This window comes from Sceloporus occidentalis, unplaced genomic scaffold (assembly GCF_023333645.1).
Source record: "Sceloporus occidentalis isolate IW3139 unplaced genomic scaffold, rSceOcc1.0.p SCAF_37, whole genome shotgun sequence".
NCBI classification, from domain to species: Eukaryota; Metazoa; Chordata; class Lepidosauria; order Squamata; family Phrynosomatidae; genus Sceloporus; species Sceloporus occidentalis.
The window spans coordinates 8,827,988-8,900,076 of record NW_028317017.1 but is presented as its reverse complement, the minus strand read 5'-3'; the positions used below and the strand labels follow the sequence as shown (position 1 = coordinate 8,900,076).

Genomic DNA, 72,089 nt, shown 5'->3' with positions numbered 1-72,089 from the left:
CTCTGTCAATCTCTTCACTGGCTGCCTCTGCACTTCAGAATTACTGTATTATTTAAGTCCTGACTCTTACTTTCAAAACCCTTCGTAGCGTTCTTTCCCCCTGCCTTTGGTCCTTCAAAAAATCCCTCCTACCCCCACTTCTTTAAGTACGCTTACAAGACGTTTTTGCCCTAGTCCCTCTCCCTAACCATGTCACTTTTACCTCCTTGTGTGATGCACCGGAACGCCCTGTAGATTGTAAGCTCGTGTGAGCAGGGCCCTCCTCACCTGAGATTTCTGTAAGTCAAATTATGTCCTGTATACCCATTGTACAACAAGACGGAATATGATGGTGCTATATAAAACAATAAACAGTAATGTATCGGTTTGTCTTGTCTGTCAATTCTAGTTTTGTCAGACCCCTTAAATATATGTATGGTAAGAAGTGCTGCATGAATTGTTGGTGCTATATAAATAAAATAACAATAATAATGCACTTTTCTCATGGTCCACTAATGCTTGTAACTGGATGCAGACTACAAAAACTTTGTCTTTCAATTCACATTTTACAAATGTTTCAGCTTCCGTGTTAGAACTGAACTCATATTTTTGAATATTTTCGATTTTCTAAAAAGTCGTAAGAATAACCAGTGTAGCTACCATCGCATCTATGATGCGGTCCGTTTCATATTACCGCCCTTATCATATCATCACGTTCAATAACAGAATAGTTACCCAGTGGATTATCTGCACTTTTTTAATGGCCCGAACCTTTTCCACAAATTATTATTCAGTCAAGTTTTTTGAACCTTGCTTAAAAATCTGAATTTTTATTTTATTAATTACAATTACAAGTATTGAAATTTTCTGGCTTTTAGATTATACAAAACACACGAGCAATACATTCAAGACAGACTAAGATGTTAACACGCTGTGTGTGTGTGTGTGTGTGTGTGTGTGTGTGATAATTATCGCGTAAAAATGCTTACTGCTGCTTTCCAGCCTAGTAAATCACTACAGCGACATGTATTGGAAAAACATGGGGGCCGATAAACGGATATTAATCTACATTCCTCCGTCACTCTGTTTTAGCTGAAGGGAGTCCAGCTGTTTAATGGAAACGTGTCTGAATTAATTCTAGGGAAGCGATCATGACTTACCTACAGCAGAAGCGCATTGGGAACGCATTTAGATCACACTGCCAAACATCACCGATATGTACAAAGCATCAGTACAATGTGCTACAGCACTAAATGTCAGACAGGAACATGTGCGTACACGCACAAAATTACCATCAAGTAGACTATTTATCTATTTTTATTAGTAAGCTGCCATGCACATTACAGGCATCACCACATCTGCTTTATTATTATTTTATTTATTTTTATCTAGCGCTGTCATATTCTATAGCTCTGTACAATGGGGTTGTGACAGACTTTATTGTGCAAGAAAAGATTTTTGTATGTAACGTGCACAACTTGCCATTCATGTCTAAAAAGCTTTTAAGAATGAATGGGTGCTCAACGGAGGATTCCTGGTTGGAACAATTTTTTTTTTTTCTTCTCAATTTGGGGCACATAGCTCACATCCCCCCCATCCATCTAGTAAGAAGATACATCCCATATGTAACAAATATATATATAAGAAAAGAAATGTATGGCATCCAAATAATCAGATGAGTATCAGATGTTGCATGTGATTCCTGTTAACAATGTAGTTACGTGATAGCTGCTGAAAAAAATTAAACTGTCTTGTGGTATAAAATCTCACTTCAGGGTTGTTGGTTATTAAATTATTAATATTCTGCAATAGAAACGTTGCAGTTTAAAAAAAAATATTTCTTCTCCTAGTTCTAAATGCCTCTGAAATGTCACCAAATGTAACAGTATGTAAGTTCATATAATGGATTTGTAACCTGTAATTACAGCATACTCCTTGTTGTTAATAATGAAGCCGCCGTGTGGGCGCCTCGACGTGCAGACAGGGAAGCGGTCCTTTCACAGCTAAGGTTTACCAGCTGCTCCTTTGCCCAAGTCCAGACTAATTCGTTCAGTGACTGAGCATGTTATGTTCCTTAGCATTCTAACAACAATGTCGGGGAGACATGCTGGTGTGAAAGAAGAAGAGGGCCCTATTCTTGCGCTCTATTAGGATGTTCGGTGGGAGAGAAACTGCTTTGGTGAGGATGATTTGATTGCATCGAGGGTTTTGCGGAGAAGGTGGTGTGGCAGTCTCAAATCTGTGAAGACCAGATGGTTTCTTTTTCTGGATGCAGGTTGTGGGTACTAGGAGTATAGATATTTAGAGCAGAAGAGGAAGAGCGATTAGAATTAACCCAGCAAGGATGTTCAGAATATATAGGAGTGGTGAAAGTCAAATAGTAGGCAGATGCAATAATCCAGACCAGATATCAAAAAGGATTGAATTGGTATTCTAAGTACTCTTAGTACTGGAGTAGGAAAGTGTGAATTTAATAGATCATGCATGTAAAGTTGACAAGATTTAGTAAGCAGCTGCATGTGACCAGGAAAGGTGTTATAACAAGACAGCAGACTCGGATTGTTTGGTGGAAGGTGCAATATATGACAGCAATGGAGATAGGGGATAATTAGAAGCTTAATCTTAGAGATGTTGAGGTTCGGGGAGTGGGATCCCATCCAGGGTGCAACTTCAGAGACAGTTCAGAAGGTGATTTAGAAGAGCGGGTGAAAGGGCTGGAAAGGAAAGAAAGATTAGCATGCAAGTTAACCTGGGGAGATGTACAGAGGTATAAAGGGCCCAGAACTCAACATGGAGACAGACAAATTGTAGAGGAGACTAAAGTATGAACAAAGCTAGGAGAGAGCCGTCTTTGATGCCATAAAGGTATGTAGAAGAAGGAGGTGGTCAACGGTACCAAAACACTGCAGAGAGGTCCAAGCAGATAAGAAAAACACGCCGTTTTGTTTTGGCAGTGGTGAGATTGTTAGTACCTTTGGTGGGTGCTGTCTTGGGATTGGAAAGAGTCACACAAAGAGTTACATAAAAACAAAGGGTTAGATGAGACAAGAGGCTGTATAAAACCTTTCTAGGCTGTCGAGACTAAAGTAATTGATGCCTGTGGTTGATATACAGAGTAAGTAGCATCATGAGGGAGGATGCTGTCTCTGATGCCTTCTGTTTTCTATTCTGCCGTTTAGGTTGCAAAAAACAAGATAGTTTTATGACTATCATGTTAAAATTGTATTGAACGTGTTTCAGCTTTCAGTGTTTGTTATAGTCATAAGACAGAGTGATGTAGAAATGTTCCTGTCCCTGACTAGCTGCCTCTACAACTATACATCTGCTTTGTGTGATGAACAAGGGCCACACCACTGAGTGAGCAATGGCTACCTCATACTTGTGATGTAACTGGTCAGATAGCCTCAGAGCCATCCCGAAGCATTATGGCTTACAACTAGAGCTGGGCAAAAATATTTGCTCGTATCAAAAAATGTCAGGGAAGTCTCTGAGTCTCAATCATGTTGATGTGACTATTTGCATCATGCTTGTTTGGTCATTTATGTCACATAACCAGAACCGTTGCTGGCATTGTGGGTCAGCAGGTAGAACTAGCAGTGACAGCCATTTCAGACGTTCTTGTTCCCACAGGGTTCCTCTGAAATGTGGTGGGTGGGAAATGTGAGGTTTCCACTGGAATATTTAAAATTTTCTTGTCCAGGTCTAACAAGACCTCACGGTAGGCACAGACCACGACGACAGACAATTTTCTTAAAAACCCCAGTCATAGGTCAGCTTCAGACACGGTAGATGTAGAATGCCTTCTAGTAAAATGTAATTGGTAAACAGAGGGTCTGGAATGATGTGGGATTTCTCTAAATCCACCTACTAACACGTTGACTGACTGTATATTAAACTCCCATGTTCCGAATTAGTGAATCAAAAGGCTTTGCTACTCCTGAAGCCGGTCTTTTGTAGTAACCGTTATCATTGCTGATTGCAAAACCTTCCCTTGGCTTGAGTTCACTTTGTTATTAACGGCAGGACAGGGTTTGCTTGCTGTGTTATTTACCAATGACTATTTAATGTTTCCAATGCGAATACGGACAGGAAGCGCTGACATCGACCCCCCCCCCTCTTTCGGAAGTTTGCCGTTTACATCTTTCTGTGCGTGCTCTGCCAGATATTTCTCAGACGTCACATACCTGACATTTTTTTAATGTTCTCTTATAAAGCTGAAAGTCCTAACAAAGGGGATAAAATAAATCGGGGTTCCGAAAACATTCCTATCTCAGTTGGCATCTTTTGACCCTATTTAATAAACATTGACAAGATGTTAGAAGCCATATTAATCGGGGTGATCCAGGAAATAGGCTTGGTGTAGGCAACCATCATCCAAGTTCATGTTCTAAATAAAGCATTGTTTTGGGGAAAAAAATAAAACCCCAAAACCTCCATCTGTAACCTCATTCATGAGACATCCAGGTTTGAAATTTGAGTTACATTTTTAAAGTTATAAATTTCACAGAGGGATTTATTCACTAAAAAGGTAGTCAGCAGCTGTGTTTTCACTTCCCTTCATAATGTGAGGAGATGAAACCGCAACTTGTCCTGCCAACTGTGTTTTAGTGAATGTACTCAGAATGTCTCTTGTATGTAATCTAGCTGCGGGTTTCCCATTTTCGATAAATCTTGCTTCTGTCGTATAGTTTGCGGAGTGTTCCTGGGATAAGATGTTCTATCTACAGTAACTATAATGACTTGCTTAAGGAACAGTAATATCCGTTTTATTCAACATCAAAATAGTGTTTCACTTAAACACCATGCTCCTAACTTTTTATTATTAAAGAATCCATAATCAACGAAAAAAAACCTTTTTCCTTTGGAAGTCTACTTGCGTTCTGTATATAGCCAGGCCAAAAATGCATTATTTCCTTCCATTTTCCTATTATTTATGGAACACCAGAATATTCACTGGTCCTGTTGCAATAGTTGAGAATGCATGTTTAGCGATATAAATAGTATTAAAAATATACAACGTTAACATGGTTAAGACGGTATGGCGAACGGAGCCCTGTCGTTGCAATCTTATGGTCTATTCCTTGAGTTTAGTCGATGAGCAGAAGAGTTTCTAATTGAAGGAAAGCATGTTTTGTTCCGAAAGTTTAGAATAGCTCAGAGAATTCTTGCTCGCCACCTATGGTGTTACTTTCAAAGAATAGACTACTCCGTGGAAGGAGGATTTTAAAATCAAAATGTAATGCTTTTAGAAAATCATGCGTCTCAATTGAACCATGCAGAGCATATCTGCCCCCATCTGCTTAAACTTTGGTTAAACAGGTAAAGTTTACATTTTCATTGAGATGTTTGACAATCCATGCATTTCCAAGACTGTCATCTGTTTACCTCGTATGTCTCTTAATTTCAATCAGAAGCGTATCACTTACTGGCTGCCATTCACCCCGGTGTGAGCTGTGTAAACCGTCACGTCTTTTATTATGAGGTCATCTTTAGGAGCGATCATCCCTGTACACCGTAACTTGGAGTCAGTAAACAGATGTCTGAATCTCTGCGTTTTATGGCTGTATTTCGTTATCTCAATGTATCGACCGTTATGTAGCAAACTCAGCTGCGGTCCAGGGAAATCGCCTCGTCGCTGTGAACCAACAGATCACTGATACCTTCATAGTGGTCCTCAGAGGTCCTCATTTTAAGCATGGTGTGCTGAAGAGAGGAATCAACGCAACCAATTCTTAACAACATAGATGTTTGCAAATAGATATTATAAATTCAATTCAAAACCAACATAGAAGATAAGAACCACTCAGCCTGTCTAGTCTGCCCAATATTTGGCCCTTGGCCTTGGCTTATATTGAGAATATCCTCACACCTATCCCATGCATGTTTAAATGCCCTCATTGTATTGCCATAGCCAGTTCCATTTGAACCATGTTCCACTTACCTGCTGTCATCTAAGTGTATTAAAACCTCTTACCCTCTAGTCGTAATAGTTTAGTAAAGGGGCCACACATGTCTTCAGAAATCTAGGGCAATGTTGTGCGTAGTGTAAAAACTAACAGATTTAAGTTGACATTTTTTTATACATGTTTTAGACGCTGAAGCGCTATCAAGAAAACTGAAGTGTAGACATAGTTTTGGGGGCACCCTACATATCTGCAGAAGCCATGACTATGCCCTTTAGGAAAGACCTGGACAAGTACAGGGATATTGATGAGGATGAACTTCTTGGAAACCTTTCTGAAGCCGACCTGAAACAACTGGAAAATGTCTTGGAGGAGCTGGACCCAGACGTGAGTACACATGTGAACCCCTAGTCTATAATATATCTGCGGGTAAGAGATTTCCCGAATCCCATGTCATGCAGTTCGCTAGCATGGTAATAAACCCATATAATGATGTTTACCGGTTAAAATAAGCCATGTGTAGGCTTAAAAACCTACCCTTTGTGTCTATTGTGGGATCAACTATCTTATCTTCCTATTCTCTGGAATTGCATGCTCTTTCCTCCCCATTAAGAGTGCAGCACGTTTGATGTTTCAGTTAATTAAAGGGACACTTCAGCCCTCATATGTACTATGAAATGAAAGCTTGATGGTCCCCCGTGTTTGGTGCCCCGTTTGCAAATACTGCATATTCTGCAGATGTAGCATCTCCTAACACGTGTTACCTTTACTGCCAGTCACTTCCAGCTCCGGCGTGGCGAGTGTTGTGGGCGCAGGTTGGTGGTTTTCTTACTAGTTACTAGAAAATTAATAACAATATAACAATTCTATATAATCTTATGCTTTTGGTATCGTGAGAAGATCACTTTGCCACAGGTTCATTCATTATACATAACTGCCAATATAGCATAAGCTTGGTTCTTTAATTTCATCTTAAAATGGTAAGTTTAAATGATTAACCCAGTCTTTGAAATGGTCTAATGTACCGCTGGCACAGACTGGTCCCCAGTTGGGGAAGTGCATCAGGAGCAGCATCCCCAGCGACTGTGCCAGGGGATCCGGTGGTGCCGCCTGCCTCAAGACAGGCAGTAGACACTAGGAAAGACCACTGCTGACATGAAATGGCTTTGATGAGATCATCCATTTAGCAACACAAAAAACATCAGAATAAAATTCTTAGAAATAAGAAACATTTTTTCTCAATGGTCCATGTGCTAAACTTATGTGTATAAAGTACAGTTTTGGAGTTTTGATTTTTTTATTGCACCTCTGTGTTTTGCAGTAGAGGGTTAAGCTTATATTTCTGTCCTCACAATACCTCTCATTCTTACTAGTTTGACTTCTGTTCTGTATTTCCTGGACTATATTTTAATACATCCCTAGGGTTCTCTCTTCAAAGATCTGTAGCATTAGAAAGTAAAGTGACACAAGGATTCATCGAGCCGAGTTCACAGCTACCGGACCTCTCTGATGTACTGTGTACGGAACTCGTCATGTGTTTTTATTTTTATTTAATATAAATATTATCTTTTGACTTATTAATATACTGTCCATGGGCTGTTTGCTCTTATAACCGGTGTTTTGATAGACTACAAATCTGCAGTATGTTTGCTTTCAATTTGCTGACATGTTGTTGTGTTTGTGGAGCATTTAGGATCTGTTGTGTGTATCCTTTAATAATTGTAAAACCTTAAACGTTGTGTCTGTGCTTTGAAGCTATATAAATGTTTTAACATTTTGGATGTAGTTTATTACCCTTTGACACTATGCCGACTAGTAAGGCTGACATATTGGTCATTTCATTGAGCTAGTTGCCGTTTTATAGTTACTAGCAACATTTAAAAGAAACCCAGAGTAAAAGATTTGTCAGATAAATAAATTCTGTAAATTAAGTTATTGCAGTATGAAAAGAGCTTTTTAATCATTATGCTGAAATGTTTTCTTTTATCTCATAGAATGCACTGCTTCCAGCGGGATTTCGACAGAAGGACCAGACGCAGAAGAAAGCCACCGGATCTTTCGATAGGGAGCACCTCTTGGATTATCTAGAAAAAGACGCATTGGCTCAGAAAGACATAGATGAATATGTACCTTTTACAGGAGAGAAGAAAGGTATTCAGTCCAACCGAACTGTCAGATTGTGGGGTGATGACTCCCATTATATTCAGCCACACAACAAAATATTTAGTAAAATGGTGCTTCCTACTACACTAAGTTCATCTCAAATGGGTCTTAAAACATTATCATTTCTAATTTATAATTAAGGATCTTTATTAATAAGGGGTTTTCCTGCATATGGATCCAAATTGGAGCATAATAATTGTCAATGGTAGCCCTTGCTAACAATTTAGTAAAAATCAGTTGCTCAAACTTTGCATATTGAAACCTGACAAATTTCTAACGGGCTATTGAGAAGGAGATCAGGATGGTATAGGAGATGCCTTACCTGCCCACGTTTTGTTTTACTCGTCGTAAACAAATGGATCTTTCCAGCCCTGCGCATGCTATTCAAAGGCAATGGCAAAATCCCATATGTAGAACCTGTGTGTTTAACGGCAGATCCATGTAAGGGTCAGAATCGTTTTCCTAGCAGAATGAAACAAAATCTTAAATGTTATAAAAAAAAAATAAAATATATTTGCATGTAAACCTCTTTGTCATAAATGTTATAATACAAGGTTTATAATAATCTAAGAATAATGCTAATATTTTAGAGAAGCAAACGGTGTTACAAAAATGGTGCGGGGTCTTCATAATAAAACGAGGGGGAGGCTGAAAAGGGAATGCGGGGGAACCAATTTAACATTTAAGTAGAAGAATTAAAAACTTGCTCATATGAGCAAAAGTAAATCTCATAAAGATGTGTGATGTATCTGCTTCCAAGCAGAGGTGGCAGGTGATGGTATGTTAAAGGATTCAAGAATACTTGGAAAGGGAAAAGAACGTTGAGAGCACAAGATGAGGATTTTCTAGACTTGGCCAGAAAAGCTGTTGCTCGTACCGTTCAGGCGTAATACTGATGAACGAGTCACTACAGGTATGCACTTGATCCTTTGGCAGCTAAGGTTTTAATGATTCATTTATCGTAAACATAGATACTGCAGACACTTTCAGATACAGGGAATATGTGTTCTCGCTTTATAGTTCAGCAGTAGGTACGTGCACCATAATAGGTGCTGCCGTAATGCTCGGTTACCTTAAATGGCAACGTAAACATCCTTATCTGTGGGCTTATTGAGCGAACCTCCATGATGTCTCCCTCACACCCAGGCTCCACCCGATTTGCCCTTTAACCATGCATGTTTTTTCATGACATGGACACATGGAATGGCAATAGGTGATGCTCAATAATTAATTTTGGCCTTTGAATTATTATTGATCTATAATTGCTGCCTGAATAGGTCTTCTTCTTTGTCACAGACCCACATAGATCAGTAGAATGTGGCTAAATCACTGTTGCCAGATACCGCCGTTTCCCTGTATTAATACAGGCTCTTAACTGTCTTTAATATATTTTTTATTTTGCATGACTGGGGGTCCTCCTCCCCATTTCCAGCCTTCATATCCCAAAGCTTTGTCCTCATTCACAAAGATAAACGGGCCAGTTTCAAGGAAGATCTTTGATCCTCCCAACTAGCCAACTGAGAACTAATCACCCTATAGTGTGCTTGGCTGCCAACCCCAAACCTTCTGTGCTAGGCCCAGTCGGCCATGGCAAAAATACGACTGCTTCGGTAAGAACGTTTTTTTTAGCTTTTCAGCACTGGGAAATATGTGTTGAGCCTTGCTGCATTACTAATTATCTCGAGGAGAACAGCAAATAAAATTCAATTTGTTGGCTAATATTTGATGATTGTGTCATCCTGGTTCAGGGATAAGATTTGGAATTAGAACTGCCATTAACCCACGATTAACCAACTGTCTGGGTTTATTAGGGAGCCAATTGTGTCTTCATGTCTAAATAACACCGCAATATCGTGTGTATGCCGTTTGGTTCTACGCTCCTTGGAGAATCTTAATTTTGGGTGTGATCTTGTTCTTACTTGTTAAGATCTTGGAACAGAAAATATCATTTCTGTTGTGTTTCCTGTTCATATTTGTATACCAGACAAGGACTATTACCAGTTAATATCTTGTCCTTACATGTGGATAAACGTGTTTATTAGGATAGAGCCTCGTTCTTACATGAAAAAAGAATGGGGACTTTGATCCAAGACATACCTTACTGGCAGTATAAAAAAGACAGAGCTGTCTTTTCGTGTGTGCTGTCTGTGATACCTATACTTCTGTGTTTACAAGATATAGATATATATATATATATAATGTATGTAATGTGTGTATACTAAATGTCTTGAGGTTCTACATTAAGCGGTTATTTCTAGATGTGGCCCGAGGCACCAGCCGACAATACTAAAGAATGTGCTTTAGAGGAGTCCCTTGTAGATTTTTTTTTTTTGAGATCACTGGACGTTGTATAAAAAGCGATCATTGGAAAAGTTGTTTTATGTTAGATTTATTTACTCGATAATTCAATAACATGCACAAGTATCATGACATGTTCCTCAGCATGGCCATTCACATCCACATCCTGATAAATAAGGGCAGAAAGGTGGTCCCAGTATGTTGTTCTCCTGAACCGGAGAGTTAATTTTGTTGTACTCGCGGAGAGCTCACATTCCTGCATTTCTATGCTCTGACGCAGTAGGTAAGGGTGCCCTTGAAGTAAAATGTCCCCGGAATTGGCTTCACTCGATGTCCTTAAAACTCATTACATCCCCTGCTATTTTGCATGAGGCTTAGTTTGGATCCCTTCCAGCTATCCAAATTAACCAACAATCAAATTTACATGTTGGCCTCCCACACTGTAGGCCAACATGTATTCTATATATATATATATATATATATATATATATCACACACACACGTTTATATGGTATATTTACTTGTGGCAATCTGTAAATATGTAATCAAATAAAATGGAGAGCTACTTGATGCAATGCTTGGATGCAGACCATTGTAGTCGTTGACTGCCCAGTGGGCCTTAATCATAGAATTCTCCAGTCTGGCTCTGTATTTTTAGACATGCGTGCTGTTTTTATCATATCAGTCACAGAACTATTCAGCAGATGGAAAGTACCAGATTGTCTGGCTCACAATAAGCACCGAACACCGGTGCAGAACATAATGTATCTCCTGTTTTTAATTTTCCATTTAGGAACCAAAACAGAGAACACATACATCACTATGATGGATCCCTCTGTTCCACTGGAACTACTTACAGCTTTCAAGGGTCTTAATAAATAATGCTCAGCCGGTAGTTTTAATATTTTTATCTAATTCAACCAAAGTACTTGCTCTATCTCTAGTGCTTGTGGGATGATACTGCTGATGATACTGTGTGAGTAGCATTTACGTTCTAGGTGTCTCTTGAATTAACAAGAAGACGTGTAGGTGGGCCATAGATGGGAAGCGGGACAAACAAGGCCTGAAGTTTAGGCCAAGTTTCATGGTGCATCCAAGCAAAGAATCGTTTAATGAAAGCATAAGGATTGAATATTATAATGAGGCATTTCCCGGTCCGTGTGAACTGATCACTCTGGAGCAGGGGTGTCCAAGGGGAAAGGCTGTCCCCGTGGCGCTCCGTTGCTCCGCCCCTTTCGCAGAAGTACTCCAAGAGGCCAGAATATTGCAGATGGATTTGCTGAGAGAGAGGTGCAGGAACGCTGCTGGGAAGTAGGGGGACATTGAGAAATGGCGTGTGTGAGGGTGAGTGACAACCCCCTAGGCTTATTCGGCAGTGTTGTGGATCTGAGGTCCAAGAAAAAAAAAAAAAAAATTACAAAATTATAATCTCGATTATAAGACAAGGTCAGAGGTTTTATATAATAAAATAACAATACAGCGTTTATTAAAAAGAATTCCTGCTAATGAACAGGGGCATTGTGAATACTCCTCTCTGGGAACAGAAAGCTTTGGTCCTCCTACGTAAACAATATGTAGCTTGATATTCTTGTGATTAGCATTGTGATTTAGTCATGAGCCGTCTGGTTTTGTTCCTAGCATGTATGTTCCTCTTTGATGACTTACAAATGCAAATATTATTATTCAAGTGCCTTCCTTGTTATTATTCGGCCTTAAAGGTTCTGTTGCAACTTGTTAAAGAGAAACACTGATGCAACCTTTTTTCTTCCAATATCTAAACCAAAGCTGGCAGTTTAGGTGTTTTTTAGACTGTCGGATTTTCTGTATCACCTGAAATGAGATGGGCCTGGGCCTGTAGCTAGAACAGATGCTATGTAAGCTTTTTTTATACATGTTTTATTGTTTTGGCTTACCCGTTTAATACCTTAAAAACCGCCAAACAGGTTAAAAAGGTAATGGCGCCACATACAGCCAGTGTCCTAAAGGTTAATGTAAACATTCTGCTTGTTGATGGTTCTTCTAAACCAAAATGACAGCCATACATAAAACGCTTTATATACATAATGTTACCGGCCAATGAAACCCAACATGTCTCTTTTGCTGCCATAAATAGCCTTATTAAAAATACAAGGCAACCCTATTAAACGTGGATATAATGCCGTGCTCATGGTACTTGGAGGAAGGTATTGTTTTTCCCTGTAGAAACAGACATTGAAAATACTTAAGGGGGTTTAAAGTTGGAGAAATGTAATGTCCAGCCTAGGGCTACAGATACATACGTTACAAATGTGTACATATCTTTGTTTGGGATGGAGAGAGCAGAGATGTTAGGTTCATAAAACACGGGTAAGTAAACTGTATCTTTGTATGGCTTTGTCTGCAATCGGCTGATATTCTCCCCTGGATCCGGAAGTGTTCCTTGTTCATTAAGTCAGTAAGTAAGGAGTCCTTTTCCCGTGACTTCCAATGCCAAAGTTATGTGGGCTAGGAAGCTCGGGGCATGTTGTCCAGTAACAACTAGAGGCTCGGGTTGGGTTGAGTTTTTATAGATGTTGGTACAAATTTGACAGCAGATAAGAAGTTTTCGACCAATCTGATCTGCCTATTTTGATGTAAGACTCGTGGTCTTGTATTAGATTCAGGGTTGCTATGTGCCTATGCTGTGCATGTTTAAATTCCCCCCACTGTATTAGCCTCTACCACTTCCGATGGGAGCCTGTTCTATTTATCTACCACCTTCTCATTAAAGTAAGGTTCCCTTACATTACATCTAAGTCTCTTAGCCTCTAGTTGTAGAACATGACTTCTTGTTCTAACTTTTCTCCTCGTTTGAAATAAACTTCCCTCCTGTATTAAGTATTTTAATGTTTCTATCGCATCCGCTCTCTCTTCTTTCCTCCAAGATATACGTATCATGCTCCCTTTTTATCCTGGTAGCCTTCCTCTGAACTCTTTCTCGAAAATATGGATATCCTTCTGGAGATGAGGTCTTCATAACTGTACACAATGCCCTAGGAGTGGTCCGACCAGAGACATATAAAGAACCACCTTCCCTTTGAACTTATTTGAGACATAATGCTAGTCAAGTCATAAATCTGACAGCACAGAACTGGTTGGATCAGTTTCAGAAAGATGCGTTTGTAAGTCGGTAGTTTAAATGGATAGCGCTGCTTATGCTAAATATTTGCAAATGACATCATGTAACTGGACAGGAATGCAGCAGCAAACCCTGAACATGTACAAATGCATTTCATTTGTTTGAAGCAGTATGTATGAAGGGGACCTTAATACATTCCATGGATAAGCGCCCAAGAAAATGATATGATGCTTGCAATGTTCTTAGATAAAGTGAAAACAGCAAGCAGCTGTCTGGATTCCCGGAGAATATTATAATGCTCAATGGGGTTTATCTTCTAAACGGTGTGTCAGACCCACATAACCTAACTACACTGTGGACAGAGCCAAAACTAGTGGGATCTAAGGCTAAGGCAGAGGTAATCAGGTGAGCTTGCAGGGAGTTGTTTCAGCCTCGCGTATTCACTATGCATTATGAAGGTCCAGGCCAATGAGCTTCTGCTGTAGAAAAACTTGACACCCCTGTATAATGCATATTTAAATCAGTGCGATTTCTTCAGGCTCCTCACACACTGAACTATGCATTATACAGGACTAGCTCGGCCTTTCTTGCTGGGGGAACATTTTGCAGATTAAATGAGTACATTTGAAAGTATTCAGTGTTTCGGGGGCTGCCTGGGACACTGAAATTCCCTTTTTATTGAAAGTAAATTGGTTAAATTCCCATTGTTTCATATTTTGGTTTTGTGTAACTGTTCTAGTTTGGTTACGTTGGTTGTTTTCAGTACATCGATGGTAAAGCAGCACAGTGCAAGGCCTATTTTTTCTAGTCATTGTGTTTTGCTTGTTTGACTACTTTAAACAAACAGTGGTTTGCAAGCAAACAATGGATCCAATGTACAGTGTGCAGATTCCAGATACAGATTACAGCCTTTACCATACCTGCCCTGTCCTCATAAGGCATGGTTTTTACAGACAGATGAAAGGCGCATGTCCCTAATTATAAGTTTAACCGGTAAATCAAGCATCGCACCGGCTCATCCGACCGACCACGTTTAGCCACTGCTTTGGATGATCTGGCATGTTTAACACTATGGGTACTAGAGTGATCTACAATGTTAATTTCCAGAGTTTTGATTAAATAACATAACCAAAAAATAAAATATGCTTATTCTGCCACCTTACTTCTGATTTAAAATGGTACCTTACATCTAAATCAATTATAAAAAATAAATTATGTATATAACTCGTTTATTGAAGACATATAAGCTGTACGTAATTTGACTTTAGTTGTGACGTAAGGAGTGGATGTGATTGCCCCACCTCTCTTATGCAATGGAGATGATTGAATTGGATGAAAGTTCGTGCTGGATTGCATCCTGTGACTGATGTGTTTTTCTTTTCAGGCAAAGTATTTGTTCCCAAGCAAAAACCCATACAGTTCCGCACAGAGGAAAAAATCGCTCTGGATCCAGAACTGGAAGAAGCATTAAGTAGCGCCACTGATACAGAACTGTGTGACCTTGCGGGTGGGTACTGTAGTTGTCTATGTAACTGTGTACCAAATGTGGCATAAACTCAACTTTGATTTGAAACTTTGCCAAGTCTTAAAATTATATTTTATCGTATACAAATCCTTTTTTATAATTTTTTTAAATATTTATTTTCCTCTTTCTTTTTCCCCCCAATTTTTAGCCATCCTTGGAATGCCCAACCTGCTGCCAAACAGTGCTATAAACACTAGTAATGGGTTTGATAGCCAAGGTTTTCCAAGTGAGTATCAATTATGTTGGGGCTGTGCTGGCAGGATCATCAAATCTGTGTCATATGAGAATGGGGACAATATCTCAGGGGGAAGAGTTTTACCATTCATCACGAGACTGAGAAAACTACATTTCCAGGTTCATTCAGATGCGGACACATCCAACTCACTGGTATCCATCAATACCATGAAACACAGAATATACCAAGTCTGCCCTTAAAGAAATACATATCTACTTATTCTTTAGGATAGCTTTATACACTTCCCAAGATTTCTTAAATTTTCATTTTTGCCTGTACTCTTACCACTGGAAGGTTAGTTCTCATATCTATTACCCTTTCTGTAAAGAAAAACGCTCTTGCATTACTCTTCAGCCTTCAGCTTCCTAATATCCGAATCATGCCCTTTCGGTAACAACCATCTATGAATTCTCCGGCAGCAGTAGCAATCCAACTGTTGATCTAACTTGTATGTTTGGTTGGACTACCTAGGATACTCAATAACCCTAGCACTTTATTTTAATGTTAGGTTTGTAGGCCGGCCTTTATATATAGTCTTTTCACATAAGTTGATTTTATTTTATAGATGTTGTCAAAGCAGAACCAGTAAGGCCAATTTTAGATGAACCTCCAAACCCCACCAATGTAGAAGAAAGTTTGAAGAGAATCCGAAGTAATGACCCACGCCTGGTTGAAGTTAATCTGAATAACATCAAGGTAATGTCGTTGTGGGTTGCATGTTCTATGCAACCTGTAAGCCTATTGGGCTTTGAAACCTATAAACACCAGAGGGGTTTGGGGTGTAAATGGGAAAAGCTGCAGGGTATCTCTTGGGCTCGGTTGTTTTTCTGCTGCTTAGATTACCCTACCTCTCCCACAGGGGGGTACTTTGCTCTGCTTGTCAGATATCATAACCTCATTCAAGGGGAGCTAGATGAAGTTTCCTTGCAAAACCAAAGCTCTTCTAAAGGCAGTCAGCTGGGCAAAGAGAAATGTTTTATGCCATGGCATTACTATACAGCACGCGTAAGACACACAAGAATAACATTTGCTTAGCCTTTCAATATGATCAATTGATATGTCAGTGCTAACATGGGGATACAGTAACTGTTACAAGATAACATCGTTGTTTCTTTTGCTAAACTACCGTACTCACGGTACATAACCTTGATCTGTTATTTAGTTACTTAGCATTACAGACTGACCACAGTATTAATTTGAAGTTCTTTCACATCATCGTGTGCTACCTTATTACATACTACTTGCACTAGAAACATAGAATTTGATGGCAGATAAGAAACATTCGACCCATCTAGTCTGCCTATTTTTCCTTGTGTAGCGACCATACATTAAGCCTCTGCCCACTAGTCCTATACACTTTAGTATGTTGGTTATTTATTATTTTAAATCAATGTCAGGTTGATGTATGAATTAGGTGGGTGTAGCAATTCCCACTTCAGAGCTTCTGAAATAGTGATCTTCTATACGGCTGCCGCTGAAATAACACACTGGTGTCGTCCTCTCGTTTTTCTTTTCTTCTCAGAATATTCCAATTCCAACATTGAAAGACTTTGCGAAAGCTTTGGAGTCAAATAGCCACGTCAAGACTTTTAGCATTGCCGCAACGAGGAGTAATGATCCTGTAGCAGTAGTAAGTATCGTAAAGGTGATCTGTTACTTTTCTGTATTAAAATAAGCAATGTATACCTAATCTGTGTACCGAGGGGAAACGCAGCTTTTACTCAGGACCTGCATTTGCGTTCCTTCTCGCTACCGATTAATTTGCCAATTGCTTCAGAGTGGGTGAGGAGGAGGAAAGAGCGGTTGCGTCTGTCATGTGCTGTTGCTGTTCACAGCGCTCGCAATGTTAGATGCCTTTGAAACAATTATATTGATTGACAATGAAAAGCGCAAGCTATAGGTGGTCTCAGTAAATTAGATTTACTAATAACGGGCATTTGAGTTTCCCTCTAGAGTTCTGTTGGGAAGAGCAGACTGAGAACAGTCTAGATCCTGGAGAAAATAAGAATCCAGTTGCAAGAATGAAATTTAAAATGGCTCAACCATGCAAATAATTGCATTTATCAGTATATCTGCTTTACATAACAGTCTGGGTATAACTACTTTTAATGTTTGCGCCTGCATATTTGTAATCTGTATGTGGCTGTGTTATTGCATTACATGGAGAGGCTCAGCCTATGGAGAAAAGATGTCGTTGTATGGGCATTGCCACAAAGAATCAGCTCAGTGTGGTCTGACAGCAGGGAAAGCCATCCAAAATGTCACATCACTGACAACAACGGCACCAAATGAAATAAAACCAAGTTCTTTTTAAAAACCTTGTATTTCCCCATTTAATTATTGTCTCCTGGAAATGGGGATGGCAGAGAATAAATTTAATTGAATCTGGTACCTTACTTAATGCAAACAAAGGATTTCGATGTCCAATTTAGTCCATTTAAATCTGCCAGTGTTTCCTCGCACCTTAACCGGCCCTTGGTCTATTGCCAGATGCAGGATAACCATATGCCTATCCCATACATGTTTAAATTCCCTCACTTTATTACTGGTCTGTTCGTATTTATTGCTACATTTCACCTTTCTCTTCAAGGCATTTGCCGACATGTTAAAAGTAAACAGGACCTTGAAAAGCCTAAACATTGAATCCAACTTTGTGACTGGAGTAGGAATCCTGGCCTTGGTGGAGGCCCTGAAAGAAAATGAAGCTTTATACGAAATCAAAATTGATAATCAGGTAACAGTGCCAGTTTTCGAAATGTCTTTATGCAGAACTATTTCTTAATTCCTGATATGGGAGGTATATAATTTTTCCCTACTGGTAAAAGACTTCTACGTCTAGGTTTACCATTATGTGCACTCAAGTAGTACATTAAATACATTTATTATAGAACAGGAGCTGCTGGCACCGGGTTTCCATTGAGCTCTTCCTCATTTGTCATGTTATTCCTCCCCGCAGCCATTCTAAGGTCACAGTGTTAGTGGCATTTATTGGCTATATTATTTTTCATGTTAGTTGCACACTTGTGATTTTTTTTTTTCTGTTTTCACTGAACAGATTTAAATATTTAAAGTCATCTCCAGTAAGTTCCTCCTTTAAGAACACAGCTATAATGCAAAAGCCCAATGGCTTACAAATAAACCCAATGTTTCGTATTCGAATGATTGGTAGTGAGGCTTCATACAAGAATCAATAGAATGCACTCATATTTTTATACATTTATGTATAAAACGTTTAACACTCAGTTCTTGGGCCTGTACTCGTCTCCATCTAAACATCTTCACTTGGACAGCTGATATCTTCCTTTCCAGTGGCTTTCAGTACCACCTATGTGCAAATGACGCTCTAATATACATCTCCTGTCCTGACCTTTCACTCTCTCTTCATTGATGTTGTCCCATTACCTAAAGCTCAACATCTCCAAGACTGGATGTAGGGTAATCAAGCCATCCACTATCCAGCCAACTGACCAAGCTCGCTGCCTTGGTGTTACACATGACTCTGCTCTATTTCATCCCTCACATCCAAATCCTGCCGCCTTCACCTGAAAAATATCTCCTGTCTGGACTATTGCAACTCTCTACTAACTGGTCTCCCTCTCCCGCCTTTCAGCGCTCCAGTCAATCCTTAACACTGCAGCTTGACTTATCTTTCTCTGTCTGCTAATGCACTGTGTCAATCACTTCATTGGCTCCTCATACCCTTCAGAACAAACTTAAACTCCTGACCTACAGAGCCCTTAACAACTCTGCGTCCTCCTATATCGCTACCGTCCTATTCAAATACACCACTAACCACACTCCTTCATTTCTCGGCATGTCTCTTCTGCTGTCATTACCTCTTCTCATTCCCATATTCAGGATTTCACCCGTGCTGCACCCCTTCTCTGTCCCGTCAGACTTTGTCCCTCATACACGACTTCCAAAAGCTCTCTGACAACCTACTTTGTTTTGAGAAGCAAACAACCTTTTTACCTGACACTTTCAAGCCATCTGACCAACCGACAACCTGTACAGATCATCCTGACTCGACGACTCGTTCCCATCCAAACAGTTTTGCTTTCCTCTCAACCACTAGATTGTAAGCTCACGAGAGGAGATCCCTCTTCTTACTGATTGTAACGGCGCTGAGGAATCTGCTGGTGCTAAATAGATAAATGTAACATAATGTGAAGTGGCTACATTTGCTTTTCTTTTTATATAAAACAGAGACAACAACTAGGAACTGGAGTAGAAATAGAGATTGCACGAATGCTGGAGGAAAACACATCAATTCTTAAGTTTGGCTACCAATTTACACAGCAAGGTCCACGAGCCAGAGCAGCAGCAGCCATAACGAAAAATAATGATCTCGGTAAGATGGACGTTCTGACGTCGTTTTGTCTTAGAAACGCACATAGTTACAAGATGCCCAGTCAGTTCCAGAGAGATATATGTGCTCAGATGATGTACCCAACGTAGAATCTGCATTATTTCAGCTTTCGTTCGGTCTTTGCGGAGGGATGGGATATTGCCATTAAATTCCTGTGCATAAGATTTGCTTCCCTTCTCTGTAAAATGTCTAAATATAAATCTATACGGTGCAAGCAAGTTCAGGGAAGCTATGTATAGTCAGATGTGTGCAGTGGTCCAACTCTTGGAACAGACCGTGGCTACAGTCTGTTCCATATCAGCACTTGGATGCGCGGGATTATGTCTACCGGCTGCGTGTTGTAAGTATCGACGGTGAGAATATCATCAGGATCTTAGTAGACTGAAGTATTTATTAACCTAACACGATGAATAGGAGTGGGCTACACTTGGTCATTATGTGTAGGTGACAATAGGCTTTGTGAGGGATTTTACTCCATCATACCCTCCAGTAACTTCCACAAGCCTTGTTGTGATGGACATTCGTGTCCTCATACATTGCTTTGCCTCTCTCTGGTGGTCTTTTAGTTGTCGTCAGAAAATGGAAAATGACATCATTGGTGTAGAGAACTGTGGCATGTCACTGTGTGCCTACTTTACACTTGCCCAAGAGCTGCAATTGAGTCCCAGTGTATTAATGTAATAGAAGTATGCTATTTATGTTAACCTCTTAAATACTATTGTAGGCTATACACTGCAAAATCCTAAAACATTTTCTAGATCATGCATTATTGTCCATTTTAACTGTTAATATGGGGGCATACGGGAACACTAGTTTCCTGACTTGTCTTTCCCTATGCCCCAAAACATTTATTCTCTGTGCCTGTCATAGAGGATGTGTACAAACTTATCCTAGTGTCCTCAAAGAGGAGTTCCGTATTTATTCCAGCAGGAAATGAAATGGGGACCGATGCGCCTTGTTTTTCACGAATAGATTTGCAATCGCGTAATTTGTGTGATGTAGAAACGGCAGCTGTGTAAACATCTCCCCAGTGACCCGTACGACCTTGTCTTTTGTTGGTTCACTGACTGCTTTTTTTGATTTTCTGTGTGTGTTTTTCTTTTCTTTTTAATCTGTTTTATTTCTATTTTCGGCCCCTGGAAGGAAACCCGAGACGCTGATAATAACTGGCGTTCGTGTATTTCAGTTGCAGCGCTGATACCCTGTGGACTAGACCTCTGTGCAACATCTTTTCTCTTTGCTGTCTTGCATTTTTCTCTCTGAGAAGTCTGTCCCTCCCTGTCCATTGATCAGCCTCCCGTCTCTTCAGGGACGCACAGGTTTACATTGCATGCCGAGTCTTCTGCCTGCGTTTTCTGCTTTGTTCTGTATTGCTTTTCTTTAGCAGAACCTCACAAATAACTAGCTGACTAAAAGCATGTTAGATCAGGACTGTGATTTGTCTCGTGCTGTTTTATTTTGATCGTGATCCTCAGTCTTTTTCTACTGTCTGGAAGTCAGAAACAAATCAAAACATGTTCGGTTATGGCTTCAAATGAATTGGCCACTTGAATAGATGTATAAGGAGCATCTGTCAACGCTACACTATATGTTGGAATCCATGAAAAATGGCCTCCATGAATTATAATCGGGAACCTAGAAAACGGCGTGTCTCTCTAAATCTTCACAAAGTTATGTAGCACAGTTTGTTGTGGACGGTGTTCTTAACACTACTGTCGTAGCTCCTGTAATAACGTTTATTGCAAATCAGCTTTTATAGACTGTTTTTTAATTTTTGTTTTTTTGTGCTTTTGCAGTTCGCAAACGAAGGGTTGAAGGGGACCACATGTAAACCTTTACATTTACCCAGGAAAACATCATTTTGGAGATTTCCCGATCGCCGGTGAATAATCTGTTCCTGTGGGCGTCCTGCCTGGGAAGAAGGGAAGATACTGGAAAACTGCATACCATTATCTGATCATTATTTTCATTCTCCTGTTTTGTTTTTCAGTCTAATTTGAAGCATAAAATTATATACTCGAGCCATATATGTAATAATTGCAGGAATGTTAACGTCTCAAAGCAGCTGTGACCATTTATACATCAAGCATCACACACAGATATCAAGGGAATCACAGCCATCATTTAAGAGTTTGTTACCGGGATGAGCAGTGCATTTTGCAACAAAATGCGTTGGTCCTCATCTGGTGTACAAAGGAAACAGGAGGAATAAAACCTGTGCTGTATATTGTTTACAGGTAGCTAAAGGGAATGATGGTCTTTGTAGAACAGAATTAAAAAAGTGAAAATATGATGAGATGCGAAACACTCCTCAACTAGACAGTTTTTTTTTTTGTTTTGTTTTTTTTTAACTTTAGACTTTTGTCTTCTTGAGTAGATTACATTACAGTCTGCATGTAATGTCGGGTAGATTTCCGGATGAATTGAGCCCTGGAGCTGGCTGACTTTCCGCTTGGTGTCAATGAAACCATAGTTTTAAAACTATAAAGTCAAGCATGATCTGTGTGAGTTGATAACGACTTGGCATATGGTTCTAAAAGTCTGAGACCTTTATAACCAGACAAAACTCAGGGTTTTCTTGCTTAAACACCCTCTCTTCTTCAGGGTAATAAGTTCTACCAAATATTTTTAACCAGGTTACAAGCTGTCTGGGTGCATTGACCACGATCAAACATCTTTCTTTTTAATTAAAGCAAAGCACTTTAAGATTGAGTGCTGAATGGGAACATAAACACAAATGACAATCGATCTATATGAAGTTAAAAACAAATGGCTCTACAAAAAAATAATGTAAACTGTTAGCTATTTAGATTACATTGCATTTGAACTCTTAGCAAACTGTTACTGTCCATATCATTGCTGTTTCGAAATGCTGAAACTATGTACATTGGGTATGTCCTATGCTGTGTTTTTATTATTATAGTGTAAACATTTTTACGCAGTGCCAAATATTGTTATGGCGATATAATATAAAAGGTTATCTAAAGTATACGCTAATCTGTTGTACTGTTGTACTATGAAGAGCTCGGTTTGTCTTCAGCATTTATAAATAAAACTTTTTTTTTTCAAAAAGGTTAAGCGTCATGTTGACCTGTAAAACATAGGCATGCTATGATTATTCTGTACATATGGGCCTGGCTGGAGATGGATGGGGCCCCCTGGCGGTAGAATTAAGAGCTGCAGCTGGTGCAATACGCTGCATTATGGTTTGTTTCACCTGAATTTATTCATCTGTTTTACAGCAAAAGAGTTAATAACAAGCAGGTAACTGTTTTTTTTTTGGTTACGGACACAAGCTATTTAACACTTGAGGACCCAAGAAGTTTCAGCCTTTTCGCTATGCCTGTGATCATCCTTAATTTCCCTGTTTTATCATTTAGCGTACCTACAAAAGTTTTATTATCCAAAACTGGAATCTTTTAATCAAAGTGTTATTAATATTGAGTGGACTGTGCTGGGGTATTTTGAGTTTTGACACTTTTTTTGCACAGAGCAATGCAACATGGCTAGAGATCCTTTTTGAACCCCCGTGAATTTTATTTTAACTTCTGGTTAATCCATAGGATGCTGCAGTGACATCATTATGGTCCCTCAAACCATAGTAGCATTAGGGCATTACTATGGTCCTTCCCTCCGCCTGTGGATCACACGGTAATTGGGAGGTACGGCTCTGCAGCCAAGCGTTCCTGATCAACAATACATGTGATCATTGGCAGGGGGTCATCATAGATCCTGCAGGGTCTCTACTACACTGATCAGTGCTGCCTGTGATGACCGTGTCCAAACCAGATGAAGGGAATGCTTGTACTTGTGTTTAGGCATTCAGATGCCAGCGTAACAGTGCTGAGATTGAGAACTGTCTCCATCACATTCAGAATGTACTGGGCCTGTAAGACACTATGGCCTATGTTACCTTCAATAGCCGAATAAATTGCGGAAGGTTAAGCATGCATGACCAGTTCCCTCAGCTACAGTTTCTTTACTATTGCTTCGTTATGAATCCTTGTGTGTATCCTGTGAAGTCTTGATGGATTCCTGCCAGAACTCAACTTTTCTTTTTGTGAGTTGCATAAGGGAGCTGAATTTCCATCGCAGATCACAGCTTCTGTGGAGACCGAGTTGAGAAAACATGTAGACAAATTTATTTGGCAAAACTATACACCTGCTCCATGTTTACTTTTTAAATGTTAGGCTCTGTCTGGAATGGACGGCCTGCTGAGGTCTGACGGGTATACTCCCTGCTCCCAATAGGAAATTAAATGCGATGGAATCATGACTAAAGAATATCTGAGCTTATTTGCATGAAGTAAATTAAATTGGAATCAATCCAAAATATACATAAAAATACAGGCAGACCTCTTCAGGACTTCTTTAAATATTTACAGCTCAGCGATGCTCTCCATACGCATCTGGATCGCTCTGTCCTTTCCACTTCCAATTCTCACGTCCCGAAGGCTATCTCCTTTTGTTATGCGGCTCTGTTGGGTCATGGGTCTGAGGTCAAACTTACGTATATGTTACAATGGGAGAAAGAGCTTGGTCGCACCTACGATGTCAAGCTGTGGTATGATGCCCTTGCGAACTTTCAGGGAGTGTCCCGGAATGCCACTTATTTCTAAACCAATCGCAAAGTTTTGTTTCGCTGGTACTATGTACCTGCTACACTGGCTAAAATGTATCCCTCTTCATCCCCGCTCTGTTGGAGACAATGCGGTGGGGTGGGCACTATGTTACATGTCTGCTGGGCATGCCCTGCCCTTCGATCATTTTGGAAACATGTCTTCCGTCTCATTACTCAATTGCTGCACATTCCCATAGCTGAGGGGGTTAAAGTGGCTTTACTTGACATGTTCCCACCATCACTAGATGCGCCGTGTAGAAAACTTTTAGCGCATGTTTTGCTTGCAGCAAAAATCTGCATCGCTCGTAAATGGAAGGATCCCCCCCCCCACGATCCGTGAGGTTCTATACTCCATCACCACGACCCGTATATATGAACAAATAGCACATACGGCCTCTAATACGTTGCATCTCTTTCACTCTACCTGGGAGACTTGGGACGATTATTATACGCACATGTTCCCTCCTGTGTCGGGCGGCCTTCTTCTAGGGAATATGCGTACTCCTTGGTATACGAAGGAAATTGCTGACTCGTGATGGATGTGTCCTTATTTCTCCCCCCCCCCACTTCTTTTCCTCCTCTTCTTCCTTTTTTTCTTTTCTATATTCTTCTTGGATTGTGTGTTTTCATTTGCTCATCATATTCAGAAAATTTTGAGATTTTTCTGGCAGTTTAGTTGCTACTTTCACATGTATGTCAATCCATTTCTGCCTGTACTCGGCGAGTTATGGTCGTTATGTATTGGGGACACCCCGATTGTTTTTTCATGTGTAAATCTCAATAAAAATTTCAAGTTAAAAAAAAATAAAATACAGGCAGATTGTTCCACCGCTAGTAAGTGAAGCATAAACCTTTCCTTGCTTCTTTGTTTCACCAGGTGTGCAGTACTTGGAAGAGATTATCTCTTTTCTCCTGTTCGTATAAACATTTGGTTCATGTTGGTATTTTATGAATAACTGTTACATTCCATGCATCATGGAATATACTCAATATAATAAAGAAAAGGTGTAACTAGTTTGAAGAGGTTTGTGCAAACTTTTTTACAAAAAGATGCACAATATAGAAAATGAAAACCAGTTCAAAATGAACAAGGAATAAAACAGGCAACATTGATCGGCGGCGTTCCCACAGATGGATGGCAGAGTCAGCGACAAGGTTTCTGGAAGCCATTGCTGAATGGGACATCTCTTGCTGTCCACCTTGCCAAGATGTACAAATTACATTAAGTGACTAAAAACTATAGAAAATATTTTCGAGGGGGGTATTCATTTGGTGTAAAGCTTCCCAACTACCTTGTGGCACCCAAATATAGGCCTGTCTGCAGTCCAGGGCTCTTAACTATGGCGCCACTTCACCTTATAAGACCCCCATGCATGTGTGAGCGCCAACGTTCGGTAGGATTATTATGCTTGGGTGTCCTTCATTCTAAATCCTACAGGTTGTGAGGTAGATAAAAATACATTGCAGCCATATTTTCATTGAATATCGCATTTAAGTAACACGGACGACGTTGGCTGTATATCACTATTAAATAGCATTTAATTTCCTTCAGTAAGGAGTGCCACACGTATGTCCGCAATTTTATTCACATTTGGCCCTGGCAGGCCACAATCATGACAACGATTGTTTCTTCATACAAGTAAATCATTCCATCTCGGAACAGGATGCTGTCATTTTCTGTTCGTGTCAATAAAGCTATTGATACTGTAAGCTTTTCCGGGTTCGGAGACCAACCCCCCAGCAGCGAATTGCCGTGTCTCTTGTTTACGGCTCCCTACTGTTTTCCTAGGCGACTAGCCACTTCCTGTTTCACAGCAGTTCCCGCTTTGCAGCATCGCGGCCTAATCATGGCTGACATGGAGGATTTGTTCGGCAGCGATGCTGACTCTGACAACGAGCAGAAGGCTGATGGTAAGTAACTGGTGACCGCCGAGGGGCTCTGTGCGTCGGGTTATTGCCTTTCTTACCTTGAGTGTGCCAGAAAATGTTTACCTCTGTAGCGAGGCTCAGTACCGGCCACGCAGTTGCATGTGTATATGATCCCGGAATGCGCCTTGGCTGTATATGTCGTGTGCTACGTATTGTGAAACGGCTGTCGGTAAACCGGGATGCAGAGATCCGCATTCATGCGAAGACATGCTTAGTTAAAGAAACCGGTGGCTCTCCAGCTGCTGGGATCCAGAGGGGGAGAGTTCGTTTCATCATTAATTATGAAGGTCCAAACCTTGACAACTCTCTCCAGTCATGGCCCTGCACAACGCATAATTCAATGGGTAAGGAGACTGAAGAAATCCCACTAAAGTAACTACACTTAATACAGGGTCAGCTTTACTACATCAGCAGCTCACTGGGCTGCCCTTCACAATGTATGGTGCAGACTCACATGGCATATCTCCCTTTGGTGAATACAGCCTTAAGCTGGCATCGCAGGAAGTCATGTTCCGCAGCAGCTGTTTTAGTAAAGGCTTTAAACCTTTGAATTCCTTTTTAGGATTCAGGCGCAAGCCAAGGGGCTCTCCAAGCGCTCGTTGCCACAGTATAATGTACTCCCTTTCTCCTTTTCAGATTCTTGGGGCTCTCTATGTAAATAACGATGATGGCTCCTAATGCCTCCTTATTGATTAATGGAGAGGCTTCTCGTGAAAGTACCAAAATGCCTCTATTGAATGAAAATGAAATGTAGTGATTATAAAGTGTGTTGTGCGTGTGTATACAAATATTTGTACAGTGTGTTGTAACATAACAGTAGATAAGAAACGCAGTAACTTTAGAATCCAAAGTTCCATTTAAATATATTTTCAAACATTACAGAAGGACCATTTTCCTCTGGGGCTTATATCTTAACGAGCATAAGGAAAATCACTTATTATTAGATTTCACTGTCAGATTTACTAGAAAGGTAATAACCAATAGCTAAGACTACAGATACAAGTATAGTAAATTACACTAACGCTTCTGGTTACTGCTTGGGCTAACATGGGTATACAAATATTGTGTTTATGTTTTACAGAGTCAGATTCTGGGTCTGGATCGGATTCAGAACCAGGAAATGTTGGTTCTGGTAGCAACCCTTCAGGAAGTGAAAGTGAACGGGATGACGACGATGAGGCAATTTCAAAGCCCAGCAACAAAGAGTTATTTGGGGATGACAGTGAGGATGATGTTGGGTCTCAGCATAGCGGCAGTGACAATCGATCTGAACGATCAGACAATCAGTCTGAAATAGCACACTCTGATCAAGAAGAAAACGATCAGTCCGATGCAGAACAACATAGTGGTTCCGAAGGTCTCCACGATGAAGACTTTGCGGAACGTAGATCAGATCGAAGTAGCCACCATTCAGAAGCAGAAGGGTCAGAAAAAGATGCTCATTCAGAGGATGAAAAATGGGCAAGGGATGATAAAAGTGACCGGTCTGATGATGATGAGAAGATGCAGAACTCTGATGATGAGCTACAGCACTCTGACGATGAAAGAAACCAGAGATCTGATGATGAGGTACACCAAAGATCAGAAAGATCAGATGATGAAGGGCACCAAAGATCTGATGATGATGACGAGCACCAACGGTCAGATGATGAAATGAATCGCCAGTCAGATGCAGAAGAACATGAAAACCGTCTGTCTCGTGATGAAGATCGCGGATCTGGCATTTCTGATGATGAGGATAATGAACGGCAGCACTCTGATGATGACCGACGACATTCAGATGATGAGAGGCAACGCTCAGACGGAGAAGAACAGGACAACCAGCATTCAGAAGATGAACTTCAGCATTCAGATGATGAAAATGAACGCCAGCGCTCTGATGACGAACCTCAACATTCAGATGATGATGAACATGAACGTCAAAGGTCAGAAGATGAGGAAAGGCAGAATTCCGATTATGAAGGGCATGGACGTCATCGTTCAGATGGAGAGGAGCAAGATCATAATTTGGGTAAGTTTCACTTGCATCTTTTTTTAAAGTTAATGAAAATCATTAATTGTTTCAGTATGATAAATTGTGTATTTTAGGATCATATTAAAGTGATTGATTTTTTTTTTTAAAATGTATCCATTAAGAAAAGGGCAAAAGTACTTCCTACTAATTCCTCTCACGGCAGTGTCCATACAAACACTTGTATGCGTTTTTCCATGTATGAATGATATGATATGATATGATATTGCAAACTATCAGCGAATCACCAGACTAGATATCATCATCCACTAGACTGAGGTGGGTGGTATGCCTCAACCAGTGTAATTTTAATCATAGAAAATATTTCATAAAGGTTATGTTTCACTATTGATTTATTGTGAGCCACGTCACTCTTGTCTTTGATAGTTAAAGTATTGGGTTACATCGTTTCACCCTAATTTATTCCAGTAATTACTGGATACGTCTCTGTTTTGGTCAATGAAATATTTCCCAAGCGTCTAGAGATGCCATGTAGAGGAGGATTTTTATAAGCAGACCCTTTAAGGTGATGAACAGGTGTATTTTAACAATTTAAATCTATCCCACCTCTTCTTTTTTCCCCAATATATCCACTTAATAAATTGAAAATATTACATTTTTTTTCCCTCTCCCTTTTGTGTATCTTATCAACTGATCAGCATTGGTAATCGATAAAGTATTTGACCAGCACAATATATAGATCTAAAATGATTATTGTTTTCAGAGTTACTAGATGTGTGATAAACGTCTAGTTTCTGGTTTCTTTTAAAGAATCTGGTAAAGGCAGTGACAGCGATGACGAGATTGTCCGGCACAAGCATAAAAAAGTTATAGCATCGGATTCTGAAATGGACAGTGATGGAGAAGGACCCAAAGGTACTGTTTCTGAGACATTCCTAGATATTGTGGACTGAATAAAAATAACTTAGCAAATGGTAAAAAGTGGAATGAAAATGTCAAGTTTTCAAATAAAGTAATATTTAGTTAACTTACTGTTACCACATAGTTACTTCAGTTACAGCTTTTGATAATGACCAGAAGCTCTGGTCGCACCCGTCATTCATAAGGAGACTAACTACTTTAAAATCGGGTCTTAGACCACAATAATTGAGTAAAAATAGTAACAGTCACTACTATATTTCTTTTATGTTTTAAATTATTTGTTTTAATATCTATTTTGTAGCAAAAAAAGATGTTGCTGATTTGTTTGGTGATGCGGATGACATTTCTTCAGGCAGTGATGGTGAAGATAAACCAGCCACTCCGGGACAACCCCTAGTATGTACCAAAAGCATGTTTTATCACTCTGTGCGTAGCCCGGCCATGAACCCTCTAGAGTCCATCTGTTTGTGCAAAAAAAGGTGAACCTGAATATTATATATTTCTTCTCAAGGATGAAGATGGAATGGATCAGGACCAACAGGAAGAAGAACCCATTCCAGAAACTAGGATAGAAGTTGAGATTCCAAAAGTCAATACAGACCTGGGGAATGATTTGTATTTCGTGAAACTTCCCAACTTTCTCAGTGTTGAGCCCAGGTAAGGTTTTGGATACTTTTAGAACATACAAAAGAGGCTGAGTTGACTTTGCATAAAGCAATTAGGGACATGACTTTCAGGAACTCTCCCAGCATTAACTACGTATTATGGAGCTGAAGGAGGCCACTAAGACTTCATAATCTAAAGATTTGAGGTCTATTTTAAAAGTGAATATACACTTTCTAATTCCTTACTGACTTAAATATAGGCTACTTCTAATTAATTATTTATAGTATCTTAGTAACATGTTAATGACCAACAAATCAAGGGGGGGGTGGCGGCGGCGTTGGCAGCATTCATGCCCATATGGTACTTATGAGACATTCATAGCATGCTACACAGATGCCTTTAACACATTACAACTTTACTACAAAAATATACCACGGCTAGCACATCTCTTAAGATTCATTCAGACAGATGCTGACGGTCACATACAGACTGGGATACAGTACATTAGCACATAATTTAATTGAGTAATAAAATAAACTAGATAAATTAAGCTTAATGATGGACAGTCTATATGGTGGCTCCTTTTATGACTTCCTTTAAATAGGATGAAGTCTATTCTATGTTTTGTAAACTCTTGACATGCTTTGTTTTAAACTACTGTTTTAAACTACTTTTATTTAATGTATTAGACCTTTTGATCCTCAATATTATGAAGATGAGTTTGAAGATGAAGAGATGTTGGATGAAGAAGGAAGAACTAGGCTGAAATTAAAGGTATTCACCTTGTTTGTTACTCAAAGCATGTGTTCCCTTGGTTTATGTAGATGTATTTGAAATTGCTATTTTTCTAAAAAGGCTGCTGAATTTTAAATATTTGTAATTGCATAACGAAGTACTAACACAAAAATAAATTTATATGCATCTCAATATGACCTAACTTTTTTTTTTATTTTTAAATAGGTTGAAAACACAATCCGATGGAGAACACGACGGGATGAAGAAGGAAACGATATCAGAGAGAGCAATGCCCGAATTGTTAAATGGTCTGACGGCAGGTCTGTAATATAACTAAATGTGATTTGGTTAACTCGGCTACTGGCTCGTATTTTTTTTATTTTTTTTTTCTCTGTAGCGTCTGACCAGGTGGTTAAAAAATGTTTTTAATCAGCATGGGAATTTTGTCAAAAAAGAAAGCAAGTAGCCCTGCATTCAAACCTCCGATCTGTTAGTTTTAACACTTCGGGATAATGCCTGAATCCTAAACTTTGTGTCTACTAACGCTAGAAAAGTGCATGGGACTCTCACAGCTACTGATGCTTCTCTTCTTCATACAGCATGTCGTTACATCTGGGTAATGAAGTGTTTGACGTCTACAAAGCTCCACTCCAAGGAGATCACAACCACCTGTTTATTAGACAGGGTACTGGTCTGCAGGGCCAGGCTGTCTTCAAAACAAAGTTGACCTTCAGGTAGGTTTGTGAAGTTAACTTTTTAGTGGATTGCATTTTTATATGAATATTTTTATTATTTTAGAAATATGAGCAGTAATACGTAGAGTTGTTTTCCGTTGATTTAGAAGTCTGCTTTAAGGCATACATCTCATGTAATCACTTTTTTTTGCTCTCTCTTCCAGGCCTCATTCTACAGACAGTGCCACCCACAGGAAGATGACACTGTCACTCGCAGACAGATGTTCCAAGACTCAGAAGATTAGAATCCTTCCAATGGCAGGACGTGACCCAGAATCTCAGAGGACAGAGATGATTAAGGTGATGTGACCTCTAACAGTAACTAGCAGAAAGAAAAGATAAAGTAGTACATTTACTCAAGAAACAGGGTTCTGATACAATATAGTTGTAGTTATGCACTAGCTGAGGGAATTTCAGACTGGTATGTAATCATTACGCCGAATGGCACAATATGAAGTCATCTAAAATTACTTTTCTGTAACATAGAGCAGGGGTAGCCTACGATTTGGACTTCCCTTATTGCTTAATTAAGAATTCTATGATTCAAACGATATCCCTCAGCTAAAGCTACAGCAATGAATGTCTTTGATCACAAACAAATTGCGCTACAAACAGCTGGTGTAATAAACGATAATACAATCTGAACAAAGTAACCAGACTTCACAGTTTTTAGATCACAGAATCAAATGTATCACCGTCTCTGTAATCCTCCTCCATCGTAACGGTTTTCAATCCAATAATCTGTGGGTGTATAAAAGGAGTCATTGCGTGTGCGGCTTTTATTAACAACTCGCAATTTAAAACAGCTCATCGGGAAAATCATAAAATGCTAGTATGGGTCTTCAGCTCACTGCTCCCGACATGAACATGGTCCATCACTGACTTGGGGCAACGGTCTAAAGACTCCAGAGGCTGGTTACTTTATTCAAACTTTTATTATTTATTATAACAACTTGTACACTTCCTGTGAAACAAGTGTTGCAATTCACGTGGCTTGCTGCCAATTTATATTGCGTTGAGTCTTTTCCAAAGGTTTTTTGGGGGCTCATTTGGAGATAGTGTTGATTTTTCTATGATTCAAATGAAGCATTTAGATAGCTGAAGGCTAATCGGGGTAATGTAAGCTGCTTGTTGGCTGGGTGCTAAACGTTTGTAAGACACATTTTCTTACTATTTTGCAGAAAGAGGAGGAGAGGCTGAGAGCATCGATCCGCAGAGAGTCTCAACAGCGGAGAATGAGGGAGAAGCAACACCAGCGCGGCTTGAGTGCAAACTACCTGGAACCCGATCGCTATGAAGATGAGGAGGAAGCAGATGAGTCTATAAGCTTAGCTGCCATTAAGAACCGTTACAAAGGCGTACGAGGTACAGTTGCATGGAATAAGAAAGCTTGTCTGCAAAGACATCGCAAATAGTGATGTCCGGATCATGAACGAATCGTTCATTTGATCCGGTTCTTTTTAGTGATCCGGATGAGTCGGTTCACTAGACTGAACGATTCGTTTGTAACGGTTCAGTCTGTGAATCATGCAGCTGTAACCTGATCCTAGAGCTGTGAGTCATCTGCAGAGCACTCAGACACAGACTCTGGGGTCAGGTTACAGCTCATTAATTCACACAGGAACGATGACTCTTAGAGTCAGAGAGTCGTTCGAAGAGTCGAATGATCCGAAGAGTCGAATGATCCGAAGAGTCGAATGATCCGAAGAGTCGAATGATCCGAAGAGTCGAATGATCCGAAGAGTCGAATGATCCGAAGAGTCGAATGATCCGAAGAGTCGAATGATCCGAAGAGTCGAATGATCCGAAGAGTCGAATGATCCGAAGAGTCGAATGATCCGAAGAGTCGAATGATCCGAAGAGTCGAATGATCCGAAGAGTCGAATGATCCGAAGAGTCGAATGATCCGAAGAGTCGAATGATCCGAAGAGTCGAATGATCCGAAGAGTCGAATGATCCGAAGAGTCGAATGATCCGAAGAGTCGAATGATCCGAAGAGTCGAATGATCCGAAGAGTCGAATGATCCGAAGAGTCGAATGATCCGAAGAGTCGAATGATCCGAAGAGTCGAATGATCCGAAGAGTCGAATGATCCGAAGAGTCGAATGATCCGAAGAGTCGAATGATCCGAAGAGTCGAATGATCCGAAGAGTCGAATGATCCGAAGAGTCGAATGATCCGAAGAGTCGAATGATCCGAAGAGTCGAATGATCCGAAGAGTCGAATGATCCGAAGAGTCGAATGATCCGAAGAGTCGAATGATCCGAAGAGTCGAATGATCCGAAGAGTCGAATGATCCGAAGAGTCGAATGATCCGAAGAGTCGAATGATCCGAATCTTACAAGGATCCGAATCATTCAGAGAATATCACTGATACCATACTTTTATAAATAAATACATTAATAATGTTCACACTGCCCCCAGGATTTAGATTCCCCTGAGTTTGCCCCCCCCTTTACCTATAACTGCACCTACAGTTAACTTTATTAAATTAATTAAATTAACCCTCAGTCATCAGCATAAAATTAACCCTTATACCCCATCAACCATAACTGCCCCTGAAATTAACCGTAAAGATCCCATTAACCATAACGGCCCCTGAAATTAACCCTAAAGACCCCATTAACCATAACGGCCCCAGAAATTAACCCTAAATACTCCATTAACCATAACTGCCCCTAAATTAATTGCATGTACTCCAGATAAATTACCTAATAAATTGGTATGGTTGATGGGGTCTTTAGTGTTAATTTGGGGGCAGTTATGCTTAATGGGGTCTTTAGTGTTAATTTAGGGGCAGTTATGCTTAATGAGGTGTTTAGGGTTAATTTGGGGGCAGTTATGCTTAATGGGTCTTTAGTGTTAATTTAGGGGCAGTTATGCTTAATGAGGTGTTTAGGGTTAATTTGGGGGTAGTTATGCTTAATGGGGTCTTTAGTGTTAATTTAGGGGCAGTTATGCTTAATGAGGTGTTTAGGGTTAATTTGGGGGCAGTTATGCTTAATGGGGTCTTTAGTGTTAATTTAGGGGCATTTATGCTTAATGAGGTGTTTAGGGTTAATTTGGGGGCAGTTATGGTTAATGGGGTGTTAAGGGTTAATTTTAGGGGCAGTCATGGTTGATGGGGTGTTAAGGGTTAATTTTAGGGGCAGACATGGTTGATGGGGTGTTTAGGGTTAATTTAATGGTGAGGGTTAATTTAATTAATTTAATAAAGTTAACTTAAGGTGCAGTTGCAGGTAAAGGGGAATGTAAATCCTGGGGGCAGTGATTATTAATGTATTATTTATAACAGTATGGTGACATTCTCTGAATGATTAGAATGCCAATGAAGGCAGAGAGTCGTTCAAAGATCCGGATCTTACAGTGATCCGGATCACTGTAAGATTCGGATCCCTGTAAGATCCGAATCTTTGAACGACTCTCTGCCTTCATTGACATCACTGGAGGCAGGGGGGAGGATTCATAATGAAAGGGGCGGGGCCAATCGTTAGTGTGCCTGCACGGAGTTACTGGAAAACAGTAACTCCGTGCAGACACACTGAGTGATCCGAAGATCCGGATCATGAATCGGATCATTTCAGTGAACGAATCGAAATGATCCGATTCACTTTAATGATCCGAACTTCCCATCACTAATCGCAAATACCTTGATTAACTAATACGTTGACCTTGTTTTCATAAAAGAAAACTATTTACTTTCTTATGTTCTCTGTAAGGAGGCCACACAAATCCTGATATCATCCATGCCCACAAGTCTGGCTTGTGTTACTGTGTTGTTTGACAGCAGCATACACAATAGCTTTTGGAGAGAGAGGACAAGATGCCCACAATGAAATTTAAATACAACACTAGTTGAACGTAGCAAGAAGAGGGATTTATGATAAAGCAGTCTTGAGTCCAAGGAGCTTGACTTTGAGAAGGATTACAGCGTAGACCAGGCGAAGACGGATCGTTCTAGATTCAGCTGCTGCTGGAATCATATATAGCCACATACTCTCTGTTTTAGATTGCTTTACAGGGCAGGTTCAACCACATTTATATTAGCTGCTGCCTGTCCCATTCTGTATGATGCAATTCATCTCTGCTTTAAGATCAAATGAATTTTAATGAATGACCAGCAGGGGGAGACATGTTTAAATACATATGCCAGAGCTAAGGTCAATGAGGAATCATGCTTTCTGTGATGTCAAGTTAAATTATTCAGTTACGCATTTCTAGAAATGACAAAAATAGATTATCTAGCTTTCACACAGCAAAAACTAATGTTTTGTACAACAGAGGAGAGGGCTCGCATTTATTCATCAGACAGCGATGAAGCGTCAGATGATGACAGAGCTCAGAGATTGCTCAAGGCAAAGAAGCTAAACAGTGATGATGAGGTAAGTGAACTTGGATTGAATGACAGACCTTGGCCTCTTTGTAAAAGCATGGTTTTACTTTGTGGCACCCTCACTATAAACACAGGATCCAAAGAAAATGGAATGTTGGACCATACATTTGCATCTTACCTAGGTTCGTTGGTAGAGTCTCCAGCAAACACATTTAGGGGGGACAAAAGTATGGGGGTGATATAAAACTATGTATGTGTTTTATAACATACATGCACACAAAAAATTTAATTCAGATTTCTTTATTTATAGCAACCTCTTTGAAGTATGCATCCTATTTTAACTATATGATATGTACATAAGCACTCGCCCCAGGACCCAGATTTCATCTATAGAATTTTCCCAGCACCCAGATTGCACCTACAGTGGTCTCCTCTGAGTAACGCAACCCTTTATTCATTCTATACCCTTCATAAATTAATAGACTGTCAAAATACACACATTGTCAAACACATTCATACACTTGCACATTTACACTTGCCCTTGCAGCCACATGCTTGCTGTAACATACAAACACACACACACTCGCTCACACTTTCTATTTGTCTCCACTTCTCTTTGATCCTCCTTTTTCTTTCTCAGATCTTTTCTCTATTCTTTCTCACTATCGATCCCCCTTCCGATTATCTCCCATGCCATTTCTCTTTAGCTTGCCTTCTTTCTGTCTACTCCTCACTGTCTCCACTTTACTTACGTTTGTCAAGCCCTGTGTTGTGAGCGCAAGGTCTCTTCGTACAGACCGCTGTGCCATCGCGGTTTGTGTGGCTTTAGTGCTGAGCGCCAAGGTATCGCTCGCCGATATGCTTCTCGGGGGAGCAGTGAAGTAGGTTGATGATCTCCCTAACCACCCTGCTCCTCTGATGTTTCAGCCACCCCCTTCCTAGCAATGCCACTGAGTTTCATATTAACTTGGTCCTCCGGTTTGCTTAGAAGGTTAATTGAAGTAAAGTGTGTTATTCTCTTGTTTCATTGTGATTTGCCGTCAAAATGTCCCACGATACATAGCCAACACTTTGTGCATCTAGTCTGTAATATGGCATCAGATCCTGTTGAAATCCTAGTGAAGAACAGCCTTCAAAATGTCAGCGACTTACGTAGCCTTTTGAAGCTGCCATATTAACCTGTAGTTGGTTACAGCCAGCCTAAATTGAAATTGAAAATCATTCAGTGCTGATGCTCACTCTATAGTTGGCTCTGCCATTGTCTGAGGTCATTGTTGATTATTGGAGTTCTGCAAATATTGTATTAAGTGGGAAGACTGGGGAGAGCTGTTTCGGGGGACACATTCCTTTTTTCCCAGGTTCATTCAAAATGGAATACATTAATTTGTAAATACTCGTTAAGACTACTAACCTTTTAAGAGCGCAGAAGTGTATGTGAGCCACGTCATTTAATATTCCTCTAACATGCTAATTTTACTTCATCAGGAAGGGGAACGTCCTGGAAAAAGGAAGGCAGAGGATGAGGACAAAGCTAACAAGAAGCACAAGAAATATGTTATTAGTGATGACGAGGATGAAGATCTTTAAAAAAAATTTTTTATATAAACCTGTACAGAAGAACTGAGTGAGTGAGCATTGCTGGTATTTCTACCAGAAGATTGACGACGGTATGTTAAATTGTATGTATAAAATAAATCTAAAACTACAATGTTTATTATTGTTTGTTGTGTTTTAAATATTTCTAACAAGCAGGGAGAATGGATTAAAAGCTGGATAACCTGGAATGATGGTACTAAATTTTTTCTTTTGGGGGGGGGGTCTGTTGGCAACATTGAAGACTGCCAACTACACACCCTAAAGGCAGATGTGAGGCTCATTCGGGAAACCCATTTTCACTCCCTTAAGGTACCTAATTTCTACAACCACAAATACCCAACACACTACTTTTCACAGAAATTGTTCTCGGAAGATCTTTGCCTTTTTCTTGTAAGGACATATGGACTGATACTTAGGGTAGAGCTTCATTTCTAAAAAGGATGTCTAGAGCTGGCGATATGGTTACAAATTTACAATTGCTCTTTTGTACGCACCAATTGTCAATTAACATCCATTTATTTGTTCTGTCTTAAAGAAACTTAGAGATGTTGCTGAGGGTATTGTTATAGTAGATGGTAACCTGAATTTAGTGCTCAGCCCGGGACAGCCACTCTCCGATACTCAAAAAAGTAAAAAAGGCATGGCATACTACTCAGCTGGCTGACAGCTGGAGAGTGTTGCCAGAAATGAGGGACTATATAAAACAGGATATTCCCAAAAAGATTTCCAGGGACCTTAGAGATGCCTTCACCCGCAGAGGAACTTTCTGAAGTTATAAAATCGGCCCCTAACAGGAAAAGTCCAGGCCCAGATGGCTTTACTGTGCTTTACTATAAGCACATATTCTATATATGTTTACTCTACGCCCATATTTCTCAAAAGAGTTTGACTCCCTTATGTCAGGGTTTTCTCTACCGCCCCAGGCTCAGAAAGCCCGTGTAACGATAATGCCCAAACCAGTTGAGGATCGGAAGCTGTGTGGCAGTTACAGACCAATCTCACTTCTCGATGTTGATGTTGAAGTGTTTGTTAATAGTTTGAAATAGACTTTGGGACCTTCTCCCTTCTCTGGTCCACCAGATGAGAAGCAAGAGACAATACCACTAGTTCTTAAGACTTCTACACTTAGCTAGAGGCCAAAGAATCGCCACACATTTTCTTTCTACTGATACAGAAAAAACATTTCACAGGTTCAGTTGGACTTTCTTAAAACTAATTGTCAGGAAAATAGGTCTGGGAACATCCCTATGCTGTTGGATGCACTGTATCAATCCCCCCATGGTTAGAATACGCATAAATGGTACATTATCTGACCCACTTCCCCTGTCAATTGGCACTAGGCAACTTACTGTTTCTCCTGACATTGGAACCCATTTTTAAATGCTGTTAGAGCTAACATTCAGTTGACGTTGGGTTAGAATAAGGACAGTCCTCACAAAATTGCAGCCTTTGCTGACGACCACTTGCTGACGGTCACATAGCCGTCTAACTTCAAGATCAGTATGTATTGATGGATATAACGATGGATACTTTTACTTTATTGGTAGACCTTAGGTAGCTGACAATGTTCATTTTGAAAAATCTGCAATAAGCAAATATTAAACAAAAAAGTATTACATTTCATCTCTGGATGTTTCATTTTACATTTTTAGATTGCTTTACAGGGAAGGTTCAACCACATTTATATTAGCTGCTTCCTCTGCCATTCTGTAGGATGCAATTCATCTCTTTGCTTTAAAATCAAATGTATTTTAATGAATGACCAGCAGGGGGAGACATGTTTAAATACATATGCCAGAGCTAAGGTCAATGAAGAATCATGCTTTCCGTGATGTCAAGTTAAATTATTCAGTTACGCGTTTCTAGATCGTCCTGGAAAAAGGAAGGCAGAGGATGAGGACAAAGCTAACAAAAAGCATGAGAAATAGGTTATTAGTGATTAAGAGAATGAGTATGAAGATGTTTTTTTAAAGCTGTACAGAAGAGTTATGAGTAACTGAACAGTGCTGGTATTTTCTCCAGATACCTTTTATAACAATTGTTTGTATAAAATAAAACTAATATTACAATGTTTATAAATGATTGTTGTTGTGTTTTAAATATTTCTAACAAGCATGGAGAATGGATTAAAGGTCGGAGACCATGGAAATTTGCCTCTTTGATCCATTGGAGGCTTTGGTTCTGGTATATATTTTCAGATCCGCATGATGATTTCAGATCCATAGTTAACAATGTACTGGTTCTTTGGTGTGGAAATGATTGTCAGTTACCAGGATAATGCATTTAGGCTAAAAAAAAAAAGCAATGAGATGTATAAAGAAAGGTCTGTAGTGGGATGGAACATTTAGAAATCTGATGCTAATATATATAATACAGAGTAAACATAATAGAAAATTGTTGTTCAAAAACATAGCTTATATGCTGTGTATCAAATGTCAGCAGATAGTTAATTGTGCTATGATTACCCACTATCCCACCAGAACCCTTGTTACTCCCAGTAACCACGTGCACATTGTATGGATAATAGACCGCGGCTTTTATTAACATCAACAAAACTGCACTGTTAGGCCTATACTTAATCGACCTTATCACCTAAGAGGTCAGGGCAGAGGAGGATTGAGACCCGATTTGCCATCCTTAACACTGACTTCCAATTTCCTAATTTAACAATCCCCCGCAAGGACACGCCACCCGCTACAACAATGCTCTTTAACCCCTAAATCAGCAGAGGGCCTAATACCCCAATGCCATGGACTGCTCCATTGCCTGCTGTAACACCAGGTTAAAAAGATCCAAGTCAACCTTGGCCCTGCCACCATATCTATCCGCATCAGCCCAGAGAACAGCGAAGATGGAGTCCAAATTCATGTTTCCAAGGCCTTAACCAAGATCAGCAAGTTAATGCTAGCTGGCTTTCAAAAGTCGCATGGAGTCAGGTCACACAAAAGGGTACTAATTATTCCATTGGGACCCCCAATCTACATATGATGACCAATCACACAGCACTCGCCCACAATCATACATGTGCTCTGCTATGCTAATTCTGAGGGGCCATATGCCGTGTGCCCTGTTGCAACAAGGTACATCAGGTGACAACTTGTACACGTGTAAACATTTTGTACACAGATCCTACTAATACAAAGTCTTAATACCAGACACCCTTGATGGGGCTGCTTACTCCCAGTTAAAGCAATATTTTTGGAGGGTAATACTATTATGTGCATACCTTCATTCATTATAATACATACTGATTTTTGTAAGACTGGATGTTGCAGCTCGACTGAGTACAGTATCAAAGTCTCAACTGTATTATACGCAATGAATTACTATCATAAAATTGAAGGGCTGTACCCTTGCACGTTGTACTTAGTTGTAGGACATTGGATCATGTTCTAGAGAACTGGCCTTGTGTTCTTAGGATAATTAGAACATTGGGTAACTGATATGAGAGCAAGTGAATGCCAACTGGGACAGCCAAGTGCGGTGACCTCTGTGTATAATATATAAGTTAGCCTGATGGAAAGCAGTCTCCTTGTAACATAATTTATTTAGCAGAAGCATTGCTTAGTTCTCACAGAATTCAGATTTTCATATTTGAGTATTATGAAAGCAGATTTGTTCTACTACTAAGTTGGCATTTTAGATATATAACGTGTATATATAACGTTCATATAGATTTGAAAAGGATTGTTGGATAGGGGGTGCGGATTTTACATGTGTGCAGCGTTACATGTGTGTCAAAAGTACTTAAAGGTCAACTGCTGTCGGTTGTACTTTGCTGCAGATGATCCCTTTCCGTCCCATCAGTGAGAGTCAGAGAGAAGGGGGTCACTTGGGTCATAAAATATAAACTAAACATTTTTAATCAAAATATTTTATTATGTTTACATTTTAATGACATAATTTACATTCTAATACCTAATAAGTAACATTTTAGATCACTGATTGTTAATTGGATTTGTGGGCTATACTTGTCACAAGTGATCCAATAGTGGTTACAGATTTTTACAATTGTATTTGTTTATTTTAGTTTTAACAGCTTTTAACCTAATAGATTGTTAAATGATCAATTATTAATGACTCTTTAGGTCACTGATCATCAAGGGCGTAACTAGAAACCACAACTTGTCTATGCCTTCTTTGCTCCTTGCCCCCCCCTTCTAGCATACACTCTGACACACATATGTAAACACACACAAATCACACACACTTACTTATACTCACTAACACACATGTACACATTCATTCTAACATACACTCCATTTCACCTACTTACACACACAGATGCTCACACACACAATTACACATCCATGCTGACACAATTACACATCCAGGCTTACTCACACACACACAATTACACATCCATGCTCACACACACAATTACACATCCATGCTCACTCACACGTACACAATTACACATCCATGCTCACTCACACGTACACAATTACACATCCATGCTCAAATACATACATATACTGTATATACATACATACAAACACATTTACACCTATATTAGTTTTACACACATTAGTCTTAGCTGTGTTTATATTGCTGCATTCATGTAACTGTCTATGCTTTTGACAGTCCTTAAACCGCAAACTCTATATTTTTTTACCATTTACTGAATGCTTTACTGTATAAGAAAAAGAGTACAGAAAGTGCTGCAATATAATAAGTACAGGTGGCTACAACCGGGTTCATCGAGGTAAAATTGGTGTGAGCATAATAGAAAGGAGATCCCTGCCCCGTAGGGCTTACAGTCTAAGGAAGTAGTAGAGAGCGGGCAGACATACAGACACAATCGGCGGGAGGAGGTAAATGGGCCTTTGATGATTTTACGCTGTCCTTTAAAAATGATTTCAGTTTTATTGAAATACCATCTGGGTTAAGGTGCATGAGCCAGAAAATGATGAATAAAAGACACACAGGCCTGGCTGATGGAGGCTATGTGCAAGTTCTACACCTAAATAGCAGAATGTTCGCTGTGCGTGACAAAATTAAAGGATGCTGTGAGGACAATCTGTTGGAGAGGACTGCTATGGCTATTTTTCTCTCACACACGCCAGTGTACATGGAAAGTTAGGCATCTAATTGAAGCCCATATATCATTGTCTAGTATCAATTCTGTTTTGATTTATAGTCTCCAAAAGTGGTGCCTTGATTTGCTAGTGTAAATTATTCACAAAGCACCAACGTATACTACAGCATAAAAGCATAAATGTATGTACGCAAACGGCGCAGCTAACAGCCTAAAGCTAAATGTCATCACGTGTGAAAATTCATGTTAATCCATAATTCATTTGCGCTAATTTCTTTAGAAGCCCGCGGTATCCAAATTGCTTACTTAAACCACATGAAGGAAGATGAGAACCTTCTATATTTATAGCTAGGGAATGTAGGGTGACTATGAGATGCTGGTGACTAAGTGTTGGAATATAGAGGAAGAGATTTTTACGGGCGGTCTGCAAAGCTAGCGGAACATTCTTTACATGAAATAATCTAAGGGAAATATTTCGTACTGCATGTTAAAAATTCCACAGGAAGTTGATATTATCCTGGTCTTGATGGTGACCAGTGTAAATATTGCAGTACTTGGCAGTAAGTGATTGAAATTGCTGGTTAATTCCACTAGGGGGCAGTGTGACATCTTTATCACTTAATCTGTTTCAATACAACTAAATACAGTTATATTGTGGATGGTGGGCTTAACACTTTTCTTTACAAGCTAAATCTTTATTTACTTTCTGTTCGGTGACCTCTGTATCCATGAGGAGGCTGTTTAGGCAATATAAGAATATATTTGTAAATGTACAATTAAATCATATACATTCTTATCTATTTCTAGTGGGTTCCTAAGGCTGTAGACCAGGTTAAGATGTAACTATATTCAGAATAGGTGAAAGACTGTAACATATAACCAAATAGAGTTCTAGTCTATATATATATATATTAACAACACCTATTAACCATATAGATGGTCATTGTCATGGGGATGTTATGCAGGGCCAGCTCAGCTGTGGGGTTTATTCACCAAAAGGAAAGTTGACAGTTTGTGGGAGAGTTGTGGTCTCAACATCCTCCCTTTAAATACCGGTATTTATTATGAAGGGCCAACACCAGCATCTTTGTCCAGTTGGAATTGCTGAGTTGGGCCTGCATAATGCATAATTTAATGCGTGAGGGTACATTAAACTCAGTGACGGAACTACAGGGGTCGCGACCGGGCCCTGGAGTTCTGCCAGTCAGGGAGGCCCAAGGGGTGCGGAGCGGTCGTTTTCAGCAACCGCTCGGCGCCCTTCTGTCTCCTCTGCTCCCTGCCGCTTCCGCTGCCGCCGCCTGCCTCAGCGCTGCCCCGACTGCAGTGGTGGAAGCGTGAGGCGTCTGTCTCGGGTGCCGGCGGTTCACGCTGAGCACCGGCATATGGCGTCATATGCAGGCGCTCAGCAGTGAAGCCATGCGCACCGCGGCAGAGGTAAATAGTGAGAAGGGGGGAGAGGGTACATAGTGAGAAGGGGAGAGGGTAGATAGTGAGAAGGGGGTTAGGGAGAGGGTAGATAGTGAGAGTGGGGGGGTAGGGAGAGGGTAGATAGTGAGAAGGGAGGGAGAGGGGGTAGATTGGGTTGGGGCGGAGGGGGGCTCTTAGCCTATTCTCGCACCGGGGCCCAGAGGCTTCTAGTTACGCCCCTGATTAAATTATATAATATACAAGGCCAAGCTTATTAGGGATGGGCCTTCGTAATGTATGGGAGCGGAAATGCAAGTTTTCCTGTTAACTGTCCCTTAAATGAATAGACCCCGAAAGACTTGGTTACAATAATAACTGGAAGCTAAATTATCTTCTACTAAAATGCAGATATGGAAGTGGGAATGGGGACATGGGAATGCAGACTCGTTATTCAATGCCTAAAGCTTAAGCCTGTCAAGCCCACTGTTATGAAATAAAGCCCACTGTTGCAAATAATTTAGATTTTGTTACATTTTGTCTAATTAACATCTACCATCAAGCTAGTTCACTGGTGTTACACTAAATATTAGTTACATTTCATCTCTGGATGTTGTTTTCATTGTTGCTTGATCCCGAGAGGGTAGAATGACACAATCCTAGAAGCTTCTTGGAAAACCGCAGATAGAGGTTTGTAAAGGAAAAAAAATGTAAATTAATCATAAAAGCATTAAAGGTCTAATCATTCCAAATATCAAGCGGTCTCTAGTGTATCGAGTGTAATATATTTATTTTAAGCTGTCAACACAACAGTGGCGACAAAGCTCTTGGGTTGGATAAGGTAATGCTTGAGCCATGAAATACACAATATCTCAGCCAAGTCAATGACCCGTGCCTTGAAAGCCTAAAACGTTGCTCATTAAACAAGAGCTCATTTCTTTTCACGTCTAAGTACACAGCAGAAGCTGAGTCTGATACTGAGCACAGTATCAGTATATAGTTTGGAAGGGGTAGGAAGGGATTTCACTTCACTAATCTGTGGGTTTGGGTCAAACATTCCACCAACATCTCCCCCATTAACTATGCAGATCGCCCTATACTGGATGGCTTGTTCTATAAAAATGGTCCAGTTGACCCTGCATAATGCATCATTAAAATAATATGTTTAATTCATCTTCGACCTCCGGCTTGATGAATAAATATGAAGTAAGTGTGAGACACAACAGAGAGAGGAGAGAAGGGGTGAGGGGGGTGGCGGAGGGAGACAGAATTGCTTATTTATGTTAGTAGCTAAAGCAGCAGGCTGTAACTGTTTCTTGTTATATGAATTGCTAGAAAATGTATTTGTGGATGCACCAATTTAGACTACAAGGATTAGATGGTTAAGCAGATGTTATTAACCTGCTACTCGTCAAACATGTAAGTGTGTTACGTGGTTATTACATACCTCCCAAGTGTCCTCCTTAAGGAGTCCCTTTGTTGGGCCCAAATCTCTATGTCCCTCTAGGAGCTCAGAATGTTTGGTGGATCATAGTGTTCTACAGCTTCAAAATCAGGGCCGGCCGAAGACTTAACGCCGCCTGGGGCGAAGTTTAAAATGCCGCCCCCCGCCGACGCCGGGGGGGGGCGGCATTATCTACCCCCCCCGGTACTTACTCTTAAACAGTCCTGCGGCGAGTCTCCCTGTGCTGCCACGGTGCCGGCTTGTAATGCTGAGCGCCGGAAATTCGTGTCACTTCCGGCGCTCTGCATTACAAGCCGGCACCGAGACCGAAGAGGGAAACTCGCCGCAGAGGAGAGAGAGAGGGGCGCCGAGCGGGTAAGCGAAAATCACTCGGTGCCCCTCTCTCTCTCCTCCGCTTCAAAAAAAACAAAAAAAAAACCGCAAAGTGCCGCCCCTTCTGAAGTGCCGCCTGGGGCAATTGCCCCAGTCGGCCCCATTGTAGGGCCGGCCCTGTTCAAAATGCACGATAAAATGCATATAATGTGTTTATATATTAGATTATTAGATCATTTTATATCTTATATACCTCTAAGGTTAAAAGCTCTAGAAATACAACTTATTGGAAGCCTTAATTTCTCCTTAAAATGTCAGTTTATGAAGCAAAAACGCAGGGGGTGGAGGATGGAGCGTACATTGTAGCAGCCATGTCTAAAATACAACATTAAACAGAAACACGTTGCTGCAGTTATAACGTGCACATCCACATTGGAAAACAACAGAATACATTTGACAAGGTGTCTTTTCGTCTAACGATGCTATTCAGCTGCCAGTATCGGCTTCGACTAAACAACTAAACCAGCTGCTATGATGTCTGTGTCAGTCAAGGTAATGAGTCAGCTGAGAGATAGGAACCGTCTGATGTCATTTTTAACTTGTAACACACTTTCCGAAGACTTTCGTGTCGGTAGATGAGTGTATTCTGAGTAACTGCTAATCAGGGCTCATTTATAATCACGGGGCATATTGTTAAATGTGAAGCAATCAAACATTTCACTGGTATCCATGGAGATTGCTCCAGATTAGGCATGCGCTCCAGAATTTCACATATAAACATAGTCAAATATGGCTTATGATTTTTTCATGGAAAGAAATATTCCCCCAAAACTAATCCTTACATATCAGAAATGTGATTCTTATCACAAATAATCTATAATAAATCTCTCTATCTATCGTCATATATTTGTCCTCCAGAAACATGCTTTTCTTTTCCGTAACTAAACGTTAACTTGTACCCTTAAGGATTTAGTACATAGAGGGCCTCTTCATGTGGAGTGACATAGTAATGCTATTAGCAGCATGACCCAGAGAACTGATACTTTCATTCATGGCAGGAAATTACCAGAGTTTGATTTTGCTCTTGAGAAGCCCTCTTCAATTGAAAGACAAAATACAATCAAAAGAAAGCTGCAGAGGAGAAGTGGATAGGTTATGTAGCTAATATTCCAGTATGGGTGTACAAACTACAGATACTTTTATCATGAATCCCTACCCCTGGCAGTCGACATAATTCTCACCTCAGGGGAACTTCCCAACTCTAATGGCTCGGAGAGCTCCCTGTTCTTTTCTATACAAGAAGAGCTCATAAAAAACTCAAAGCTGCATTAGAAGAACTATAAATGGGTTATGTGCTTTTAATTAAAGATACAGTATTGTTACCATCACTAAAAACCACAGCTGCCTCTTACATCCATCCAACATAGTTGACAACAGGATGAAGAAAAGGCCAAATGAGCACTGGGTGAGCTCATTGTCGCATGGCCTAGTTATAATAAGTCAAAAATATGTCATGTAAACAGAGGGGGCTGTGGATGATCAAAAATAATCAAGTGTCCTTTTTAGGATGAACAGTCTCTCTTTGGGACTCAGTCCCGCTGCCCCTCATTTCTTTCCTGATGTCTCTTTTCTAGAAGTGCAGAATGTTTTTGAGTATGAGTGTATTTTTGTGTTCTGTAGCCCTGTTATAAGGTGGATAACAAAAGCAGAAATTGGTTTTGGGTTCTTCTAAAGGCTTTTTTCGGTTACTTATATAAGTATTAATAGTTCATAATGTAACATTAAAAGTCTTGTAAAGCCCCATCCGTAACCAGACCTCTGACCAAAATCAATGATTCCCTTTTTGACCATTTGAAATGTTGGGAGATATGCATACTGAGATATGGCAGTACGGTGCACTGATAGTGATGTGGCAGCCCTAGCACTTTAAGGCCAGCGGCCATCTGATGAAGACAGCGCAGCTGGCGGGTGAATATCTGGATCCGGCTTGTGTAGCGTGCAGCTGGCATACCTGGGAACTCTCCGGGGTCGCCACTGGAAAATTACGGGTCACGAGACACAGTATTGGAATAATGAAAACTGACACTACAATGAATAAAAATGATAAAGGTAAATAAGAAAATGACATCTGATTGGCAAGAGAAGTATGGCGGAACAGTTTTGATTATTATTTAATGCTGTCATGTGAGACAAAATGTCTCATTCTTCACTGCTTTACATTGTATATCGGGAAATGACCTCGTAGTCTATGGTGTACCACTAAACACTTCATATATCAAACTCAACTCTTTTAACCCCTTAAGGACCGGGCTAATTTTTCGTTTTGTACCCTGTGGGACCGAGGCTGTTTTGACACTTTTGTGGTGCTTGTGTTCAGCTGTAATTTTCTCCTCACCTATTTAGTGTACCCACATAAGTTATATATTGTTTTTTTCAGGACAAGATGGGCTTTCTTCAGATACCATTATTTTGATCGTATCATCTTATTTACTATAAAAAAAATTAAAAAAACATGGTGAAAAATTGAAAAAAAAACACATTTTATGACTTTTATTTGAAAAATCTTTTACTCACCTAAAAAAGCAAGTAAAAAAACTAGCTAAATAGATTCTACTACTTGTCCTGAGTTTAGAAATACCCAATGTTTTTATGTTTTTTTGCTGTTTTTTGTAAGTTATAGGGCAATAAGTAGAAGCAGCGTTTTATGATTTCCAAATCTTTTTTAACAAATCTGGTCAGTCTGCCTCCATCTCCTCTTTGGAACATCTTTGAAGCCGGTTAACTCAATTTAACCCATTCAAACCATATATTTTTGAAAACTAGACACCAACTACACTTTGTCAAACTTTGTAATAGTAATTTTTTTTATTTTTTTTTCCACACAAATTGTACTTTAGTTATAGATATACAGGTTCTGGTATATGTCACTGTCAAACAACACCCCAATATGTGTTCAGCAACATCTCCTGAGTACAGCGATACCCCACATGCATGGGTTTGTCAGATTGTTTGGCTGGTAAAAGGCTACTTTTGGGGCATGCGTAATTCAGGTGGTAATTTAGTCATTGTGCCTCCCTCTCCTCTTTGGAATATCTTTGAAGCCGGTTAACTCAATTTAACCCATTCAAACCATATATTTTTGAAAACTAGACACCCCAGGGTATTCCAAATGCTGTTATTTTAACCCTTTCCATGCACCAATTATAGAACTACACTTTGTCATACTTTGTAATAGTAATTTTTTTTTATTTTTTTTTCACACAAATTGTACTTTAGTTATAGATATACAGGTCCTGGTATATGCCACTGTCAAACAACACGCCAATGTGTGTTCAGGAACATCTCCTGAGTGCAGTGATAATCGACATGCATGGGTTTGTCGGGTTGTTTCAGATTTAAAATGCCACATTTGGGAAGTGCGCTTTTTTTCTCCATTTTGGTCAGTCTGTACCTATGCCCTATCTTTGAGCTCGGCCACTCCAATTTACCCCATCAGCCATTTTTTTTATATATTAGACACCCCTTGGGTATTTGAAGTGCTTTTATTTTAACTCTTTGTTGAGATTTTTGAGAAATTTTAGCACTTGCTCAAAATAATAAACTTTATTTTTTAATTTTATTTTATTTTTTTAATACTTTTTTTATATATTTTTTTACACATTTTGCTGGTACTGGATGGTTCATCTAGTGACATCACTGCATAATTATTTTTAAATGTTAGCACATTTTTTTTTTAATTTTTTTTTCCATTTTTTATTTATTTTTTTATTTTTTTAATATTTTACTAATCACATAGTGATTAGAAAGCTGGGCTCCATTGACTTGCATGGTTGAATGCAGTACCTGTATTCAACCAGCAAGTGGAGCCAGTTCTCTAGAGGGTCTGGAGACCCTCTAGCGAACTTTTTCGTCTTTATTGTTTTATTTCCCGGGCCGCCGCCATCTTGCTTGATGGCGAAGATCACCGGCAGCGGCGGCTGTGACCGCTCTCCGGAGCGGTCACAGCCCACCCAGAGGTAAGTGTTTGGTGTCGCTGGATGCCTCCTGATCGAGGCATTCCAGCGACACCATTTAAGTTTAGTAGGCGATCGTTGATCGCCTCCTAAACACTTTTAAAACGGGCGTCCGCCGCCATACAATGTATGGCGGCTGTTGACGCCCCGGGGAGGGGCCAGACATGGCCCCCGATGCCGATCTCGGCCTTGCTGAATGCCTCGACATCGAGGCATTGCAGCAAGGCCGTTTAAGCGAAGAAAGTGATCCTTGATCACTTTCTAAGCTTATTTAATTTTTTGACGGTTCAGGACCGTCAAAGGTCATTTAGTGACCTTCTTGTTATGACGGTCCTGAACCGGCAAAGGTCGCGAAGGGGTTAAAACACATTCACTTTCATCATGCTTATTCCCAAATACCCTCCAACCAGCTTGGAAATAACAGACTTTGCTGACGTCAGTACTGTCACGAGCTAGCCTTTCTGTGATCACTGGGGGGAAGCTTTGTATTTACCTAGCCTCTGTAAGGAGCCTCAGTGGGACTTGTGGGGAACAGAACATAATGAACACAGGAAGAAACCAGTTTCAAATGGAAGAAGATCACCTCATAAACAAAATACTTTAAAGACACCTAAGGCAAGGAATTAATTCCTCCCCCAAAGTGGAGACTGTTGTAAACATCCTTTAGAGTTGACTTTGGTGAGGGAATCTGTAAGCACCAAAACTGTGACGGTCTTGCTTGAATCATGACAGCATGCGGCATATCCAGATGATGTCTGCACACTGTAGCACCCTATCTGCCAGATGGCCTGGCTTGGTTCAGATAGTTCAGGCCTACTTTGTGAGATTGTATCTTGTCTTAGCTGCCACAACAAAGATGAGGGTCAGCCGCTAGCTGTCCAGATGTCACTATGCATCTCTCATAGCTCTGGCTAATAGCTAAGAATGATACGAGGCTGGATTTCCCACTAGGCATGTTCCCTGGGCTCTAGGTTTTTAGGGGACAGACGTGTCTACTCTCCACTCACTTTTAAACCATTAGCCTGGTGTCCTCCTACAAAGTCCTTTAGTGCCTGGGGGCTAAATCGATGGTTAGCACTAGGGGAAGATGTACCAAAATGCGAGAAATTGGTTAGTGTAAACTTATGGTATTCTAAGGTGTCTTATGCTTCAATTGATGTATAACCTTGATAAAATAGCACAGATGTTTTCTCTTTACAGTAACAATGCGGTACATTTACCCCAACAACTGGGGAAATACAATATGTGGCTTTATGCTTATTACATTGCATAATTTGAGAATAATTTCCAAACTTTGATTTCAGGTTTGTAAAACATATATATACAAATAATGCTATCAGGCTGTGCTATTCTATCACTTCTACCTATGAGGCTGGCTGAGGGTTATAATTCAACAACAACAGGGGATACAGCTGCATTATTAATTTATGTATCATTTTCTCTGTTTCATGCCCTATTACTCTGTTGATATTCTGATTAATATACTGGAATAAGCAAGTTCTTAGTGGCTGTATCTCTTTCATAAATAATTTGGATCTTGGGTCTAGTTTTATTATGGCAAATAATCAGGGGAAAAAGAGTTTACACGGGCAATTCTGTGCAAATATTTCTGTATTGATAATTAGAAGCTGGAAGGCATTTAACTAGAAAAGGAAATCAAGGAAATATTATAGTTAAACGATCTGGAAAGACTGGAGCTACAACTTGTAATAGCAACCATTTATTGAGACGGGAGTACAGACTTTAAATAAGACCTCTAAGACCCATTTAACACTCTTTCTCTACACTTGAAAAACATTGATCATATTTTTTTCATTGAGATTCAAAAGCTGCTCTCAGATTGGATTTTTTTTTTGTTTTGGATGACCTGCCTTGACATCACTTGTCCTTTTTTTCTGTAAATGTTCAGTACAGATAAGCGATGCATTATTCTGGTTGAAGAGACTTATAGTTATTTCAGGAGAGATCGAAGGGTGAGAAACGTATAGCTCGTGGCTATACCCTATTTTAAGAAAAGGACATTGGTTTCTCCAGAGGAGGGGAAGAGGTTTCCTGCACAGATGTATTCTATTGACAGCTTCATAAGATAATCCACAAGCCATCAGGTCAATAAGTGCATTAAACCTTAAGAGAAAACCTGATATGAGTGTAAAATAATATGACATGGATATGTATTTCCGATGGGAAGATTCTTTTTCAAAGATAAATTGTTATTTTTTTATTTAGCGTCATTAAAAAAACATCCAGAATCCAAGTTTCGAATGGCTATTACATTATAGTATTCCTAAACTGACTGAAGAAAAATAGAATAAGCATATTAAACAGCACATAAAAACAGTAATAAGAGATCAATGATCTGGAAAATTAATAGCTAGCTACTTGCAAAAATAGATATACAGCGCTTAATATTATTTAAGCAAACATATTTCTATAACATCGAAAAAAGTATGCTTTGTCTTTATTTTCAATTGCTCCTAATGATCCACAAAGTGTCTTATGAACCTACATATGAAGCTTAACTTAGAGTTACCTGACACCCCTTTAAAATACATAAGGCAGGGAAACACTGACTCAACTTGGAGTGATTCATAGTTACTTTTTGTCTCAATTTTGACGAAATCTCAAGTTACATCAGACCCAGGCATACATGGTATTTCCTACTCATTATCATGGATATTGATCACTAAATTAATACAATTACAAAATATAAATTTCTGCCATGTTAACCTAAAGTAGTGTGGTTTAGGTAACTTTGCTAATATCCTCTGTTAATATTAGGGTCTCCAAATGGTTCCTTTCACTGGGTTTGTAATGGAAAAATGCATTACTACTTCTCACTGAGTGTGTCGTTTGGGATCCATTTCATGGACAGCGTGACATGGGCAAGAATTCTCTCTTGTTTTGTCTCTTTTATGCCTGCATGGTAGCTCCACTAAGATGGCGCAGCTCCATATGTGTCGGCTCTTCCATGGTGTCAGAGAAATGTAACTGCAGTCTCTTTGTTTAATATTATGTTGCAGTAGAAAACTTTGGTCAACATTGTTTTGGGGGTCACTCGCCACACAATAACGAATAATAACTGCTGCCAACTTTAACATTGTTCCCAAAGAGCAATATTAACTTCCCATATCAATGTGACACCAAGGTTGCTTCAGGTCTTAGAGTGCAAAACTAACTGGTTCAGGTGGTAGAGCGCAAAACGAACTGGTTCAGGTGGTAGAGCATGAAACTCACTGGTTCAGGTTCTAGAGCGCAAAACTAACTGGTTCGGGTGGTAGAGCACGAAACTCCCTGGCTCGGGTGGTAGAGCGTGAAACTAACTGGTTCAGGTGGTAGAACACAAAACTCCCTGGTTCAGGTGGTAGAACACAAAACTCCCTGGTTCAGGTGGTAAAACACAAAACTCACTGGTTCAGGTGGTAGAACACAAAACTCACTGGTTCAGGTGGTAGAGCACGAAACTCACTGGCTCAGGTGGTAGAGCGTGAAAGTAACTGGCTCAGGTGGTAGAGCTCGAAACTCACTGGCTCAGGCGGTAGAGCGCGGAACTCAATGGCTCAGGCGGTAGAGCGCGGAACTCAATGGCTCAGGCAGTAGAGCGCGGAACTCAATGGTTCAGGTGGTAGAGTGCGATACTAACTGGCTCTTGTTTCTCCATGATGCAAATTTTTTTGCCACTGATTGGCTGACAATGAAATCAATGGGAGTATGTCCTGTCTGACAGACCCAGCACGGTATCTGACTAGAGGTAAGTACATCACATACATCACTGCATCTCCTGCAGCTCATTTAGCTGGGAGGTGGGAAAGAGGCAAATGCATTTGGGGGGATCCACCCCATGCATTTGAAAAATGGACACAATGGGACCAGGCAGCTATGATATTAAAACCACATGATGGCAGGCATGTCCTTTTAATTTTAATATATATAGTTCAAAAATAATAATTTTGTTTAACATCACCTGGATTTTCTTGGAACTTAAGCTAATTTATGACGTATGAGGCCTGCTCGTCTTGGAATCAACATGAAATAACAAGGTTAATAAAAGTCATCTGAACCAACTTAATAGCAGTATTTGGAGCAATAAACTACACGGATTACAGATATAACCAACATATGGCATTGCACAGTACGCTGTACTTTAAGCTCCTCTTTCATGGAAAAGACTAACAGAGTCTTATAAATAACAGGAGAGACGCTCATAGGTTAAGCGTTGGTTGCTTGCTAATTCTGTAAGTCACATAGTTTGTGCTTGCCTGGGCATGACAGGTTTAGCGAAAGCGGCACATACTCACTGGCCATTGCTGTGCTCTCTGTTATAATAATAATAATTCTCATCTTGTGTTTGCAAACTTTCCACCCATTAATACGTGACTAAATGCTAAAGGGTATTGTACAGCAAGGTTTTTCAATGTTTTATGTGTTGGTTAATAACCAATTGAAAGACTGTGGAACGTGACAGTTGGCACATATTCGGACTGTCCTGTGCATTACTATTATTTGTGCTTCACAGAAGCGTGAATAATATATGCTTATGACCTATGTATAGGTCTGGTAGGCAAGATAAGGAGAAAATACTTGGAGAAGGGTTACAAGAGAAAAGGGCAGTGGAAGTTGTGGGAAATGTGTGTGTAAATCACGGCAGTACTGAGTACTTGGTTATGCTATAGCCTGTGAGTCTGTCTCTGTTAACAGACCAAGATTTACTACCCTGATGTATTTTCTAAATTTAGGCCAAACAGGAGCCCATGTGAGTTTATCAGGGTCTCCCAGAATCCAGCCTAAACCCAAGGAAAGCCTATTTTAAGATGATGAAGTTAGGTATATTTAAACTCACTATCCTGTTTACATAGAGTACTGCCATTCTTTTGTAATCTATGTGCATCTACTCAGGGTCAGACTGGCTATCATGAGGAAGCCCTGGTACTTTAAGGCCAGCAGCCATTTGACGACATAGGTGTGGCTAAAAATATTATTGGCCGGACATATTATTGGCCGGACATAATGTTCACATAGCATAAGGCGAGAAATATCCAGCCGCTGGCCACACACTGCGGTTGTGCCAGATTGCCAGTCCAGGCCTGCATCACCTTGATCCTGATGATGAAAATGTGTATAGTGTACATGGATGTCTACGTTCGGAAAATAAGCACATTTTATAGTTGTCTTTTCTTGTGCTATGTGTTGTTGTTCTCACATAAAATCCCATGGATAGAAGACCCACAGCTTTATCAGACCTAAGGCAGATGGATCAAAAAATGTTTCTGAAATGCATCCAGCCAAATGGCAGAGTAGTTAAATGAACCACAAAAAAAAACCGTAGCTATAGCACATTATCACTCATCATATCAAATGATCCAGGTGGGCAAAACTGTCTAGGCCTAGGCAGAGATTTAACACAGGGCAATAAACCATCCAGCATGTAACCTACTCTACAGCAGGCTGATTACTACAATAAAAAAATGAACAGAAAACACCATGCATAGTCGGGCTGGCACACTGGGCAAATACCCAGTAAGCCTCTGGCCATCAGTACCCTATACTCACCATTCTGCAGGTGGTGCACTGCAGTGTGCGGCCAGCAGCTCAATATGTCCGGCCTCACACTATATGACTATAAAAACGTAATGTGCAACCATGCAAATCCATCTCTGACATCTCCGTCTCACATTAGGTGACTGCTGGCCTTAAAGTGCCAGGTTCACCGCATGATCGCTTGTCTGGCCATTTTGGTTGAGCATGATTGGTGCTAAGCCTCTTTAAGAAGAAAGGTTGGGAAGTACTGTCTCTGGGTACCATTAATTATAGGTAACATAAGAAAAAGTGATAGTATTGCAGATGGTACTTGGGAGGCATGGTAGGAAGTGGGTGGGGCTTCACATTAGCCACACCCACATCCTATAATGTCCTGCTAAATTTGCTCCCCATAAGTATAAACCTGGCACTGCTAAAAGGGCACCGATAGCTATTTAGCTAATTGTACGTTTTAATCATCATGCACTCTGGATATGTATTTAACATGGAATTGAGTTTTGGTAAATAACCTTGTACTTAGTTTATATTGCACTGGGGAAAAAAATCCTGGAGATTAAAGAATTTCAGTTATTCCCATGACTGCCAGTGTTTTTAAAATATGTCACTTAATTACCAATGATCAAAAGTCCAAACATAGATTTGCTGTTAATAAGCATTTTTAAATACGGTACGTAATTTAATTAGCAATGTTCAAAAGCAGAAGCACAGATTTGCTCTCAATACACCTTTTTAAATATATCTTACCTCTTTTTCACAAAGTCTATGTGATTATTCCTTCCCATTAAGTTATATCGCCTCTGTTAAGTTTACTGTTGATGCCTTTGTTGGGGAGAAGGGTTCCCACCACTGTCAGCTAGCATGAGAGGAGCATTTAAATATTTCCAAAACGATATCCTTATTGGCAAAGAACACAATCTACATGTAGTTTCGGTAAATTAATTTACTTTATTCCATGAATTATGCTAAAATTGTTTGAGCAAGTAAAGGGTTTAAATAGATGGCATGAAATATAGCACAGCTTTCCCATGCGAGGACGAGAGGTCAGTACATATTCTAGACCATATTGCTACTAATAAGTAGTGGGTTTTTTTTGTCAGGGACTTAGTACTAAATATGACCACATAATCTTCACATCTAAAGGGACCTCTTCGAAAAACAGGGACATCTGGATTCCTCAAGCTGTGTTGAAACAGATTTGTCATTTAAACTTTCCATGTTAAAAAAACCCCCCTCAAAGTATTAATAGCGCAGTAAAATTTACAAGTGCCCGGGGATCTGATAACAATCAAATTACTGGCTCTATCTGTCCATTAGACTTCCTTATTTACCTTCCACTAAGAAAAATACCATTTTACCATGAAGTCCTTTAATCTAACTCCAGACTGTTTTACCCTTTTATTACTGTTTGTAAGGTATATATACTCGGTATTTGTCACAAAAGGTCACATAAATAGTACCTTCAGAATGTATCTTTTTGTTTCACTCAAGAACTCGTCTAACCGTGATACTCTGCTCTTTCGGAAGCTTCTTGGAGGTCGGAACACAGCACCTGATTGTGTAACCCATGATGCAGCATGTGACGTAATCACATAAATATGTTGCAATTTGTGTCAAATGTCCGAAGGCAAGCCCTGTATTGGTACAAAAAAACAATATGTGCCTGTATTTGTGACGATATCTTTGCTTCAAGTACAATGCTACAATGCTACAATGCTACAATGCAAGTACAATGCTAAACTTTATGTACGTTTTACTGTCCTTCTGCCTCAAGTAACAAAATAAGCCTGCTAGATAAGCACATTGATAATAGCCCTGTGGTATATATTTTATATAATGTGACTTCATTCAGGGGTGTCTGTGCTAAATATAGGGTTAACGCACAAGTGGTGAAGTTGGGGCACTCTTTGCGAAGCAAAGTCCATCTTAAGTTCCTGAGGACTAAACAGGGACTAAACTCAGCAGAGCAACCATGAGTTACCATGAGTTTCTTGAAAACCGTGCAACTCTCTGAGGCAATTAATTAGGGGTGACTTTACTGGGGGTTGCTGTCCATGTCCTGGCCCAGTGCAGATCTCCCTAGCAGCCCCACAGGATCTGTAGAAGATAATTAAACCACACATCCTCCAATATGAGCACCTGGACAGGTTGACAAATCCTGGCGCTCCACCTCTGAAGGACACGCGGTACTAGGAAAGAGTGCTACAGACATTGTGCCACAGACCCCCATAGTGCAAATGGACTGCTTATGAGGGAGAACTCTGGTCCCACTATCCAGCCCATTGAGTAAGCGCTGATCTGTCCTGGAATGGCATTGTTGTCCTAGGCCAGAATACACAGCTGCACCTTCATTTGTCCTTGAATTGTTTTTTTCTATTAATTTTTAATAATGAAGAAGCTATGAATAATAGTTAAGCATACATGATGTTTGCCACAGCACAGTTATTATGACTCAATATGTAATCATGAAAAAGCTAAATAATTATTAATGTCAGGGAGTGCTCAGTTAAATGAAATGGCACAGTTTGGGTGGGTACTTCAATTGAATGATAATTCCCCCGCCCGTTTCACAAGTTTTATTTGAGACATGTAAAAAGCCCACACTGTTCCTGTTCCATCTTTTTGTCTAGTAACACGTTTTAAAAGGTGTTGTCGGCAAGTACAAAGGGACCTTTGAGTTTCCATACTCTGCAGACATAAAGATTGTATTCACTATATTTTGAGATAAAGTAATCTAGACATTAGTGTATTACCTCTGCAATACTGTGACACGGCTCATTTAACAAAAAAATGGTCATTTAGCCAGTGCTTTATTTTTCTACTTTTAGGGCAATTCTTGTCACCCAGCATCCCTTCTCTTATACTATGCTATTTAGTGCAAAGACTGATGGGGAGCTGTGTCTTAACAACTCCAGATTAGTATCAACTCAAGTGGTAAGAACAGATGTATTTATTTATTTAGAAAATATTTTACCAGGGAAAATAGCTTGAGATTTCTGTCCTTTACAGTGTAGCCTGAAAGCATTTATAATTAGAGTAATATGGTTATAATATTACATATTTAGAACAATTAAGTGGAAAAGAATAAAGAAAAAAATGATCGCTAACAATTACTGCAGTTCCAGTTTTAATTTCTCACGGACATAATTTTCCTAGACTTTAGAGAGCATATGAAATGAGCAGATAGGCCTGGCTTTTGTAGGTTTTAATCTCTACTTCTACAAATTGGTACTGTTTTTGTATTTGTATAGGAAAGAAAATGTGGACCCTAGCACTTTAGGGTCAGTCTTACACTTGCGGCCACCTCGCAACCACACATTGAAGTGCCGGATCTGCAGCTGGTGCAATCTAAAAATATTTTCGTAAGAAAACCTTGTTTGCCCCATATCAACAAATTTCCAACACTTGCCTACATTTGTAAGGAGTGGTGGTTTCCACCCTGTTTAGTCCAACAAAGACCTTTCACACTTCTGTGCCATCTAGTCACAGCTCCTCCACTAGAGGCAATACTGATGTGCATATTACAGGTTACACTTCACTTTAATTTACAAAAGGTATATAGCGTATAAATCATGTTTTCTTTCTCTTGTCACTTAAACCAATGCTTTACCATGAGATGTTGGTGCTGATAGCTCATAAACAGTCTACTTAACAATCAAGGTAGAGTCTCAGAAGCAGGTCTCAGCTCCCTACTTAAAAAGACAGTAACATTCCAATGAAATGTTCGCCAGACCCATGCTAGCAATCTTACTGTAAGGTAAGTATATAAAAGGAGTAATGTGCAGCCACTGGCATGGGTGCACCTAATTATTGTTGGTACATATTGCTTTCACTACTGCCCCTCTTCACTCTTGGGAGTTATGTGTTGGGGACTGCTGTAAGTGAAATACATGTGTCAAACCGTAACCATAATTCACAACAGTTCAACGTGAAGTAGTGGAAACAGGTATATGTATATTTGGGGCTCCATGGTGCAGCTGATAACAACCCCCTTGTTTTATTGATAGGGGCAGATGGAAGACAACCACCTCCTCTGTTAGTCTGGTGAATGGGTGTTGCTTGGCTTTTACAACAACTGACTTCAAAAGACCTTTAACAACATTTGACCCACACGTAATCAACACAATGTAGATACCATACATACATCATAGCCACTGTTAATTGGTTATCATCTTCCAAGTGTGTTTTAGGGGCCGCTATATTGGCTACTCTTGCACCAAGGTCGAGGAGCTTCCTGCCCTCCCCTGTGCGTACATGAACATGGTCTTGAGTGTATGTGTAATAACCAGACTGGGTTACAGGGGAAAAAATAACAAAGAAGTGATATGTTGAACAATAAATAAAGTAAAACACATGCACACACAAAGTGGATCGATATCTTCAAATGAGAGTATCCAATCTTGCTGACTGAAGGTGTAGGTAGCTGTAGTCTGACAACAAAGGCTGCACATGTGAAAACCAATGCGAAGGCAGACATAGGCAGCGTTACATCATGATGAATGTACAGCATGCACCTCTTAGCTGTTCCTTTAGCAGTATTGCTCCGTTTATTTCTTCATCATTTGTATTCTTTGTAGGGAACAAATCCCCACAATGCTTGGAGATCCTGCAGGACACTTCAAGAGCTGCTCTTGGTTGGAATAAATTAGCTGCACACACTGGAGGGAGAAATGTCATTCTTTGCAGATGCAGAATGGATAGGATCACAGATGTGTCTGACATTTATGTATAAGGAATTTCCTGGGAGGAAGTCCAAGGAGAGAGCAGAGGAAGACCCATGAGACTTTACATTTAACCCGTTCATTACCTAATAACCAAGACAGATCTATGCTTTTAAATGGCAAGGCTATTCTGCAAATATTGATTATAAAGGCTTTTATTTGGTATGACTGAAATTAAACGTGTCTTTTCAGTTTGGTATTTAATCTATCTTTCTAATACCCCCACCTGGATCCTGAAAGAAACCATGTGTTCTCCTCACCTTTTAGATCTCCGTGCCACCTTCCTTCAATCGAGTAATCCTCACCCAAGATGTCCCCCTTCTGTTTTATTCCCCCTTACCCTACTAATAGATTGTAAACTCACAAGAGCATGGCCCTCCTTCTATATATGTTGTAAATGTTAACGTTATTGTCGTTTTGACTCTCCCTCTTTTAATAGCACTACTGAATCTGCTGGCAGTTATATGTTATGATTTATGAATGATTTATGAATGTATACAGGATAATTTGTTTTCTTGACTATTTTTACTTGCAAATGCAACATCTGAGTTTCTAGCCATACCTGGGGATTTCCCAGGTTTCTTTTTCTTCCAATAATTCCCCAGTGTTTTTTTCTTCCCTCTCCTGTGATGATGACACAAGTACAATGAGATCCCGAAGGGAAAAAAGCAGATGCAATACAGCTGCCAGAATAACCATCTGCACCACCTGTCCATTCCGGCAGCATCCAGAAACAACTTCTTGGATATTGTTGGTTACAATCCACATACACAGAAGCCATGTAATTTCAAAAGGAGTGGAGATAATGAGTTCTAATTCCAGTAAAATAAGTGTTTATACTTTAACAATCATCTCATTAAACAATAAGGAAACACATATTTTCCCAACTAAATGTGAGGTCTATTTATATAATGAAAAGTATGTGGACACCCCTCGAAATTATTGAGTTTATGTGTTTCATCCACTCCCATTGCTAATAGGTGGATAAAATCAAGCACATGCCGGTTCCATATACAAACATTGCCAGTAGAATATATCGTACTGAGGAGCTCAGTGACTTTAAACCAACAGTAATAAAAAAGCAGAGGCTCAGCACTCAAATAGTAAATAGTAAGTGTGAAATAAACTCACCTTACTATTTGAGTGCTGAGCCTGGGCTTTTTTATTTCTGATTTATTGAAGGACTTGGTGGTACCCTGGCTTGTGCGCCATCTCACAACTGAGTGCTGCATTCCAACCTTTGTTTCTGTCATAGGATGTTACCTTTGCCACAAGTCAATTCAAGAGTGCAGGTTATTACAGCCACAAATGGATTAGGGCTCCATATTAATGCCCATGGTTTAGGAATAGGCTGTTCAACAACATATGTAGGTCTGATAGGTGTCCATGTACTTTTGGTCATGTAGCGTACAACTGATCAAAATAAGATATGTATACGTTTAGTAGTTTGGTTCATCTGTGCGATATTATTTTATTACATGTGTATTCTGGTAATGGTTTAGTACAAACTGACATGGTTCAACCTAAAGGCATGATCTAATTTATAATCCTACCGGTTTGGACATATTCCATATTCATTATCGTTGTTGTACAAGCATTTTAATTTATTCCAAGGTTATCTCAGGTGAATATGAGTTACTCCTTTCATTAAAAATGCTGGTTGATGATACAATGGATGCAGCCTTGTGAGAGGCTTGGCATACTCCTACCTCTATAGAACGTGATAGCGACTCAGCAGGTGTTGCACAATTTTAACTAATAGGTTTGGGTGCTATAATTAATGTCCCTTGACAAAACAGCTTCTAGGAGAGCACAAACACTGCAAATACATTCCCAATGTAAACATATGCTGCTGGCTATGCATAATTACCTTCACCCTCCACCCTATCCCACTTTGGGTCTGAGAAATCCTACGCTTTGAGAAATGGAAGCCTTTCTACTAAGGTTATTAAACCCAATCTGTAGCACTCAGCACTGGGAATGGAGAAGTGGTGCTACCTGGTTTATGCTCTCTCACCTCATTATACCTGAACCACTGACTGTACAAGTACAGCTTGCGTGGCAGTCGGCTTTCTTGCCGATTTCCAGATAAGTATCTATTCAAAGGATAAAGTCCTTCGTAAGGCCAGCCTTTTATACACCTTGCATTGTCTTCCTTTTCAAACAGACCCTTTTTTTGGTTTTATAAGATATGGATTGAGATTTAAATCTAATGTCTTGTTTGTGCATCCTTGGTATGGTCCTAAACAGTTCCAAAATAGGTTTGTAAAAACAGACTAAGCTCCTCTGGCTGCATATCTAGTTACTCATCTGAACTACCTTAACGTGCAAAGTCCATACATGTATGACGGACGATCCTTAGGGCATCACATTTTCTGTATAAAATCTGGAGGAATTTACACCTACCCTCCCCAAAAGGGACGTTATAAATAAAAAATTATTCTGGTTCAACATTCTGGTTCAAAGCCTAAAAATTCCCATTCTATAAAGACTCCAACTAAGAGGCAATTCTCAGTCCTTTTCTTCCCTTACTGTTAATGCAAGCAAAAATGTCCCATTCTTTTGGTTCATACAATCTGGCTTTTAACAAAGCATTCACATTATACTCATTTATGTCTAATTGTAAAGTGCATAGAAAATACTTGTAGTTTACCGATTAATAAATACTGAAGACTTTCTACAGTATTATTATCTTCATTGTTATAATAATGTATTTATATACTGCCAATGTATGGTTAGGTGTCTCCCTGCTATATGTATTGTATCTTTATTACTGCCTGGTTCCTAACTTGAACAGTGTTGTTTTATTATAATGTTCCATATTTATGTTACCTTTATAAACAAATCGTAAAAACAAAATGACATTATTATATTAGAATTATATATATATATATATATATATATATATATATATATATATATACATTTTCACACACACTTACTTTTTGGTAATTGTCAAGTAAATGAATGATTCTTGGAAAACACTTAAAGAAATAAAGAACCCTTATGGTTGGAAAGAGGTTTTGAAGCCTTATATGGCTTTGCATCTTATGCTTTCCTATGAATACAGGTCCACTTAAAAAGTATAGCAAACCTCTTTGAATCGTCTCTGGGTCCACTAGGACAGTATCTAATGTTGTGTTAAGCCCAGCCAACAGGTAAAGAATGCATGTTATTGTACGTACAACTCCTTTAATATGCATTCTTCATTAGGGTAGTATGGGAAATTGGAGCGTCCCTTTAAAGATAGATTTTTTGGTCCCAATTTAAATATTGAAATTGCTCTAGCTCTAGTACATCCCCCATGCTAATAAACTTGTGTACTTTTTATAATAATTACTACGTTGGACGTGAATAGTCCATTGTTCATTGAGCCGACACAGATAATCATGCAGCAGTTTCCACTTGTCACATTGCATTAAGTTCCTTAGAGCCTCGTGACTGTAATATACCTTTTGCAACATGAGCCAGCCTAGCTAGCGCTAAGCTAGAGAAAAACGTGACTACAGCGGCTCGAGAAGTCTAATAATTTGTTCTCAGATGCATCTGTGGGTCAATGCACTTAGCTTTATTGTTCAGTTTGCCAGCAGGTGTGATTCAAAGATAATGTTGCTCCTGTCTGTATCTGTAGCTGATCACTTTGTGAATGATCTAGTTTTTATTATTCTTATACTTTGTTTTTGTTAGAGTGGCTCTGGCTGAAAGACCCTCTCAGAAATAAAGAGTGCCAGCTGCAGTGGTTTTGTTTCACCAAAAACGGTAGTCGAAGGAGGCAGCACTGTTTCATAGAACACTTTCTTTTCAGTGCCGAAGGGACACTGCCTCTTAAAATACACACAGGAAGCCTGTGTTTAAGACAGACATTATCTCAGAGCTTAACTTGAATTCCGGTTTCATCTTCTGGAAAATTACAACTTTGTCAGAGATGATGCCTTCCAAGTCTTAAAGCTGAAAACTGAGGTCAATAGTTGCAAGAGAGATCAGTGATTTCAAAGACCTTGTGAGTGGTGATGATGATTACACTTTCCAGGCCATGTAGGTTTATGATTTGGTCTCGATAAGGCTGTACAATTTAAATGTTTCCCTGTTTTCTTTTTGCTGATAAGAAACATACTGGTGTATGTATCCTTTATGCAGAAAATAAAGAGAAATCACAGATTCATTATTATCATCAAGAAAAAGTTACTAACATTTTAGTCCAGTAAATGCAAGTTTCTGGGAAACAAGTTAAAAAAAGAACATACACAAAGGAGGGCTGTACAACCAAATGGTCCAGTTATATGATGACCCAAATCACATTTCTCATAGATAATGTCTTCTTTATACACAATAGGCCTCTGGGCAAGATTCCTCCCTCAGCTCAACTATTTCAGTACAAGGGAGGTGGAGGTTTGTGCAGATCCCACCAAAGGATATGATGTCATTTGTTGGCTTTCTCCACCAGCTGCTGGTGCACAGAATACGAAGGAGAAAGCATTAGTGGAGAGCTCTGTGTCGCCGACTGCAAAGACCTCTACCTCCAGGCTTTGGTGGTCATTGAAGGGGCCCAAGGGAGACTGAAAAGACCTCTACCTCCAGGCTTTGGTGGTCTAGATGAAGCAGAACTACATTGTATGGCGATATTGTCTACAGATACAGTAGATTAATATTAGATTAATATTTTACCTGACACATATACATTTTACATGTCCCTGGCAAGCACATGTAAAGGGCTGCCCTGCATTATGTGGCAGGCAGGGGAGGGCTGGCGGGTCCTAATTCTCATTATTATTCTCAGTGCTAAGAGGGGTTATGTGACATTAGTTGCATTGGCAGGTAAGGTGCCTGGAGAGCCGCTTGGCTTTACATGAGCTCCTGGACCAGAAGGTGCCAGAAGTGTATACAGTCACAGAAAGGAATCAGTTACTCCGTTATACATCTGACATTCTGCAGCAGAGCACTTTACATGAACTGGAACGGCAACAAGTGAATTGTATATGTCTCCTGGAAAAATTGCCAATGACTTTGGTTTGTTTAATCAGCCTCCTTAACTACAAGCTACAGCTAAGATTATGTGCAGACTGCAAAATTCCTGTTAGCAGATCCAGCTACGTTATATTGTGTTATGTAACAGAACTATAAGTGCCTCAGTCTCCGGTGTTTGTGACCGTTTGGAGTACTCTTGATGGGGGGTCTCTTTTTTGGTTGAAGCTCAGATCACGGCAAGCAAATAGTGTTTTTTTCACATGCTACTGAATTCATTTCTGATAAGGTTAAAATAGTCTCAAATGCTTAAATATCTCTAACATAATTGCACACAGGTAACAAAGATAAATACATGTAATAATGCTATAAGCTATTTATGTGATAGGTCCTCTTATAGTGTAATAGGCTCATAATAAAGGTTGGAAGCTACGTCCATGTTTCACTGCTTATTACTTAATCCTGTTTTTAGGATTGAAAAGTGTTAGATAAACGTTTGGGCTTTTGGGACCTATTCAATCTGAAGAAGAGACCTCTGAGCAGGCCTGGACTGGTCATCAGGGAAACTGGGCAAATGCCTAGTTGACCAGTGGCCAATAGTGCTGACCACTTACCTTTACTGTCGCTTGTGCAGCAGATTTGGTCCTACACGTTGAAGCCACCTAGAGGTGTACTCATCGTGGGTGCTGCGTCAGGCCTGACCCAGGGCAGAGCCCCCAGCCAGCCCCTCCACTCACTTCTCATACTCGAGTGCCAGCATATGATATCAAATATTTCCCTGTTTTCATGTTTATATATTAAAAATAATAGATATTTGTTTATGATCAAGAGGGTATTGAGGACAAATATTTAGGAGCGCTGCATGTCAAACCTTGCCTGTCAAGCACCAGGTTGTCACAGAAATGTCCCAAAAACAAACTCTGAGCAACTGGGTCACCTTCTCCTAATTTTTAAGCCATCTCCTGTCACCGTGGCCCAAGGAGAGTGCCCCACATTTTGTCAGTGTGTATGTGTACTGCTGACGTCTATCCTGCTTACCTCCCAACATTTCAAATGGCCAAAGAAGGACATCCTTGCTTAAGACGGTGTGGTTAGAGGTGGAAGTAAGGCTTAAACAAGAGCTCTAGATAATTATTTATGTAACTGGGTAAGACATTTATAGGAAGACAAATATAGTTTATTTACACAAAATAAATTGTGTACAAATCATTTATGCACGTTATTTATTAATTTAAACACACTATTGTAACTTTCAGGGCTGTCGAACACAGGGATACACTCATACTCACCAAACATTTTTAGGTAATACAAAAGAGGGATATCAGGATAGGAAAGAGGGACAGGGGGATTTGGGGCCAACAGAAGGACTGATCATCCTAGAGAGGGAAACTTATGAGGTATGGTAATTTCAGCAAGAAAAAGCAGATGGCAGGTGATGACCATCACTGGGTAATAAAGCGCTATCGGAGATCAGGTCCCCCATCACGCAACGGCTACATGGGCTGGTTGGTTGTGGAGATTTTAAGCCTTTTGTTGCTCTACAGGTTTATGTTCCTTCCTTTTAGGAACTGAATGACACGGGACACGTAATAATGAGGACACACACTAATACAGCTCAGTAAATGAAGAGAAGGAGGCCAGCCTAGTGTTCCTTCCCAGATGAGTAATACATGGCTACACAGCACACATGAGTCACTCCGAGGGTATCTGGTGCCTTAGGTGGATTTTCAGTCCTTTGACTCTCCAGGACCACATAGATCAATTACAATGTAACCCATACAGTGCTCATATCAAATATAAGTAAGTAAGGATATATCTAATTAAACATAGGTGTTACTATCACAAATAATACTGGGTTGTTGTTCCTTGACTCCATATTCTGCCATGCGGGACTGTCTGCCTCTCACAACCCCAAGGTTGGCCTTGGATGATCTCTTAGCTGGAATAAACATTATTTTCTTCAGGACATTCGCCCCTTTAGGTCACTTTAGTGCAACCCTACCTGAAATGGAGTTGAATTTTTCACTTAGTGAATCCTGAGCAGCCTTTGTAGGGATTGTGCTTTTAGAGCATCCATAAAGTCTACAAAGTATCTGGATGAGCATGGTGGGAGTTGTTCTCCATCTCAGTGGAGCCAACATTAATCCTGCCTGAGGTTCATAAAACAAACAAACAAAAAAGGCTATTTTGTTGTCATAACTCCATTAAACGGAGCATGTTATCAGCATACAGTGTATAATATCAGATCCCTCAGGGAGCATTGGTTTTTAGAATGAACAATTTTGTTTTAAGAGTTGTTTGATTGTAAAAAATAACAGTATTGTTTAAACCCTCAGCCAAAGCTGTTGCTGGCTAAGGGTAGTGTGATGATCAGTCCTACAGTAGTCCCTAGTTCAAGCATAGGCAAACACACAAAGCATCTGCATCATCTTCTTGGTTGAGGATGATGGGTGCTGTGTCTCATAACAAAAGATTCTGTATCTTGTTACATGAGTTGAACCCTTGGTTTTAAGACGTATTTGTGTTGTGGCTTGTCTTTGTGAGAATTTAAAAATCATTTTTTCTTGGGGGAGGGAGATGAAATTAAACGTGGATGATTAAGTGGTGTAGGCGGCAGCTCACTCTGCCATCTCCTCCTTCTGCCTAATGATCCCACTGAAGAGATATCATCATCACCTGGCACATCTTTCAGTGAGCTGGTAACCAAGCACTGTGTGACCTATTTTTTCAGCACATGGGGGACTTTGCTCCTCTTAGAATATTTGATTTGTAATCATGAATAACAATATGGTTACGTCATTATTATTAGAACTAGATGATCACCTTGTCTGTGCACTTCTAAGGTCAGCTTGGCCTTTGGTATATTCACGAATTCTAGCAATACAATATAATTTGCATGTTTTCTCAAACCTCTTCATTAACAAAATCATTAAAAATGCCCATTGAGGCGAAAAAAAGGCTGGGTGTTTAATGGCAAAGATGGCTTGTCCCTGTCAGTTATCAGGAGTACTGAAAAATGGATTAAAAGCATGTTCAGTCCCATTTAGAGGGATGAGGCCACTTTTAAAGGGATAGTTTAATGTCCCAGGCAGATCTCGCTAAAGAGGAATGCATATTAAAGTATTTTGTAAACAAGTTAAAAAAAATAAATCACGTTAAAGTACGTTATGGAGCAGCCGTGGCTACCAGCCTCCTAATGATTCTTGCCATTGATTTCTTCAAGCAGCTAATCAGTGGTAGGATGGAGGACGGAGCTTCCAATGAAAGGGAGCACTTTCTGCTCATGCGCATGGGAGGTCTCGCAGGAGCTGACCGGTGATAAGTAAACCATGTGTCGGGAGATATGTGTTCAGACAAACACATTTCATGCAGGGCAAATAAGAGGGGCAGGAAAAGGCCAAATGTATATGGGGGATCCTGCAAGGGGTACATACCATTAAAGTACATATGATGGCTGAAATGTCTCTTTAAGAACATGTCATAATGAGAACTGTTATTTTCAGTAAATGTCCTAATCATACATGGCAATGGAGGAATGGACGGAATTTTGATCACTAATATTTTTTGATTCAGTAGGTTTATTAGCTACTCATCAGCATTTTTTGTGTAAAACACTTATGTACTAGTGATAATAGTGATAATATCAAGATGATGCTTCAAAAATCCTTTCCGTAATTCATTTATGAATTGACCCTTGTTACTTTGTATAACAAGCTTCATCTCTACACACAGCAATGGAATGGAAAGCTGGTGAAGGGTTGCTGTGATTTGAAGAACTTGATTCATCTGTTATTAGTTTTGTTTTGTGCTCTGTTTCACTTTAGTCAACTGATATTTACTAAACCTCCTTAGTAGCTGGGTTATTTGCAAGGCCTTGTCTCTGACACAGAAAGGTGACAAAATTACCGCTATTCCATTTGGATACCAGGCTTCTTTTAATCTACAAGGTAAAATAAAAATAATAATTAACATTCTTTCACAATAAGCTGTCATGACAACATACATGTACAGTATATTTCCTATGAGATTAGACTTGATTGCCGCAATACAGTGGTTGGGTTGATAAACAGATTGACAGCAGATCTTATTTGTGTCAGCTAAGAAATATTCTATGGAGACCAAAAATGAAAGACTGAAAATGTAAGGTCACCCATTATTTTGTAGACTGATACTATATCATGTTTAAAGGGGACCTGTCACCCACAAATGTTGGCCCAGGTATCGCACAATGTAATACCCCTAAAGAAGTGATGGGGCCTTTAAATGCATAATGTGAAAACATCAAATTTACTAAAATACACTATAAAGTCACATAAGCATCTCCAACCCTAAAAAACTAATTTGTCCCTCTGCCCATGTGAAATGTTGGGATGTATGTAGCATCATTTGATACAAATAAGCCCATTAGAGCGTATTTCCTGGTGATGGAGCTTCATTATCCAGTGCACAATATGAGCAGCTGCTCATTTTATCCTGGGTTCCCCGAGGGTCTTGCAGTCATGGTTACCAGGAAACACATCGTACAAATTTTGGCAATACTGTAAGCACTTTGGGTTTCTACAAAAGTGTATCCCTGACTGGAAATCCATCCTCGTCGAAGGAAGAAATAAATAAAGTACTGGGACAATATCATGTCCCTGAAAGTCTACGGTTTTGCTAATAGGATATTCAGAATAGGCAGAATAGAGAGACAGACAGTGCTGTGTGGTTAGAGACATTGTTATTCTAGACCTACTGTTCTACAGTGGTAACAAGGACACCAGTAACAAAACATAATACTACAAGACATTAACCATGGTCAGAATATGAATATTCGGGAGCAGTCCTTCCCCTTTAAGTTTACAGAGAAATGCCCTCTAGAGGAGAACGAGCTGGGGCAAAGACGACGCAACATCAAAAATAAAGTCCTTTAACTAGGGAGGACAAGGTATGTTTGTCCAAATGTAGAAAATAAATAAAAAAATTGCTTAGAGAGCACAGTTGAAATAATAATGTTCACAAAATCATGCCTACATTTCCTAATGAAATTGAAATTTGCATGGAAATTTTAAGGTGCAACTTCCAGATACAAATAGGGTGTGACTTAATTATAGCTGCGTCCTCTCCTGCCCATGTGTGCCAAGCATATGTGTAAGGAGAAGAGTCACTAGTTACCTTATATTTAAAGGGGAAGTCCCATGGAAGAATAAAGTATTGAAGTATTTTATTTTGTTCCAATAAACTTCCTTTTTCTGAAGATATGGAGGCCACCATTGTAGGCAATGATGTAATAATTTCATGCCTGGCAATTTCCTAGGGAATACTACTCTCCCTCTTTTGGAGAAATCGCTTCATAGGGGTGGTCCTAACCTCAGAAACATTTTTGTGGGTGAGGGGTAGAGGACATGGGTTGGACTGCTTCGCTTGGGGACTCCAGGTCACTTGGGTGACTATCCCTGCCCAAACACCACTACAAACCACAGGGCCCTGGCGCAAAAATTGCCTTGAGGCCCCCCAACAGCTGTGCTGTAACATCATTGCCCTCAAACAACTTGTCTGTGCTTTCTTTGCCCCTTGCCCCCTTCCAACATACACTCTGGCACACATATGTAAACACACTTACACAAATTACACACACTTACTCATACCCACTAACACACATGTACACATTCATTGTAACACATGCTCCATCTCCCCCACTTACACGTGCATGCTCACACACACACAATTATACATCCATGTTCACACACAATTATACATCCATGCTCACAAACACACACAATTACATATCCATGCTCACATACACAATTATACATCCATGCTCACACACACAATTACACATCTATGCTCACACACACACAATTAGAAATCCATGCTCACACGAACACAATGACATCAATGCACACACGAACACAATTATACATCCATGCTCACAAACACAATTACACATCCATGCTTACACACACAATTAGATATCCATGCTTACACGAACACAATTGCACAACCATACTCACATTCATACATACAAACAACCTCCTGCCCCCGATTACCTCTCACTGCTCCTGCAGCTTTCTCTTCCGCTGCTAGGTCAGAGGGGCCCTTTTTAAACGAGGGGACAGGAACAAGGGGTTGCAAGGGTCTCACAGGGCCCACTAGAGTCATGGGCCTGTGTCCCTGTAGTTACACCAGAGCCTGTAGATCCAATGAAGTCCTTTCCTCCAGACTTTCATGAGTCAGTGGGTCCCTCTCAGTGATTAAAACTGAGCAAATGTATTGTTTACTACAAGATGTTATGACAAGGAGTCAGTGGTTGAACAGTGACTAATATGCAGAAGTCTTTAACACATGTTTTAAAAGGAAAATTCAGCCATCATATGCACTTAAATGCATATTATTACGTATTATTTATATAGCGCCAACAATGTACGCCGCGCTTAATACAATACATATATTCAATAGGTATGCCAAAAGGCAGATCCAGGGAGTCCAACAAACAAACACAAAAGGGTGGGACACTACTGAGTGCCTGCCTAGGCCAAAGGAAGCATCTTCTCATAATACAGGTACATATAGACGTTCTTTTTTAAGTGGTTTACTATGGTATGATCACTGATTGGACCTTACATAATAGTGGAAGGACATGGCTTAAATGCAGTTTTAGTCACATTTGGTTTACTAACAGAAAAAATTGGCAATGTCTTTTCTTTAGAACAGGTGCAACAAGATAGTAAAATAATATCACAGGACAAACATGAAACAAAGGTTATTTCCTTTAATACAGCCATATAAATCAATACCTGTGAACTGAGAGTGCACGTGTTCTCGACAGATCATTAGGTCATGTGTTTTAGTTTGCCTTGTTCTTACTGAAGTGTATAAATGATTGCTATGCCAAAAGTAGCAGAACTACAGATCTAAAACTGCCGCTTCTCCTTAAGGTACGTTTTTTTCCCCTACATGTATACCATGCATATTAAAGCACGTACAGAGTACTTGTATGTGGATTACCCATTGGTGGGGCTGTATGGGACACATTATAAAATACATTATAAAATACATTTATAAACAATTTCTTCCCAAAAATAGGGGATCTATTGTAATAAAAAATGGATGAAAAGTTTGAAAGGCATCTTGTAAAGAAATTTACAGAATAGTTTTAGATTCATAGATATTTCCTTTGTAAACTATGATTCAAACTCTCATAAAAGTAGGTAAATGGAGAAATACAGTCTCGTGAACTTTCATACTCCTGGAGCTGTTATGCAATGCAGACTGCTTCTCGATGGATGAATCATGCGCTTTGCATTTCAAGCAGATTGCATTTACTTTAGTGGTTTGTTTTGGCCAGCCTGCCAAATGAAGAACCTTTAACCTTAGCAGACTCAAGTTTGTCCTGATGGCTTAGAATTAGTGTAAAATTAAACTTGTTTAGTTAGATGTTCTGTCCCCTTACTTTACCTCAAATTTAGTAACTCACGATGGGTACCATTCAGTAACATATGAATCAATACATGACTAATGTATATGCAGCGTTCTAAGCATCATAAACACTTTAGTGCATATGATTAGAGAGGACCCTTTAAGTTTCTGTATTTGTCCATTTTCTCACTGCTATTTCCTTCCAGGAGATGTGTTTGGCTAAACTTT

General features: G+C 39.8%; 2 protein-coding genes across 3 annotated transcripts; both read left to right on the top strand.

The window, feature by feature from the left end:
• The first annotated feature begins 6,143 nt into the window (after window positions 1-6,143).
• LOC149297806 (tropomodulin-3-like) lies at window positions 6,144-21,400 on the top strand. The gene is made up of 9 exons (XM_089488240.1): window positions 6,144-6,269; window positions 7,877-8,033; window positions 14,825-14,947; window positions 15,114-15,191; window positions 15,766-15,896; window positions 16,723-16,830; window positions 17,791-17,934; window positions 19,407-19,551; window positions 21,366-21,400. Exons 1-9 carry the CDS (start codon window positions 6,144-6,146, stop codon window positions 21,398-21,400), a joined length of 1,047 nt encoding a protein of 348 aa, XP_089344366.1.
• Window positions 21,401-26,037: 4,637 nt separating this feature from the next.
• On the top strand, window positions 26,038-37,007 carry LOC149297805 (RNA polymerase-associated protein LEO1-like). Of its 2 annotated transcripts, none has more exons than XM_089488303.1 (13): window positions 26,038-26,101; window positions 27,207-27,688; window positions 27,857-28,130; window positions 28,902-29,006; window positions 29,314-29,408; window positions 29,524-29,669; window positions 30,308-30,392; window positions 30,579-30,673; window positions 30,953-31,087; window positions 31,252-31,387; window positions 32,269-32,452; window positions 35,369-35,469; window positions 36,906-37,007. In XM_089488303.1, the coding sequence occupies exons 1-13, from the start codon at window positions 26,038-26,040 to the stop codon at window positions 37,005-37,007; spliced, it is 2,004 nt and encodes a 667-aa protein (XP_089344429.1). The 2 variants fall into 2 exon arrangements, with proteins under 2 accessions (XP_089344429.1, XP_089344428.1); XM_089488302.1 differs by having other exon boundaries at window positions 27,752-28,091; window positions 28,914-29,006.
• The last annotated feature ends 35,082 nt before the right edge of the window (window positions 37,008-72,089 follow it).

Excerpts from the sequence above, each read along its gene's own strand:
- LOC149297806 (XM_089488240.1), top strand. The coding sequence starts at position 6,144 with ATGACTATGCCCTTTAGGAAAGACCTGGACAAGTACAGGGATATTGAT. Across the intron at positions 8,034-14,824 it reads TTTTACAGGAGAGAAGAAAG|GCAAAGTATTTGTTCCCAAG; the intron begins GTATTCAGTCCA and ends TTTTCTTTTCAG. Across the intron at positions 14,948-15,113 it reads AGAACTGTGTGACCTTGCGG|CCATCCTTGGAATGCCCAAC; the intron begins GTGGGTACTGTA and ends CCCAATTTTTAG.
- LOC149297805 (XM_089488302.1), top strand. The coding sequence starts at position 26,038 with ATGGCTGACATGGAGGATTTGTTCGGCAGCGATGCTGACTCTGACAAC. Across the intron at positions 30,393-30,578 it reads GAACTAGGCTGAAATTAAAG|GTTGAAAACACAATCCGATG; the intron begins GTATTCACCTTG and ends ATTTTTAAATAG. Across the intron at positions 35,470-36,905 it reads AGCTAAACAGTGATGATGAG|GAAGGGGAACGTCCTGGAAA; the intron begins GTAAGTGAACTT and ends TTACTTCATCAG.